This window comes from Rhinolophus sinicus, linkage group LG15, assembly GCF_036562045.2.
Source record: "Rhinolophus sinicus isolate RSC01 linkage group LG15, ASM3656204v1, whole genome shotgun sequence".
Taxonomy (NCBI): Eukaryota; Metazoa; Chordata; class Mammalia; order Chiroptera; family Rhinolophidae; genus Rhinolophus; species Rhinolophus sinicus.
Window position 1 is genome coordinate 4,312,141 of NC_133764.1, and position 72,089 is coordinate 4,384,229.

Genomic DNA, 72,089 nt, shown 5'->3' on the forward strand with positions numbered 1-72,089 from the left:
ACGAGTGGCCTCATCAGGTGGGATAAGGCAGGACGTTTAAAAGGGGGTCTCACAGGGCTGGTGCAATGAGTGGAGGTTTTAGGACATTTTCTGGGTTCATTAATGGAAAAAGAAATGTGAATCTGTGACTAGGTATAATGTGTCAGGATCTTTGGTGAACAAGGAAATTAGATTGTACAGTGTCTGCTGAAGCAGCATGGAGAAGGTATGGGTGTGCTACGACTGCCAGACACAACTAGGGGCACAGTAGGAGGCAAAACAGCACATGCTACGTAGGGAGTTCAGGGTCTGCAGCCAGACTGCCTGGTTTGAATCTGGCCTCTGTCATTCCTTTGTGGGGCATCTTGAGAAAGTCACTCGATGTCTTGCTGTGCCTCAGTTTCGCCTCATACAAAAAAGGGTGTTGGGGTGCCTATTTCATAAGGTTGTTGTAAGGATGAAATGATTTGATTCATACAAAAGATGCAGAATGGCAACTAGCACATAGTAAGCACCAAGTAACTGTAAGCTATTATTGTTATCATTTTTATCAGTGACTTATGACTTATTTGTTGCTAATGAGCTGAGGTAGCATGGTGAGGCAGAAAAAGTCAGGTGTGGGAATTAGCCGGTCTGATGTGACTTAACTGGGTTTCCTCAGGAAGTCTGCCTAATTCTCATTTTCCCTGTCTATAAGATGGGGGAAATAATAACAATAATAATAAGTGTGATTTGGTGAAGAGTCTATTCATTATTATGGCAAGTGGCCCAGTGGGATAGTCTCCATGACCCTGAGGACAGATGCATTCATTGCTCAGCACAGATGCCTGGAGTGGGAGTCACATTTTGCTGAGGACAGGCCACTAGAAGAGGGGAGACAGGGGACCAGAAAGGCATTTCCTCGGTTAACTGTGGGGAGGCAGAGAGCCTGGCCTGGGTGGGTGGAGACAAATGTGTTGCGACCTGGTAGATGGAGCCAGTGGAGTGTAGTAGAAACCAGCACTGGTGTCTTGAAGCCTCAAGGAGTGTGTCAAACGTGTCCCAGCCAAAGCCAGCAAGTTGTCCAGGGCTTGGTTGCAGGAGACGGGGGAGCGGGGATGTGGATCGGAGACACAAGGCCAGGAGGTTAGGTCCTGTAAAGTGGAGCTCATGGAAGGATGAAGAGCTGATCACATTGGCCCTATCTAGCCAGAAGCAAAATCCATGCCCCCACCCCCACCCCAGCCCGCCCCACCTTTCTTCTTCTGAGCAGAAATGATCTTCCCAGATATCCCCAGGCTTAGTCTTGGCTGGGGTAGGGGGGGCGGCAGCAGCCTTCAGAGTTTGATCATGGTGGGCACCCAGGAAGATGGCTGTCTGGGGAGGCCCAAAAACCATACTCACAGGCCCCCCTCCATGTCAGAAGAGGATTGAGGGAGACTCCTTCCTTCCTCCCCACCTCTCCACATACCAAATACACCCTCCTCCTCCCCCGCCTGGCAGGACTGTGAGCCATAACTTGTAGGATACTGCAGCCCATATACTGGGCTTTACCTCGATTTAGGCTCCACCGCAGTAGGCAGCTGGAGGGAAACCAGGAACCAACTGACAACATATGACAATTTGGCTGGACACTGGACGATCCTGGGGAATGCTAAAAATTACCCACACCTGAGCCCCATCCCACACCAGCATGGCGGCTGCCTGTGGCACAGGCCTAGGACAGGCCATTTGCAAAGCTCTGAGGTGATTCTAACAAGCAGTCAGGACTGAAAACCACTGTTGGGAAAAATAAAAATAACTTACTCAAAGGGATAAAGGCTAACTTATTTCACTGGTACTAGAAATGCTGACTGGGTGCAGAACAGGGGAGAGGGTCATTTGGACCACCCTTCCCACCCTGCTGACTGTGGAGCCCAATAAAACATAAAGTGTCTGGGGTCAAGGACACTTCCCCAAACTCCAGGGCATTCCAGATTGAGGACCCCTGACGTAAGAGGTGGGGAAATTGCCAGAATTTCAGGAAACGCATTCAATAAAATAAAATCCCCTGTCTTGGAGTTTCCACCCAAGAAAACTTGCTTTAAGATGGAGGACTCTTTTTGAGCTGTAAGGAGTATAAGCTGCAAAGAGCCTGAAGAATACCATGCCTTCATTTGTCTACCTCTCCATAATTCTTCAGTTGCTCTTCCAGGCTATCCTGCCTGACAGGTTAGAAAGTTTTCAATAGAGGTGTGTTTACTTGAATTGAATTACCTCATGAAGGTCAACATTTAATAATGACTCAATTAAGGGCACAAGAAAGACAGAGCCGGAAGAATCCATTTCCCCAAGTTTCATTCTAATATGCTGCCAGTGTGATGCAGCGAGTGGGGTCTAGACAGACAAGGAAGACATCCGAGGCCCTTTTCCAGCTGGTGTTAAAGTGGGCCTCATGTGTGACTTTGAGACGTTTGGTTCCCTGGGGTGATGCTACAGAGATGATCTGTGCAATATTTGAACTCCTTAAAATGATGTTGTTGATTAAAAGTGAAAGCTATCTGTACAGGTAACACTGTGGACACAGACCCTTCACATAGTGTATTTCATTTTTGCAGAATTCACTGGAAAGTGAGGAGAGGGCACCAAGAACCCAGGACACCCCTTTGCTATTACGTAGGCTGGCACTTCCAGGGAATAGCCTTGGCATCACAGGTTTTAGGCATCCCCAAAGCTCCTCTCCTTGTTGATTTCATGTTCTCCATGCCCTGCAGGGCCTCTTGGGATCACTGTGTTCTGGAAAGTACACAAAGCTGCGCACTGTCTCTTTAAATAGTAGAGGCTGAGATGTTCTCAGGCCACCATGACATATCCCAGCATTGGACCAGCCCCTGAATAAACTGGAAAGACGCCTGGTGTGGCTTTCAGTGACAGGGAGCACCACCAGGAACATCTCGGGGAGCTTGGTTAGAAACACCAGAGCTTGGTCTGCAGGCTGCTGGCCTCTCTGCTGCCCTGTGGGGAGGGCCTTGCCTTTGCATCCCTTGTATTTGACTGCAGAGAAAGCCGTTTGGAGGAAGGCGTTACACTGTTTGACCTGGTGAGTTTTATTGCAAACTGTGCCTCTGGGTGGTGTGTGCTTATGCTTTATAGCGTGTTGCCCAATCCCCCACCCCCTGCAAACCGCAAATGAAAGGACTGCAGTGGAGATAGTGCGTTTGTGTTGGAATTGACTAGAGAGTCAGGGAATTTTTAAAATCCTTGGTTAAGAGCTGGATATAAACTCTGGCTAGGGTGGCGAGAAAGACCTTCTGAGAGGATCTAGAAAGCCCAATACATTCAGATTTGAAGGGATCAGAGGGTCCAGATGCCCTTTACCTGGTGGGAACCAGCTCTGCGCGCACAGCTGGCAGGTGATCTCACATTGGTAAGCAGGTTAGAGAGAAGCTTCCACCTGTAGAGGAGCCCTGGCCAGCGCTGGGTGTGGCTGAGCTTGGCAGCACTGCACTGAGAAGCATTTCGTCCTCCATCACTGGGAACCCAGCAGGCAGGAGATAGTGAGACAGTGAAGTACAGATGGGTTCACACTTCCCTCAGCCCATGTTGTGGTTGTGACCTGATTATTGGTTAGTTTCAAAAGAAAGGAAGAAATGATCTGTGCCTTACAATGTGTGCACTTTTCTAGGTGTGAATACTCCATTTAAAAGTTTACTTGGGAAAAAAAAAGGAAGAGAAAGAAAATCTTGAGTTAAATATGCTAATATTTGTAAAGTGCTTAGAATAGTACTGGGTACATAGTGACCACATAAATATTAGTTAAATAAAAGTCTGAATGGCATAAAGAAAAGCAATAATTCCTAGGGCAAACCTGACCTATAAAATGACCCAGAGAGGAGAGAAGACACTTTCATTTCTTTAGTCATTCTCCTTGTACATGTGCTTTCAGCCGATGGGAATTATAAGCTATTTGAGTTCAGGGACAGTCAGGCTTGTCTTGTGAAGGTAAAATGTGATATCACAATAAGAATGGTGACAATTTACTTGGCACTGGTCCCTTATTATATTCTAGACACTATGCTCACTAACTAGTTCACACCCTTTAAAATAGGCATTATTAGTTCTGTTTGCAGAGAGAAAACCGAAGCTCAGCTAATTGCCCAAATTCCTAAACCCGGAGTAAGCAGGGTAATTAGCTTTGCCTGAGCCCAGAGCTACAGTGCCTAACCACTGGACCATACCACCTCTCACAGACTACATGTAAAGCCCTGCTAAAGTGCCTGCCATATAATGGGCATCGAATAAAAATTTTTACAAGGATTCTTCTTTTTAATCTGACAATATTGCAATTTTTAAAAGACCGTTCTTTGCAGAAGTTTTCAAATAACTTATTTTCACTTAAAGATAAGAATATACAATTTGCTACAATAAGCAGCAATTTTCAAATAGTAAAATAGTGTGGAATGATTTGAATCATTTAGAGTGATGAGGTTTTATGACACAGAACACTAGCAGGTAGGGGTGTGTGTGTGTGTGTGTGTGTGTGTGTGAACTTATGAACTGTATTGTCATCGGCAACGACGTTTAACATCCACATTCCAACTCCCCATCACGTACCTAGGCTGGCCTGCCAGAGCATCTTCTTTGGGCACATGTGCACCACGCCCAGGAAGGGCTAGCCTCTCTCCCAGAGACTCTGGGCGGACCACGTTCAGGCAGCTATGAATCAGCTGATTTCCTTGGCTGCTTTTCCTCCACCTCAAATGGCCAACTCCCCACCTCGTGGCCAGGGACACCAGCCGAGGCTGGGAGCCAAGCCAGACAAACTTCTCCTGGAGCATACCCGCCTGTGGTCTGGTTTTGCTCAGGCTAGGAGGAGCTGGACCCCAGGACTCGCTGTCTTATAGTTAGTTGATAGGACTCGGTGTCCACCCCCTAATTCTCACCCAAGCAGGGCATCCTAGGAACCCAACACGCGGCAACACGGCATGGGTGCAGACACTGCTAGTGCGGACTCTCGTGGTGCAGATGTGCCCACTTAAGAGGCCAGGACAGGCCAGGTGCGCCAGGACACTAGAGGAAAGAGACGTCTTCCAGCGCTGAAGTGACAGTTCCCCGCCTCCCTCCCCACCCCACCCCCCTGCCCGCAGGAAAGGAATCCAGAGCCTCGGTCCCCGTGGCGTCAGTTCGCTTGGGTGCGTCCCCCGAAGCCCAGCGCTGGGCTCCCGCGGGGCCACCTCTGGATGGCTTTTCCCACATGGGCTGAGGGGGCGGAGGGGCCAGTTTATTGTTCAACGCTTGGTCTCCGTGAACTCGGCTGAGTCAGGGGAAGTTTAGGTAAGAAAGCTCAGCTGCCTCCCAGTTTAGAGTAAAAGTCGCAGCGGTTTTGCAGTGATCGACTTTCTCCTGAGGCGCATTTAAGGCCGAGTAACTGTCTCCTGTCCTCCACCCCCGCCCGCCGCCTTTGCCCTCTCTCCTCCCTGAGTCCCGCCCTCCTGCACACGCTGACCCGGGGACACACCCTATAGCAGCGACGCAGACAGGGCGTTGTTCCCGTTAAAGGGGAACGCCGAGAGCCTCCCTCTGCCCCCTCGCTTGGCGCCCGCAGCACCGCAGCGCAGCTGTCTTTGGGGACACCAGCAGCCAAGTGAACGCATCGAGTTTGTGTCTGAGGCCATTCTGAGGGTCGGGGACAGCTATCCCTTTGGGCTGTAAGTACTTTGGTAGGGAAAGTAGAGGAGATGGAGGAGAAATGTGGGCATCTTCTATCAATGGTGCCAGAAAGCGCGAAGCAGGCACGGGCTTGGGGATGGCCCGGTCCCCGAGCCTTCTGTACCGGGCGCGGACAGACAGACCGTGGTTCGGTACCTACGGGGCTTGGAGGGATACAATGTAGAATGCCCTACGGTCTGTATACCGTAAGGGATATGGGGTCGGGATACGGGGAGGGGCGGAGCAGTTTTGCCTCGCTGGAGAGACGTCTGCTCGGGGACTCATTGGCACAGCAGCCCCTGAGGTGGACGTCCCGGGGATACTGGACCTCTGAGGTTCCCGACTTTCGAGCGATATCCCCGATCATCCGCCTTTTGCTCCTCTCCGGCACTAGGAGCCACTGGATTTATTTAAATCTTCTGGGAGACACCAGAAAACCGTGCTTATTTCTTTCTGTACATTCCTGGGTTTCTCTGAATATGTTTCTTATGGAGGGATACGGAGGGGCCTCGGATTGGGTACTTTCAAAAACCCAGTTATGAAACGTCGCCCTGGCCCAAGACTCCGTCCTGAAATGGTCCCCAAAGCCGCAGCTGGTCTCACAGCTTTACATATCCTCTAACAGGACAACCTGGTCTTCAGTTCCCCAAAGCCTGTAAAATGAGGGGCGAGGACCGCACAATTGAGAATAGAAGATGTCCCGCCTTCTCTGGCCGGATGCAATTCTCCTGGGACCCAACCCTTTACCCGCCGCCTCTAATTCCCGCAGGACATCTGCTCCCCTCCATCCAGGTTCCTGTGCCTGTGCCCTGCCGCGCGGAGGCTGGACGGGGTAGTGTCCCGGGTCCGCGGCTTGGGGAGCCGCAGGGCTCCCAGGGCGAGCTTACGAGGGGCTGGCCGGGGAGTGGAGGCCCCGCCCGCAGTGGCTGCCTGGTAAAGCGCACAGTGGGCGGGAAGAGCAGGGTCCTCGTAAACTCTCTCGGGCCATTCTTTCCTCCCTATACTCCCCTGGCTCTGTGCCTCTCTCCGGAGCCACCAGTGTCTCTGGCAGGCTGAGCTGGGTGTAGGACGGCTCCCCGGTGCTGGCAGAACTGGGTGGAAACTTGGAGACTAACGGAATGCGGAGCGCGCGGGGATCTGGGAAACCAGCTCCCAGCCGCGCGCTTTCCTTCACAGCCTGCTCCTGGTGTCCCCAGGCCTCTCTCAGAAATCTGGGCGCCCATCCCCTCTCCCGTACCTCCACTCCATAAGGGAACTTGCGCTCTCCCCCTTCTGCCCCCTTCCCCAAGCTGGGCTGTCTTGGGAGGCGCCCGGGGTGGGTGGAGGCGGGATGTGGCCTCTGCTCGTCAACTCTGGAAAAACCTCTCCTACTACTGGGGTGACTTACCACTTGTTTTGTTCCAAAAGCAAAGATGTTCTGTCGCAGGCGGGCCCGGCTGATTGCTGGGTGGGGATCCTACGGTCGGCTGCTGCCCCCTCTCGGCCAGCCGCCGGGCGTGAAGCGCCCCCACCCCGGCGGAGCAGGCGGGCGCCGCGCCAGTCCCAAGCATTCCGTGAGCGCAGGGACCCTTCCTCCGCGCTTCTCTCGCCCTTGCTCGCTCCCGCCTCACGTCCAGTTTCCGCTCTCTCTCCTGGCAGGCAGAAACTCCGCTGAGCAGAACTTGCCGCCAGAATGCTCCTCCTGTTGCTGGGTATCATTGTCCTCCACGTCGCAGTGCTGGTGCTGCTGTTCGTGTCCACGATCGTCAGTGTGAGTGCCCGGCGGTCAGCGGGGGCAGGCGGGGCAGCCAGTGCTGGTGTGGTCGTGGTGGTGGTGGTGTGATTCCATCTGTGCCCCCTTTACAGTAGTTCACGACTGCATGGTTATTTGCAGACGAGAAGTCTCAGACGTCCCAGAGCGTTCTGCAGTTCCTGGCAATCTGCCTCTTTTCAGTTTTGAGAAAACCACAGCAGATTCAGGAGTAGGAAGGAAGCAATCGCTAGACTAGTTTAGCTGCACAGGCCTCTCTTTAAGCCCAGTAACTTCAGGGAAGTTCCAGGGCCCCCTAGACCTTCATTTGATAAAATTGGTTAGTATTTTTTTCTTGAGGTGGGTTTGTTGAGAAAGGAAGAGAGTTATTTATGAAGATTTGCTTTTTTTTTTTAATGTCGTAGATCAAGTGGGCAGCTTAGTTCACAAAACACACTTTAGGAGTTGAGATTGGAAAGTTAAAATTGGCTTTTTCAGCAGAGTTCACAGTCCCAGGTCTGCTTTATGAAATGGACCCAGCACCTTCTTAGTAAAGTTTCCACTATATGAACAGGCAAGGCCATCAGGATAACTTGAGTTACGCTCAAGCATCAAGTAGATTAGATTTTGGACCTTTTTTTTTTCTGGTCTATGAAGATGAGCTCAGACTCAGGCAGTTAGGTGACTGTGGCTTTAACTTCTTAATATAAGGCAAGTCCCAGGCATGATATTCGCGTCAGTTTCAAAGATTGAGAAATCATTATATCAGTGCAAGAAATAATTATGTTCAGGATTAATAAATGATAAATGCTTATTCTTTATAAGCATTTTATAACATTTTAATGGGCCTGGTAATCTTGTCAGATTAATAGGATTTCTAGTAAGTAAAGAAAAAGGCTTAGAGAGGTGGTGGCTTGGGGAATGACACCCAGGAGATCCAGGGAGGAGAGATGGCTTGAATGCAGGTGTCCTGGATTGAGTCCATGGCTCCTTCTACTATAGTACACACCTCTGTACATAATAACATGTATATGTGGTACTTTTCCATTTACAAAGTGCTTTTCAATTGCAAAACACTGGCCATCCCCTTAATACGATGTGTGAGCCAGACCACCGCCTCTCTCCTTTCTCCAGCATCACTGTGGCCTCTGGCTGGGCAACACTGGGCAGGGCAGGGGCACGCCAGGTGGGCAGGTTGAGAGGCTGCCCTTCACCTTCCCTTGGTCTTCTCTCCCACCTTTCCCTCACTCCTCACTACCTCACCTGATTTAGGATGTCTGGTTCTTTCTAGCAATGGCTCGAGGGCCATGGACATGCGACCGACCTCTGGCAGAACTGTAGCATTTCCGCAGGCAACGTCCGTCACTGTTTCTCATCATCAACAAACGGTGAGACTGACTTTTTTGTTCCACAAGCTTGTCATGTATCTGTAACGCGTTCTTCAGTCCAGACCTGCAAGCACTTATTCTTAGAAGACACGAGCTTGAAAGTTTTTACTGGGGTGGGGTGGAATGTGACAGGGCTATGAATTAAGAAGAAAGAAGTGGAACGGTAGTTTCACTGGCTAAGATCTTGGGTATCATGGTACATTCTCTCTACCTAGAGAAATGCCCTTGAGTTCCCCCTTGTCACTTAGCGCAATGCTTCTTGTGAGGAAAGAAATGTGGACACAAGCAATAAAGGTAGCATAATGCCAAAACCTTGGGTAGACCCCATTGGAACTTCAATCCAACTGCTGTTTTTGGTTTGGTGGCTGTCTCTCTCCAGAAACATCCTGCCTCTTTCTGTTGCAGTGACTCTGAGGCTGTCCCAAGGATAGTTTTGGGGCCAGCTTTTGGTCCCCCAGTTACAAGACTGCCTTTCCAGATCTTGGGACTTAGTAATGCCATTAGCATCAAAACCTTTGAGGGTTTCTTTGTATAAGATGGGGACTTGAAGCTATTTGCAAAACCCTCAGCTGAGCCTGAGAGAGTCTCTCAATCAGAAGATTGTGTTTCTCCCTACGCCCTCAGCATGTTTGCTTGTAAGGTATTGGAAACCAGGCTCACTTGGATTCCAATTAAGGGAATATTTGACAGCGGAAGCACCCGCTAGATGCCTCAAGTTCTCAGAGGGGAAAGCGTGTGCTCAGCAGGGTGCCTTGTGTCTAGATGTGGAGAGGCCAAGGTCAATAGGATATGCATTCTTTTTGGTGGCTGGGTGGTGTTTCGTGGCAACAGGACCCTGGAAGGGGCCACAGCGCTTGGTATTGAGGACACAGTGAGCCTGCCTCGGCACAGTCCCATGTTCCAAAGGATGTGTCCAGCCTGGAGAGGGGAGTAGGTGTAGAATGACAGTGTTTTGCTGCCATCCTGGGTTTAAAAGACCAATAAAGTACAGCTTTCAATGTGGCTGCAGCTACTCATCAGTCCAATATTTCTGTTGAAGATGCTACACCCGATGAAAGAAACCAGTTTAGATCCAGCTCAGCAAAGCAGGCAGTGAAGTGGCCCTTAGTTCTGGATTTGCACAATCCGGTTTCTTTGCTGGGCTTTGCCTCCTATGGGCTCCGCACCCGATAGCACTCACTCACACTGCCACTGAAGCATTACAAACAAAATATCTCAAACCTCAGGGTAAAGAGAAACTGCTAGAATAGTCATTTGGTAGTTTATGTGTGGAGGACAAGTGAGGAGTAGAAAGCCCTGTTTTATGTTTCCACTTTTCTTGGGGGGAGAAAAGCAAGGCCCAGTCCTTACTGAAGCAAGCGGTCCTTAATCTTTTGTCTGAGTGTATGAAGGATATTGAATTGAAAGCTCCTAGAGGTTGCATGGTGAGTTGTCAACCAAGTAAATGAAGTGCTCATAAGTACCTGAGAATGAGACAGCATTGCTCGTCCCCAAAGCCACTGCGTCCAGTGTCTCCCCCTTTAGGGCCTGCTGAAATGCCCTGAAAACTCAGGATGGGAGTCTCCGCACTTAGCACTGACACCTGATGGTCACAAGTGGTGACTCAGCCTGAAAGGCTGGCTTTCCCTGAGGCCAGGCAGTGTCCACAGGCACAGTTCCCAAGTGGCGTCTGGCCATGCGGGGTTGGCATGGAATCTTGGACTCTTTCAGCCCGGAAGGGGGCAGTTTTGGCAGACATACTGAAATCCAGCTGGGTTTCAACAGAAATAAGGCAGCAGAGGAACAGCTATCTAAACTGTGCTCACACTGTCTGCAGGAAGGAAAGCAATACTATTTTCCTCATGGCCTGCATTGACTTGCGTTCTGCAACTTCCCCAGTTATGAATAGCTGTTATTCCACGCAAGAAGCAGATCTCTTTCACGCATGAGTGTTATTTCAATCAGGAAGCTTATCTCTTAACTGGCTCTTTCTGTGCCAAACTCATCTTCTAGGGTTTATTTATGATGATTTTTTTTTTTTTTTTTTAAGTCATGGTTGTTTTCTGTGGGGACCCCAGAGTGTGCGTTCTCTTCCACAGCTGCCTTCTCAGCTCTCATGACAAGGGCATTTTGAGGAAATCTGGACATGCCCTTAAACAAGCTGGAGTAATTTGGTCTTGGGTTTATAAACTAAGTTAGAAGTTTCCGTTTCAGCTTCTCCAGTGTCGTTGTCTCTGCTGACATCTTCCTGATGGGTCAGGATGTGTTACAAACTTTGACTCTGATGGGGGTGAACTCTCTGGGCCTTCGTTGCCTTTGTGAGTGGGTTTAACATTTTCTGTGGTAGACAATAAGGTGAAAAAAATATATAATTAGAAAAAAATAAACTGCCTTTACCAATGAAATGTATCAGTTGCAAACTATTTACTTTGGTCTGAATTTGCTCTTAGAATGCTTGAAACATACATTTTATTTGAGTAATCAGAAGTAATTTGTTATTGATTTTAATCTATGCAGAATATATTGCAAGGGTTTATATGAAAATACATTAGTTGACACAACTTGTTATTTTTACTAAAGGGGGCTCATTTTTGTATGTGTGGGGCCGTGACACTACACATCTCTGGGGATTGCCGTTCCCTTTATTTTTTATATGAATGGTGCCCTTTGCCAGGTTAACTGTATGGCAGTCCAGCATCTGTTATACAGTTTGAAGGAAGCATATTAGATCTTTCTCCCAAACTGCCTTTTGATATTAGAAGTAGTTTTAGATTTCTTACAAACTGCCTTCAACTCTGCTTGCCTTCCCATTTTCAGAATTTATTGACGTACTTTCTGACTCCTTCTTGATCTTGGCTGCAGGTAGAGGTGAAAGAGGCTTACTAGGGGCATATTAATTGTGACCTTGTATTGACTGCCTCTTGGGCCCCGGGAATACAAGGACCTGGAAAATACGGACCTTGCCCTTGGTGATCCTGATCTTCTTTGAGGAGTGAGGAGATAAGTGCAGAGAGATCATCAATGTGAGGGCAGCTTAGGCCAGATGCCCAAGGAGTGGGGGGCAGGCAGTTCAGGGGAGGAAGTGGAAGGGAAGTCTCATGTGGGAGGTGGAATTTCATCCATCCTTCAAAGGATGGGCAGGATTTAAGTAAATATAGCAAGAAGGAACATAGTCCCTATCAAGAAGATGACATGACCTAAAGCAAGGAGAAAGCAATGCAGGGGACATGGGAGACCAGCCAGTAGTCTTCCCATTAGAATTAGGATTCACTGCATACAGCAGAATATGTTCAAATGACAGTGGCTTAAATAAATACAATAGTTATTTTTCTTTTCACAGAAGGCTGAAAGTAGGCAATCCCAAGAGAGGTATGAAAGTTTCATGAAATTGTCAGACTTCCTCGAGTATTTCTTTGCCATCTGTTGGGTTTGGCCCTCATCCTCATGGACCTAAAGGCTGCTAAAGCTCCAGCCATTTCATCCATGCTTCAAGCATTAGGGTGGAGAAAGGAGGAGAAGAATACGTCCCCTTCCCTTTTAATGCAATCCCCCCAGGTAGAACACACACTTGTTTCTATCTTTTATTAGAACTTAGTCACACAGCCACACCTAGTTACAAGGGAAGCTGAGAATGTAGCCATTTGGCCGGGTGAGATGCATGACTTTCCAATTCATAGAAATTTAATAGCCAGCACCTCCCAGGAAGCCTGGCTTAAAAGACTTCTCTCCAATGCTTTGAGCACCCTCCCTCCCCCCATAACCAATCATAATCTTTTGCAGTAGCTCTGTTGGCTCCTGTGCAATTTCAGAGCAGATTTAGGATTCTTCAAATATGTCCTTTCTGTTGTATCCGAGGCTCCATCAGCAGCAGCAGCACCGTTCTCATAGTGACCCATTCAGAAACTGGAGAATCCTTAGACTTCTCTCTCTTTCCCACCTCTTTAGACATTGATGCAGCCTTATTGTTTCATGATATCTCTTGAATCTTTGTTTTCTTCCAAACCAGACCTCTCTTTTGAACTCCAGACCCACATATCCAGGTATCTACTAGGTGTTCCACTGGGGTGTCTCAGAGGCACCCCCGAGCCAGTCAGTATCCATCGTCCTCCCAAATAAACCCTTTGCCAGTTTCTAGTATTTTGGTGAATGCTGCTCCACCAGCCAGCAAATAAACATCGAGAGTCTGCCTTGTCCTGTGTCCTTCTCTGCCCCTCCTCAGGGTCATCATAGGACCCACAGGCCATCATTCGTCATTGCCACAGCCATTGCCATGCCTCCTCATTTGTCAGAGCCACTGCAGCAGCCTCCGAACTCCTAACCTTCTTGCTCCCTTGTAACTCATTTTTCATATCAAATCCAGAGTGATATTTTTAAAAATCCAAATCTAATCATATTAGCCCTGATTTAAAACCTTTCAGGGTCCCCCTCATTGGTCTTAATCTTCGGATGAAAATCTGTACTAAGGCCCATAGAAATCTATCGGAATGATCTATTCCTGTTTCCCATTAAATCTCCTCCCTTTCGTCTTGGAATTTCAGCCTTCTCTTAGTTCCTTGATCATGAACTTCCCGTCTCAGGATTGCCTCCCTCCCCTGCCTTTCTCCCTCTGTCCTTTCACTCACAACTATTTTTTGAACACCTGCCACGTACCAGATACCACTGTAGGCTATGAGGATACAAGAATAAGAGCTTATTTTTTCTGGGCGAAACAGTCAATGGACATGGATAATTTGGGGGCACTGGTAGAAACTACAAAGAGAATAAAGCAGGTGATAAAGAGGGATTGGGGTGGGAAGTGGAGACCTCTTGGAGGAGTGACTCCTTGCAGATGACCAGGAGTTGGCTATATGAACGTTTCACAGAGATTCCAGGCAGAGGGACCATCAAAGGCAAGATTGCCGGCGAAGGAGCCTGGCAGAGCTGAAGAGCAGAGGGCAGGCCGGAGCAGTGGGAACAGAGAGTGAGGGATGGTGTAGCAGGCCAGCCCATCGGTCCTTCTAGACCCGAGGAAGGAGTTTGGTGCAGATGGATTCGCTTCTAATTTCTATAATTTCATTTAGACCTGCTCTTTCTTATACATATTCCTTAAATGTCTGTTTATGCCACGTTGGAATAACTGTCCACAGCATTTATAAGGCAGAATATATCAGAAATCTTGCAACGTAGAAACACACTGATATATTTCCAATGATTATCCTGGGTCATGGGATTCTGTCATTTCTGTTGTTTTCTTTTTCTCTGCTCTCTTACTCATTTTCCTTATATCTTTTATTTTCAATCAGAAAATGGCTATAAACGATATTTTTATGTTAGGAAATTAGTATTGAATAACAAATAGGTTCTCTCTGCCTTGATTAAGGAAGTGGAGTGTCAGGGCATGGCAGGCGGGGCCCATGTAGCATCCACATAGCGGACACCCATCTAAAGACCAATGAGGCCGGTTCCTGGAGCCTTGGTTTTCAAACTAATAAGATCCAAGCGTCTCTGGCTGAGATCTGGGCGTAGGGGTGCACCAAGACTCCTCCCCAAGTCCTGAAGGCCCCTCTCCCTTATCTTACTTATCCCTTCAGTGGTGCTGTCATTTCGTCAAGGGCATTAGACCATTTCCTTGTCTGTGGCTCAGGTTTTGGTCAGGTTTTAGAAAACACAGGAGGCTCTCTGCATTTATGGGTTCATGGTTTGTAATTTAAAATCTTTGTGGCTCCCTGGGCCAACCCACAATCTCTGCCGAAGTAATGGCTCTTGATTTTACAGGCCCTTGTGGGATGCCGAAGCCCTGGTAGGCGAGGGAGGTCCAAGGGGAGGGATGTAGTGTCATAATGCTGATGTTTCAACCCTTCAAATTTCTCAGCAGATGCCAACAGCCAGGAGCTAATTCAGAATGCTCATTCAAACCTCTGTCTGAACCATATTGTCCCTGAAGCTCAGTCTTTACTTTTTAAAACATTTAAATTGCATCCCAGTATCTCACCAAAGTCGAGGAAGTATCCCTTGTATTTCAGGAGCAGGGATCAGCCATGATGTGGCCTGAGATCATAGATGTTGGTTTTCAGTGAGAGAAGGGTGTCTGGCAGGAAGCCTTCTGAGAATGCAATCATCGACACACATGTAGACTCCCAACATTGGCAGCACCCTGGAAGGTCACACGGTCCATCCTTCTGCTCCATCCCACCTGGCTTCAGACCCGTCTGCAATATGCACACCACATGTTCATCCTATCAATGATGGGGCGCTTACTACCTTTCAAGAGAGCCCCTTTCATGCCAAGAGCTAACAATGTGGTCCATTCATTTATTCTTCAAATATATTGAACACATCTTATGTACTAGGCACTGTTCCAGAAACTGGGCACACAGAACTGAAAGGCCCTGTTCTGTGGAGCTCCCAGTTACTTGGGGGAGACAGAGACTATATAAGAAATAAATAATTGTGGATAGTGGGAAGTGTTCTGCAAGAGACAAATAGGGTGATGAAACAGAAAGTCGCCCCTGGGGAGGAAGCAGCCGGCCTCTTCCTTTCATAGTCATGTGGATTGAGACTTAAAAGATGGGGAGGGACCAGTCATGTGAGGAACCACGGGAAGAAACTTCCAAGAGGTACTGAGGCAGGAAGGAGTTGATGTGTCCATCAGGGACAGGGGATGGGGTGGTTGAGTGTGCTGGCTGGAGGAAGGGGTACGAGGGCAGCAGGGGAGGGAGATGGGGCCAGATTGGTAGGGACTCACAGGCTGTGGTACTTAGACGCTCACCTGGGACACCACTGGAGGATTTGAAGCAGTGGCGTGATTTGTGATTTGATTTGTGTTTTGAAAGGTCATTCTGGCTGTTATGTTGAGAGTATAGAATGTAGGCAAAGCACTTGGATTTAGATGTCTGTAGCTCAGGGCAGACGTCTGGGCTGGAAATTCAAATATGGGAGCCGTTAGTCTACACAAGGAGTATTTAATATCGTGGTGCTGAATAAAGTTACTAGGAGAGTAGATGAGAGGAAGGGGCAGAAAGCAGGGCCCAGAGCTGAGTCTTACACTACTCCAGGGGTTCATGGGGGTACAAGATAGGGGCAGCAGATGAGACTGAGAAGGAGTTGACAGTGATTTGGGAAGAATGGCATGAGAAGTTGTCTTGTCATTAAGAAATTACTTTGTTAAGAATAAGTCTGTCCTCTCTTTTGTCCAGTCCTTTCTGGTTGTTTTTGTTCATGTCTGGAGTGCTAGACTTGGGTTTTACCTGGTTGCATGGCTCATCTTCAAGGAGTTTAAGTCTCTTTAGTGCTCTGGGACTGACTCTTCAAATATTTGGAGACTCCAAGTTTTCTCTTCCTGGGGTCTTCCTTTTTCTAGATAATGGCTCCTTCTTTCAGTGGCTTCTCTGGTGCTGGCGAAATTCCTCTGAAGTCCCAGCTATGTAAAGGATTGCCTCTGGATAGCAGGCCTGAGCCTCTTCTTGCCCCCCTGACATGGGTTGGTGGTTGGCTTGGCAGGTTGATGCACAGAAGATAGGGAACCTATTTCCCCTCGCCATGCCATTCTCCCTCCTCCATCTCTACCTTTTGTGGATTCTAAATGTAAAGGAAGTCAGTAGGATCGTTTAATTCATTAGTTTTCAAACATATTGTTGAAATTCTCATACCCCTAGTATGTTGTAGTGGAAAACCCAGGAGGCTGGCACCAGGAGTCCTTGCTTTTCTGCACTAGGTCTGCCTCTAACAAACTGGGAAGCTGGGGCAGGGACCCTGGTTGCCTCACAGAGTGAGCGTGGAGGCAGGACCTGCCGTCGGTGTCCCGGGGCCTCTTCACATTCAGGATGTAATTGTGACATGGAGGGATCCTGAGTGGAGGCTGCCTTTGAGCCGGGCCTTGGAAATCAGGTAGAACTTCAGTAGGCGTGGGGAGGAGGGGAAAGTGTCGTGCCTGGGGAAGGACATGTCGGTGGTTTACTGTGACTGGTGGGTGGGGGCCGTATTAATTCTAGCTCTTAATCTGCATAATGCTTAGCTTATTTTTATACTTTAGGAATAAAAAGGAGAGGGGGCTTCTGCTTATTTTTATGTGGAGAATGCCTTTTAAACCCAAAGATCTTGAAAATAACTCGGTCATCCCCTCATCCCCTGTACATTCGCGGTTAGTACAGCTCACAATCAGGCAACTAAAAGTGCGTTACTCTTCTTCACTGTCATTTTCTATGGCCAAATCCAGCAGCTCCAAGTGAGCTACTCTTAGAAAAGTGAAAAAAAAAAGGTTCTCTGATAAATCAATTTAAAAAACACTAAAATTTAAAAGTTAACCAGGCTTTTATTTATTTTTTAATGGCAACACTACTTTACTCTTTTATTATTCATTGTAATGTCCAAGGAGGGAGGTTAATATACTTGACTATGAAACCCACTCCTATTTTTTTTTTTTTTTAATCAATGGGTGGGGTAAGTCTTCACATAAAACGTCTGGGAAACACAGCCTAACCTGATCCTCCAACCAGGAAATAAAAGAAGCCTCAAATAGCTTAATTTTCAGGTTACTGCAAGTACCTCAGTGGCTGTATTATATTCCCTTTTCAAGTCCAAGGACTAATTAGCAGGACAAGACTACTGGTGTTAAACCACAAATATAAATGAGGCTCTGAAAAACTAGTTCCTGTGCCTTCCAGGAAGCCTCTGAACTCGGAGTGCACTTAAGGGAATGATTGTATCAGGTTTTGCCGAAACACCTTGACATGAAGGTTGCTTCCACCTACTGAGCAGTCTGTGGTCACTAGTCACCCGCCACAGGTTTTGCTCTGGTTAAAATGGTCCCGTGATGATGTGTTCATAGAGCCTTGCATTCCGCACGGGCCCCAGCAAACTTGTCCCAGACCTGAGCCCTATTTCAAAGCTAGCAGCTGGTCTGGATAGGGAAGAAGTTGAAGTCGCCGGGGGAGGACCCCGCTGGGCCCTGCACATGCTCCAGCTGGTGGGCGAAGCGTACGTGCAAAGGCCACATTGTTTAGGATGGAGGCCTCTTGACAAGTCAGCGATTTCTGGAATGACATTCATACTGAGAAGTAAGGAAAATGGGGATCTGTGTGGTGACAGTGGGTTGGGGGGTGTGAGGGTGGGAACCCAGGCCTTGCTGGTGGTTCTGTGCTTTTGAGAACAGCCCAGCATTACGCACATGTGTGGTGCTGTCTCTTGTGGTTGTGTTCATCCCCTCTGATGGCCTCTTTCTTTGCGGCTTGTTGCTCCAATTTTTGCTCCGACTTTCCTGCAATCTTCCTTTTTTTATACTTTCAAGGAAACTAGTTCTCTTGAATGAGTCAGAAAGTTTTTATGAGTTGCCCAGAGTGGGATTCAAGGGTGGGGGGAGGTCAGGGGGACAAGAGGGGCGGGCAACTCCATGCTGGTGATGAAAGATGCAGAAGGACCCAGATGAACTGGTGTATTTAAGAGTGATTCATCCTTTCTGGGCCCTTAACTTACTAGATTGTAGGCTCCGGGCTAAGAATACAGCTGAGGGGGCAGATGTATTTCCTTCATTGCTTAGCTGCCGGCAGCAGGAATCTGACCTTGAAGTGAGCTTTGATCATTGTGCAACTCAAGCTTCCCTGTGATCTGCTGGGGAGCTGAGTCTGCCTGCAGCTGCGGCCCATGTCCAGAAGCTGTCAGCAGCCCTTTTACCTGACACTCTCATTAGAACAGTAGTTCTGCCAAGAGTTTTAGGGCTTTTAATTCCTATGCTCAGCACTAAGGTTGGACATTAAAATGCTGCCACTGGAAATTCCACAAATGTTTCCTGGGCACCCCCTTTGGGCCTGGCCCTGCGCGTGGCCTGCACAGTGACAGTGGGTGCTCATCATGGGCTCTACTAATAGTTGCGAACATGCAGTTTGAGAGAAAGAGTATCACGGCCCTGGGGCTGGGGTAGAAGTTCAGATTTGCCCCTTGGAATGTTGGCCTCACTTTAGGTTTGCTCTGTATAAAACAGCTTTGTAATTGACAGCTTTTTCCATTGCATCTAACTCGAATAATTTTTTCTGTTTACATCTGATTTGTTTGGCTATAGCAGAGGTTGGCAAACTGTAGCCTGCAGGCCAACTCTGGCCCATCACCTGATTTTGTAAATAAGGTTTTATAGGATGAAGGGGCCACACCCATTTATTTACATATTGACAATGGCAATTTTGTGCTAAAAAGGCAAAGTTGAGCAGCTGCCTGGAGAGCATGTGACCTGCCAAGCCGAAACTATTTACAGTCTGACTTTTCTCAGAGAATTTGCCCACCCAGTGCTGAAGATTAGACCTGAATTGATAAAATTTGTATCAAAAGACTTTTTAGAGTTCTGATTGGTGCCCAAATAACATGGCTTATGTGAACACAATAGTCCCATTATCCCATCACTTGGAGAGTCCCAGATGGAGATGCCCCAGGAGCCAGACCCTGGAACAGTCTGTAAATACTATTTACTCTGCCCGTCAACACCAGCCATTTAAATGGGATTGTTTGTAATGCTTCATCCTTTAACAGAGCTTTCATATCAGCTCTGGTTTGATCATGACAACAACCCTATGACATAATATCTCATGTTAGAGAAGAGGAATTCAAGGCCAAAAAAATGTTAAGTGGCAAGTTAAGCAGGGGGTCAACAGAATAAGGTGACAGAGCTGTCCCCGGGCAGTTCTAACCAGAGCACACAACTGCCAGAGTGGAGTCAGGCTTTGAATATCCTCACCTAGATATCCAACACCTGCCAAGCCTGCAGTGTGTGACATCTGCTCTGCTCTCCATTTCTGCCCGCCCTTGGGCTGGTCTCGCTCTGATGAATGATTCTGGCTCTGCAGCAGTGCCCTCTGAACTTCGGAATCTCCTCTGGGCATCGTGGGCTTTCCTCGGAGCAACACCAGCAGGGCTTTTGAGTCTTGAGCCAGCCGTTTGGGGCAGGAATGGCAGCTGCTTCCTCCCGGCTTGCTCTGTTTTCCCCTCTGGCCATATGTTGCGTCTGAATGGACAGCAGTCAAGGAAAGGAGAAGTCCTTTACTCTTTGCTTGTGGAAGCCCAGCCCTGCTCAGGATTCCAGCAGCTCTTTGAGTTTGGGGATCCTAACTTATTATTGACTGCCATGTCTTCTTTACCTTGTAATCTTTTAAATTGGTTTTAATTAGTCACATATTACATGTCACATATACTCATATGTGAGTCACGTATACTCTCCTTATTAAAAATAAATCAAATGTTATAGACCAAGTGAAAGGCCTTCTTGACCAAAATCTTTTTCATTCCAGGTCCTGTTCCTGGGGGTAACATGGATATTAGTTTAGCACATCGTTAGCTCTTTTTTCAATGAACACACATACATTCATGCATGCATATGTATATATACACATATATAGTTTTTTGGTATGTATTTACGTAGTGACATCATGTTGTGTGTATACCTTACTCTTTTCATTGTCTTGGAGGTCTTTCAAAGGTTGTTCATTTTCTAACTCATGATTTTTTAACTGTTGCACAATACTGCATTGTAGGGAGCTACCCTAATTTGTTTTCACTCACAGGACTGATGTTACAGTGAACACCCATATTCATTTCTCTCTGAGTTTATGTGTATTTATCCAGAGTATAGTGATTAAATTGTGGAGTCACGTTACAGGTATTAAAAAATTTAAATATATTCTGCCGAATTGCTAGTCACTAAAGGATTATTATATTATTATTCCTGTGAAGAGTGTATAAAGGTTTCTATCACACATGTGCTCTGTTGATATTATCTATCTTCGATTTTTGCCAATTTGATGGATAAACACTGATACCACATTCCTCATGGTTTTTACTTGCATTTTCCTGTTTACTAGTGAGGCTGAGTACCTTCAAATAGTATGTTTATTGGCTATTCATGTTTCTCCTTTGTGAATCATATGTCTGTATGGCTTTTTAATTCTACACTGAGATCATTGATGCATCTGAAATTGAATTTTATGCATGATGTAAACTAGAGAAATAATTTTATTTTTTTGACAAATAGATAGCGAACACCACTTATTATCTGTTGTAGTCTTTCAAATTTTTTATTGACTATTATTACTCATTGACTTTTATATGAATCGTTGAAACCTTTTGTCAAGGTCCACTTGAGATATTAATTAGGATAACATTGAATTTGTAGATTACTTTGGAGAAAAGTGGCATCTTTACAACTTTGACCATTTCTATCTGGAAACATAGGATGTTTCTGTTGCTTTGGCACTTCTCTTATATACAGTAACAAAATTTATCTACATTATTGATACCCCCAAAAGAACCAGATTTTTAAATTAAGTATATTTTTGTCATATTTTTTATTTCATTAATCTCTGCTTTTATCAGTATTATGTAAATTATTTTGACTTTAATTCTTTTCTAACTTCTCGAGTTGTCTTTTTAAATACTTTTCTAGGAAATGCTTTACAGGTATACATATTCTTCTGAGTACTGCTTGGGCCACAGCCCACAGGTTTGATATGCAGTACTCTCAATATCATTCCTTGCTGAAGAAATTTTTACTTCTCATCTTGATTTCTTTATTCAAGGAATTATCTGGAATACTACTTCTAAATTTCCAAATTTATTTTGGCTAGTTTGTTTTTAATTTTTACTTCCTGTTTGCTTTTAGTTGTGCCTATATCATATCTGCTTTCCTTGAGATTTATTGAGATTTTCTTGTTGCTGAATACCTCGTTTGTAAGACTGCTCCATGCGTTTGGAAATAATTTATAGTCCTTGTTATATGAACACAAATTTTCTATATATCTATTACACTGAATTGGTTAATTATGTTATGTAGATAATCTATATCCTACTGTATATTTGATCTATTTGATTTATCTATTGAGAGAGGTATACTAAAGCCTTTCACTATGATTGTAGCTTTATCAATTTCTTCTCATATTTCAATTATTGTTTGCTTTATACTTTTTCCAAGCCGTGTTATTATATGCATAAAGGTTTCTGTGTGTTATTTTTTCATGGTAAACTGGATCTTTCCTAACTATGAAATACCCCTCTTTGGCCGCTTTCATCCTTTCCGATTTAAAGTCTGTTTTATATGACGGTATTATTCCTATACCCACTTTCTTTTTCTTAATATTTGCCTGGTTCTTCTTTTAAAAAAGTATTTTTCTTTTTTGGAAAGGTGTTTAATTTCCAAATATTTGGGGATTTTCCATATAAGTTTCTGTTATTAATTTCTAGTTTAATTCTGTCTCAGTCAGAAATCATGCTTTATATATTTAATTTTTTAATTGAATTTATTGGGGTGATAGTGGTTAATGAAATTACATAGGCTTCAAGTGTACAATTCTATAAGACATCATCTATATATTGTATTGTCTGTTCACCACCCAAAGTCAAATCTCCTTCTGTCACCATATATTTGACCCCTTTTACCCTCCTCTACCACCCTTTTTCTCCCTTACCCCCTGGTAACCACTAAACTGTTGTCTGTGAGATTTTGTTTCTTTGTTTGTCTTGTTCCTTTGTTGCTTTCAGTTTTATATTCCACATATGAGTGAAGTCATATGGTTCTCGACTTTTTCTGACTTATTTCGCTTAGCATAATAATCTCAAGATTCATCCATATTGTCTCAAATAGCAGTATTTCATCTTTTCTTATGTACATATGTACCACATCTTCTTTATCCAATCATCTGTCGAAGGACACTTTGGTTGTTTTCATGTCTTGGCCACCATGAATAATGCTGCAATAAACATGGGGGTACATATATCTTAACAGATAAATGTTTTCAGGTTTTGGGGATAGATACCCAGAAGAAGGATTCTGGATTAGGTCAAATGGTAATTCTATTCTTAATTTTATGAAGAACCTCCGTAACTGTTTTCCATGGTGGCTGTACCAATTTGCATTTCTACTGACAGTGTAAGAGGGTTTCCTTTTCTCCACAACCTCTCCAACACTTATTATTACTTGTCTTGTTGATAATGGCCATTCTAACAGGTATGAAGTGGTATCTCATTGTGGATTTGATTTGCATTTCCCTAATAGCTAGTGAAGTTGAGCATCCTTTTATATATGTGTTGGCTGTTTGTATGTCTTTTTGGGAGAAATGTCTGTTCAGGTCCTTTGCCCATTTTTTAATTGGATTGTTTATTTTGTTGTTGTTGAGTTGTATGAGTTCTTTGTATATTTTGGATATTAGCCCCTTATCAGTGGTGTTGTTTGTAAATATCTTCTCCCATTTGGTTGGTTGCCTCTTTGTTTTGTTGATGGTATGTTTTGCTGTGCAGAAGCTTTTTACTTTGATATAGTCCCATTCATTTATTTTTACTTTTGCTTCCCTTGACTTTGAAGTCAAATTCATAACATTCTCTCTAAGACCAAGGTCCATAAGTTCAGTACCAAAGAGCCTGACTCAAAACAGTAGGTGTTCAACAAATGCTCATTGAGTAAAAAATTCCTGCATCCCCTGATTCTGACCTGACTTGAGAAACAACTGATGGCAAAATATCTCAGTTGTAATGGGCATGAGACTAAAGTTCAAGTAATTGGTAAAAGGAATTTCAAGAAGGATTTAGTTACATTATTAAGTCTAAGGGACTTTCCCTATTCATACAGATTTAACATACACGATTTTGAGTTGTCTCTAAATGAAGTCTTGTAGAAGTTCCTGTTGTTGATGGCAGTGGAGATAAAGACTAAGGTAAGATCTCAGAATTGGAGAAGGAAATCCAAGATGTCATTTACACCAGCTACGCTCCTTGTGTGGGGCCACATTGAAGGACATTCCCCAGCAAAATTGAATCGCTGTGTGTTTTAGGTCTGGTTTTGCATCTCAGATTTCTTTATGTTTTTAGTTTCATCTACCAGAGTGCTGGATACTTATTTTATTAAAAAAAATATATATATAATATTATGGCAACATTACCTTTATTGCAGACTGATCTCCTAGGAGAACCACTATGCTGGAGACCACCAGATTTAATTAGGAATAAATAAAAATGGCTCACAACCCATTAGACCTCAGTTTCTTACCTTAATTGACAAACAAGCTGAAAAAATTAAAGAAGCATGTGTTTTGTTGTAGTGAAAAGGATACTAGATGGAATCAACGGCCTCCCAGGCTTGGCTGTGCCTGGTCTGATCCTAATACCCCCGGAAATCTCTCTCAGTACAAAGGAGCTGAGTTAGCTCCCACATTTCTTCCAACTCTAAAATGTTCCTCGTCTGTATCTGGAAAAATCTTACGTGAAACTCTAGTAATAGTTCATCTAACCAGCACCCTTAACATTCTGCATAAACTACTACTTGTAACTCAAACCAAGTTCATTGTATTTATTTATTGGTTATAAACCATCCACAGGTCAGAGCTTTGAATGCTGTGTTAAGCATTGATGTGTGTTTTTCTAAGCCATTACACATTAGCCAGTTACTGAGCAGACAGGATACTAAAAGCTTGTGGCTTCTCTAGTTTCTTTTTCTTGTATAAAGGAGTGCTGGCCCCAGTGGTTCTTTGGCATTTGGAAAAAAGGACACAGGTGACAGGTGGGCAAGGCCAAATGCAGCTCTCCTAGGTGGACGTAGTAGGTTTCCCTCTCTGTAGTGCTGAATCCAGGTTGTATTGTCTCCTTCCTTGTGATATGACATTATTTGGCAGTTGGTGGTGAACTACAGAATTCTCTTCCTTGCCTGAATTTCAGAGGGAAGCCTGGAGATTTGATCTAAGGCTGAGGGCTTCCATTAAGATGCGGAAGTGTGGTCCACTATCACTGAGCACATGACAGCCCAAACTGTCCTGTGCTGAGGTTAAAGACGAGCATTCAGACTGACCAAGAAAAGATATAGCTTGGCCGACAAATGACTTTTCATAGCTAGATAAAGCAAGCCCTTCTCCATCAGCGTTTTCTTTAAGTTTTCTACAAAATTAGTTTTGGCTCTGATGCCATTTTCTTCTTCCCATCCATCCTCAAGATAGTTGTACCTCTTTGGGAGGGTGATGATATTTCGAACAGTGTTTTTAAACTATTGTTATAATTCAGGGGTTCCAATGAGCCCTTCAAAAACCCCTGAGGGCAAGAAGATAGAAGGCAGTGGGTGAAGCTTAGACCCCCTTTAACACACACACACACACACACACACACGTATTTGTAAATAATACGTTTGGCAAACAGAATGGAGGGGTATTTAATGTATTTTAACTTGAGTTTAACTACTAGTGGTGGGACTGCAGATATTTTCTTATAGCCCTTTCTTAAAATGTCCACAATTGATTTTAAAACTACAAAAGTGAATTGCCTGAGTCTGCTCATAAAAGAAGGCTTCTGCTGCCTGGGAGGACTGTGGCCCTCCCCTGGCCATGGCTGGCTTATCCTAACCTAGTATCTCTTCCTTCCAGAATGGCTGCAATCTGTTCAGGCCACCATGGTCCTGTCCATCATCTTCAGCGTTTTGTCGCTGTTCCTGTTCTTCTGCCAGCTCTTCACCCTTACCAAAGGGGGGCGGTTTTACATCACTGGAATCTTCCAAATCCTTGCTGGTAAGTTGGAGATGATAAAGTCCATATGGAAGCTGGTAAGTTGGAGATGGTAAAGTCCAAGGCTGCACAATGATCAATTAGTAGAAGGATGTGGCCCCAGAATATCTGATGTTCCTGAGTCTGCCCATTGGATGATTTTCATAAAGTACAGGTGTGTGAGTATGTGTGTGTGTGTACACGTGTGTAAGTGTGTGTGTATATACCTTAGAATTTGGGAACTCTCCACTTCTCGGGGAATGATGTGCATAGGAAATCGGAGTTAGGGGCTCTGGAAGGAAGGTCCCTAACCAAGACAGACCTTTCACCAGAAAGGGAGCTATAATCTGGACACATAGTCAGAGGTAAATGCTGAAGATATCAGTACAGCAGGGGTCAGTCTTGAAGGCACGTTCCTATCGATTATGTTATGCCCCAAGGAACTATTCTTGCTTCAGCATAGAAAATGACCCTGATGTGCTGCCAAGGTTGCTCTCAGGTATGTGTCTCTTACTCTAAGCAGTGATGAAGCTACACAGGCAAATTCTTGCTCTTCTTTGCTCCAGCTCCTCGGTTCCACTGGGCTTTGATTTACTATTGTCACCCACAGTGTCTTCATTTTGCTATCCTTTTGTAACCTGCCATCATTTCCAAACATGGGACCATGACAACACACAAGAGGTCTCCTTCATCTCCTCCCTAAACTGCCTTCAAGTTCCCCCATTGTTATCCATATGTATGATGTGCAGAGTCCTAGAAGCTTCTATTACAGAGGGTGACATCTTACAACTTTGTTTCTAGATTCTGCCCAGTTTCTTATGTCATTGACTCTTATTCTTTTGTCCATTGACTACCAGTTGACTGAGTCAGCAGGACATAGTAAAGAAGTAAGAGGCTGACGTAGTGGTGGATTCTATAGTCCAAGTCGATAAATCACAGATGCCATATGGACCAGAGTATATCTAGCCACTGTGAGATGCTCTAGATTCTGGCTGTCTGAGTAGGCAAATAGCATAGCGTCTCTTGTTTCAGTTGGTCGTCAGGATCCATGGTGCTGAATCACCACCTTGTGCTCAGGAGCAGTGATCAGAGGGTTGAAAATAGCCCACATGTCCTGGATGGAGGGATGGATGGATGGATGGATGGATGGATGGATGGATAAGTGGGCAGATATACTGGCTTACGTAGGGCTGTATGGTAACACACAGCCTGAGGTTACAGGTTGATGAGCTTTTCTAGAAGCCAGAGAGTTACCCTTTCCCGGAAAAAGGAAGTAACCTGGAGACCCACTCCTCAATAAGTACTAAAATAGAACATTTCAGTATGCACAATTGTAGGATTTCAAAACCAAATCGTGTTTTGCTTCTTGTGCAGGTTTTTTTTTAACCAAGCCAAGCTCCTGGATTGTTGCCAGCTTTGTTAAATTAGTAATTATGCAGTAAGAGATCATTTCTAGGTATATTAGAAGCAGAGTTATCACTTTTCACTCCATTTCCAGAAGTAATTCAAGGTGTGATCGAAAAATATGGTGAATACTTACATTAAAAAAATTTTTATAGTAAAAGACACTTTGCCATTAATCCCCCTCAAAATATGCCCCCTTGCTTGGAACACACTTATACCATCATTCTTGCCACTTTCTGAAGCAGTTCTTGAAGTTCTCGTTCGTGAGTGTCTTTACTTCATCCTCGATCATGACAATGTTCTGTGTCACACATAGCTTCTGGTACGGCAATCTCTGTCTAATAAAAACATCACGGTGTGTCCTCATCCACCTGATTCACCAGATCTGGCACCATGCGATTTCTGGTTCTTCTCCCAACTCAAAATGACCATGAAAGGAAAACGTTTTGAATCGATTCAAGATATCAAGGCAGCCATGACAGCGCAACTAAAGACACTCACGGAAGAGGACTTCCAGAACTGCTTCAGCAAGTGGCAAGAAAGATGGGATAAGTGTGTTTGAAGCGAGGGGGAGTATTTTGAGGGGGATTAATGGCAATGTGTCTTTTACTGTAATCACTCTTTTTATTTAAACATTCACCGTATTGTTTGAACATACCTCATACACAAAACTAGAATGTATCCTGGGATTTCTTTTTTGGCTCACTGATTAAGTTTGATATTAAATCAAATGATCATATCCATTGTACCAATGGATGTATCTTCAAGATAAAGCAATATAGACTTAGAAAGCAGAAGTTTCATAAAATATTTATATTTGATCTATACAAACTTGTTATTTTACTGATAAATAAACTGAGACTGGCAGATAATGAATTGAATGCCCAAGGTTACACAACTCATGCAAAGAAATTGACTGATTACACTTCCTCTCATACCACAGGAACTGAATATAGTTAAGCACTTCCTTATATTTAGAGACACAGAATACACCAAAATTTTTAAGGAGCACAAAATCCAAGGCAGAAACTCAACCTTTTGTAATATCTTTCATTGAACCTGGAAGATCAATGCAAATTTGCAGCATTTATTATTCCTGAGTTCCCAAGCATCCGTGATAAGAGCCTGCACTTTCAGAACTAGTCAAACTAAAAATATTGGACTGAGAAGAGCTAAGTTACTTCTGAAGGGGCTTTGCAGAGCAGGCGGCACCTTCCTCTTCTTTTTCCCCACTGAGACATTTCAACTTTCAATTCTCTCACAATACCTCTTTAGCAACATCATTTTAAGTCAAAACCCAAAGTACAAGATAAGAATTATAATATTAAGTCACAAATGTCACTGCACTGTGTGTTCAAATATTTCGTTCTCCCAAAAACTCTTAGGTGTTGACATTTTCTAATCTTCCAAATATATTTGCTATCCATACTCACTTCACTGTTTTCATTCTCCTCTGAACTCAGTACAAACCTTTCAGAATATTGCTATAAAATCCTCTGAATTTAAAAATACGTGCATTTTATCCCCTTCAAATCTAGTTGTTTATCTCTCATGGGACCTACTTCTCAGTTATCAGTTTGTCAGTTTAGCTGTCCATATTTCAATAGGATTTTATCTTGAATTAGAAATATTGAGCCAAAATAGCAGTTCCTAAGAATGTTCTATTCTTAATTGTTCACTCCAGTCAAAAATGATCTGAAAGTTTGTCTTAAAGGAACCTCAGGTCTCTGTAATGTTGAATTTGAACTTGCTATAGAGTTATTCCTTTAAAATTGAGAACTAAAAGAGTTAGGGACTTCACTTAGAGATTTCCTGACTCTTTCGATGTCTGACAATTCTAAATCAACTTTGTCTTAACAGGCCCCAATTCAGGACCTATTAAGAAGTCAGTAACTAGAGAAAAAATTAGGGGAGCGTTGTTGGAGTTGAGAACGGGTAACAGCCTGAGAAGTTACAGTTTTTAATATCAAGGAACAAATTAGAAAAGCTAAAACAAATAAAACAAAAAGAGGAACAGAAAAGAGGGGGTCAGGGAGGAAGGAAGAAGAAAGTAGCCCCACAATCATGGGATGTAAAAATCTAAGAGTGTGCCTGCCACAGGGTCCATGCAGGGCAGATGCATCTTCAGAGCACTGAAGCATTTTAAGTGGAAGCCAACAGAGTCTCCACCGAATGTCCCAAGTGGCGGTTGCAGGCCGGGTTATCTCTGCATAGCTTCTCTTCGGAGGGCCTGGCTGTGTGTGGGGCTCTTGGGGCTGACTAGAGATTTAGGAGCTGCTCTGCCTTGCTCTAGATTACAGCTCTGCGTGTGGTTACAGGACGACCTACCTTGCTGCATCATCCTTTCTCCATGTCATAATAAGCCACAAGTCTCACATTTAAGAACCACCTTTCCTTGATTACATGCTTCTTAGATTGGCTGCTTCCTGAAGACATTTTCAGCAGGCACCTTCATCTAGTTAAGTGCTTTTTGATCTTAGCTGCACATCAGAATTACCTTTCCGAAAAGGGGGTATTTTCTAAAACATGCCAGTGCTCAGCCTTCGTCCATGGAGAGTCCCATTTAAGAGCTCTTGGGTGGGGCTGCTCCCAAGGTGACTCTGAGGTTCATCTGGGGTTGGGAACCACTGGTGTAGCCATTGAACGGCCCCACATCCCACTGTAAGGTCTTCTAGGACATATCCCCACAGACAGTTCATCCTCTTTGTGAGCCATTGATTCTTCTAACCCCCTTCTTAGAGAAGGGCCTTCCTGATCCTGTATCTGGATTTTGGTGTCATTCTTATTTTCACAACCTGTGGCCATTTGTTCCCAGACAGTAGTTACCCTTGCCCTAGCTCTCTTGGGCTGGGTTGCACTAGATGGGAAAACATCAAGAAACTCATAGAGATTCAGACCTGCAAGAAAGATGTGCATGTTTTATTTATTTCACTACTTTTGCCCAGCAACGAGCTCTGTGCATGCCACACAGAAGACCCTGAATAACCTACTAATTGGATGACTGGGTAATTGTGTTCCCTTGGCAGAATCAAACTCGAATCACATGTGTAGTTACTATTTCTTGTGATTAAGAGGAACAGAAAACATGGGAGAAGGAGTGAGTTTTATTTTTTCTCTTGTTTCTTTTGTCAGACAGATCGATTCAGATATAGGGCTTTAGGATAAAGGAATTTGGGGGATGAAGAAAAGCAAAGTGCCTTCCGTGTTCTGAATGGTTCAAAGACAGCTTCGGTCAGATTCCACATTTGGAAACCCTCCTTTGACTGAACCATTCCAGATGTTGCACTGGCCACGCCCAGATCAGAATCTAGAATGCTGTGGATAACTTTCTAGGCAGGAGGGCATCACTTGGATGCTGAAAATGGAAACTGAGCTAACAGCACAGAGAAGGCTCTTTGTAGGTCAGACATGGAGCCCAGCACTTCCACAGTAATGGACCTGCCAGCCTCTTCCTGCTCCACCTTATCACCCTAAAGATGTGGTGGGGTGAGACAGAGGTGCTCATTCATCAAACCAACACCTCTGAGGCACCGTCCACTAACTGGCTTGGTGGTCTCACCTAACAGTCACTTTCCAGGCAACTTGACTCCAGCTTCTGTTCCAGGCTCACAAACAAACTGCTTTTGGAAAGGACACTGATGCCCACTTTTAAGTTATTTACTGAATTCCTCCACTCCTTTCAATACAGTTGACTATTTACTACTTGAAACTGTTTATTCCCTCGGCTTCCAAGTCATCACCGTTTCCCCAGGTACCTAAGTTAATCCACCAGGCAGCCGTGCCACAGTCCCCTCTTCCTCACAGTATCTACTCTACCACCAAGTCCTGCCTTGTGTCGCAGCCTGCGTAGATGTTGTGTCCATTTCTTTCCGTTTACTCACGAACAGCACTGCAGCTGTGCACAAGCCAACTCAGGCACCTTCCTGTGCCCTGTCTTGGTCCCACCCCACCCCTAAATCCATTTCTCACACTGTTGCAGGAGTGATCCTTCTAAAACACAAATCTGATCATCTGTCTCCCCTACTGAAGATGTGCTTCCCACCACAACTTCTTCAACATGCCATTAAGGTCCCCCCCCGCCATATCATGGGACCCTCTTATCACGACCTGCTCGTGGTTTCCACCAAGCTCTCTCGGTCTTCCTTGCCTCACTCATGCTGTTCCTTCTACCTGGATTCCTTTCTTTACTTGCCTAACTCTTACACATCCTTTAGACACAGGCCAAGCACCATCTACCATCTACCTCGTCAGGTTTCTCCAGGCCCACAATTTGGACTCAGTGCCCCACCCTCCCCCCACCCCACCCCCATGCTCTCAGAGCATCTAATGCATTTCTCTCTGCCTCTTTTGAAGTCACATCATACAATATTGGAAGTTTCTACTGACATGTCTGTTTCTAGATGACACTTACCCCTTGAAGGTAGGAGTCAGGTCTCATTTATCTGGGTTCTCTTGGCATCCAGAACAGTGTTTGCATGCAATAGACGTTCATTACATGTTTACTGAAGTAAACAGAATGGAGATAAGGAAGGTGAGAGAATTCCCACCATTTCTTCCTTTGTCTTCGGCCCCTTGGTTACTCCCTTTCAAGGGTTCTGGGCTCCAATCGCTCACCTATGGTTGCTATTATTATCAAACGGGACTTGAGATCTCCTCTTCAAGAGGGTTTTAGGGAGAATTTTCAGGGAGTTATTTCAGACCCAGCCATCCTGAGACAGGTAGAAACTCTTGTGAACCCTTGAAGGGTAAGCACTTTTATGTTGTCTGGACAAGGTCTGTGTCCTTCCACTTAAATCTGACCTACACTCCGAGACTCAGGACCCTCCCAGGGCATCCCTGTTACTGCCAAAGTACACACTGCTCATCTGTGGGGAACACAGAACACCTGCCAGTGTGTCAATGGCTTCATTTACCTGTGTCATGGAGGGCCTTCATAAACCCATTTCTACTTCCTGGTGGCTGAGAAAGTGAGTCACAGTCCACTGATGGGGAGAAATGTTTGACTTTTAGGGACTATTGTATGGCGTTAACTACTCTGTATTCCAGGGCACATCTATTGCTTTACATACAGACAGCCTTGTAATAACATATTCCCTAAAACGTCGGTCTTCTGACAACAATAATTATAAAGTGTGTATCATCTCTTTGGCTTTGTAAGTATCTAGGCTTATTGCTTATTGCAGCAAAGCTTAAATTCATTTACTTTTGAGATTCCACTAGGGTGATTGTCATATAAATTAAGCCATCTAGTTAGTCATCACACTTGTGTATTCTGCCTCTCTCTATCCCTCTTGCTCATAGATGGAATGTTTTCTCTTTGATGTTTTCTTTGCCAGTGAAATCTTGGCCCAACTGGTCTACCTGGCTACCATGGCATTTTTCATGCCAGTGCTGGTTAGAGACACACCCCATTGGGAAACCCTGCCAACACAATAAGCATTGTCCTGCCCTTTTAGCACTCTGTTTATGCCTCCCTCTCTCCTTTGGTCATGCTTCTCTTTTTTATAGCCCTGCTCTCATTAGGTAGGTCAGATATAGCCCAAGAAATTTACCACTTTGGAGAGGTGAGTATGGAGCTGTGCAGGAAGATCATTGCGGATAATGGACCTCAAGGCAAATAAAGTGTGTTCCAAGCAGATCAAAACTGTATTCCTTAAACAACAGTTTGCCAGCTTTAGTTTCCCCTCTGACACAGCTGTCTTCACTGTCTCCCGAACTTTCTATAGGGAGCAGGGTCCTGGATCTGATCCCACTGTAGTTCTAAGACTATTGCGTGGTTTTCTCAACGGGGGAGTTTTCTGCTCTGACTTGTAGAAAGACAATCTTATCAGGGTGGTGAATGTGACATGTTCCCATTCCTGCACTTTGTTCAAACAAAGTTGCAGTGTCCAGTCAAATAGCAGCCCAAATAGCAGTGAGGTTAGATGTAGGTGGTCCCAGTCATTGGGAGCTTTGGAACCACAGGAATCCCACACGGCCTGCTGGATTTATAATAGAGTCACTCAGAGCCTCTCAAAGACCTTGTTTTCAGGAGGGAACAGAGTAGGCTTTGTGCAGCTCCAGGCTGGGGTGCCAACGTCACTGGACCCCTCCCTGCAGGGGATGCTGACGTCATGGTGGGCATGGACTGTCATGCTTGCCTGCTTCATGAGGGCCAAGGTGGACGTTTTTCCTCTCCTTCTCACACCAAAGGTCTGCGCTGCAATGGTGGGCAAGGGAGGGTGGCCTGACCTGCCTGTGTATCTCACAGCCTTTCACCCCTCTTTGGGCTTCAAACCCAACCTTGGGATCAACAAGAATTATTGCAATGGATCAGGTGCAATGAACTTGCCCCTGATAGTCTGCTCCCTCTGCAGCTTTGCATCCCACTCATCCTGCTCTTTCTGCTTATTTCCTCCTCACCTTCTTTTTCATCTCACTATATTCCTTTGTCTGACTAGCAGCGCCCATAGGTGTTGCTCCATCGCTCATGTGGCAGTCCCACTAAAGGGATTAACATGGAGTTCTGCCCCTATTTTCTGCCTGTCGCCCAACACTGCTGCCATGACATGACTCAGATAATGGTCAAGTGTCATTTCACTTTCATAGGCTCCACAGAATGCCACATAGTTCACACATTGCCAGGGGCTCCCACACCCAACCGTCCTTGGAAAGAGACAGAGAAGTTTATCTTGCAACCTGAATTCTCGTTGGCCTAGTGTGAACTGGGAATAGGTGACAGTTAAAGGAAGAGAAATGAGGCAGAAAAGATGACAAAGGACCTTAGAGATGATGGCCTGGGTCGCATATCGGAAGCAGAGTGGATTGCTTCCTGTGTTCCTGTATCTTTGGGTACCTCTCAGTTCTGGATCTGGCAGGAGATTCCGTCCAGAGCTATGCCTGCTCTTCTTCACAGAAGTGTCTGCCCTCCTTGCAGCCCCCTTCCTTCTCCCTAAGAAAGATGTGGTGACCTGGTGTGCGTGTGTGTGTGTGTGTGTGTGTGTAGTCAAGAGCAGCAAGTGGTGTGGGCAGGTGCCTGCGGTCCTGTGAAATCTGCATTGGGGGTGGTGGAGAGGGGGGCCCTTCTGTGACCTGTTCCTTACTCAGCTTGTACCTCTCTTTCCCCAGGTCTGTGTGTGATGAGCGCAGCGTCCATCTACACGGTGAGACACTCAGAATGGCATCTCTACTCTGATTACTCCTATGGATTTGCCTACATCCTGGCCTGGGTGGCCTTCCCCCTGGCGCTTCTCAGTGGCGTCATCTATGTGATCTTGCGGAAACGTGAATGAGGCGCCCAGACAGTTTGTCTGAGGCTCTGAGCATACACAGGGAAGGGAGGAGGGAAACCCGAAAAAAGAAAAAAGAAAAAACAAAAAACAAGAAACAAGAAAAAGAAGAAGGAAAAAAAAGCTAGCCAAAAAACCCAAACTCAAACCAAACCAAACAGAAAGCAGTTGGGCGGGGGGGTTAGTATTGATTGAAGATGTATATAATATCTACGGTTTATAAAACCTATTTATAACACTTTTTACATATATGTACATAGTATTGTTTGCTTTATATGTTGACCATCAGCCTTGTGTTGAACCTTAAAGAAGTAGCTAAGGAACTTTACATCCTAACCATATAATCAAGCTCAGTATTTTTGTTTTGTTTTTCATGTTTTTTTGTTTTGTTTTGTTGTTTTGTTTTGCCCAGAAATAAAATAACTCCATCTCACCCCTTCCCTTACATCTGAAAGAAGATACCTCCCTCCCATTCCACCTCATTTAGAAAACCAAAGTGTGGGTAGAAACCCCAAAGGCCAAAAACCCTTTTATTGTGGGTGACCTAGTGTTCTCACAGAGACACAGTGCCCACACCTCCGTATGAAGCCTTATGCACACATGGACAAAACCCGCAAACTGGAGCCCTTGGCAAAAACATGGCTTGTGGCTTTGGAATACTTGCCCTTGAGGGTGGGTATCCCGGTCACACATCTGGATGAGAATCGGTGACAAAAAAAAAAAGGAAAAAAAAAAAAACCTATGAAATGGTGCTATGTATTTACCATTCCTTATTATCACTAATCATCTAATCTACTCACTGGAAATTCAATTAATAATTTTACAACATAAGTAGAATGGAGACCAGAATAATTCTGTGTAATATAAATGGTTTATAACCGCTTATGTACCTAGCTAGGCTGCTGTTATTACTATAATAAATAAATAATAAACACAGCTTTGATTACTCCCACATTTTTCTTGCGGTCGGAGCATCAGGACAAATCTCTAGACCCCCCGGAACCATGAGTTTCCAGGGCTCAGCTGGGTCTAAGCTGTTCTCTGCCTCCAAGGACTGTCTGGCAATGACTTGTATTGGCCACCAACTGTAGATGTATATACGGTGCCCTTCTGATGCTAAGACTCCAGACCTTTATTTTTTTCGCTTTGCTTTTTCTGATTTTATACCTACTGTGTGGACTAAGATGCATTAAAATAAACATCAGAGTAACTCACTGATCTCTCTTGGGTTTTTTTGGGGACTTGGGTGTGAGTGTGAGGTGTGTGTTGCAGTGGAGGGGAATGCTTCCGTGCAAAGCAAGGCTGAGCAGGTGACCTGGGTTGCAGTTTGGTGTGAAGGGACCAAACTGGAAGGCCTGTGCAAATGTTTGCTAATTGGAAAGGGCTGAGAATTGCAGCTAAAATGGACATTGTAGGACCTGAGTGTTCATTTAGCTCAACCCTCTCTTGTGCTCTGGTCTCGGATGACCAGCATGGGGACCATGGAGACATGTCATGCACTCACCTAATATATGGGGAACGGTAGTGTGAGCAGCACAGATCCCTAACCTTTAGAAGGAGGGGAGGTATGATAATGATGGGAAGTCTGCATGATGATGATTTGAGACCAGACTTTCAGACAAAACATTAGTTGGCATCAACTGAGCTCCTAACACCATCGTGAGGGAGAGAAAGGGCCAACTGTATCATCTCACTTCAGGTTTCTGGGCTGTGTCTCATTCATATTTTTACCCACTGACCTTTTATTGTGCATTATGATACATCAAGCTAATCATGCGTTCAATATTCTTCAATATTTATCGGACACCTATGTTGAACTGGGCACCAGAGAGCAGGAAAGAATATCACTTTCAATCTCAAAAGGTCACATTTTAGTGACAGGCACAAGCAAACTAGCGACTACATTATAACAAAGAGCATATAAATTAGGCAGCCTGGATTTGAATCTGCCCTCCGTCCTTTACCAGCAGTATGAAGCTGGACACGTTACTTAAACGCTAAGATTCCGCTTCCTCATCTGTAAGATGAAGATGCCAATGCCATGTTTGTAGGATTGTAGAGTTAGTTAACAGGAGATAATAAGTATACAACACTTGGCATAGTGTTGGTAGATAGAAAGCACTCTATCAATTCTCACTTATCACAAAAGTTAGGATACAGGTGTGTTAGAAGGAGATAGTGATTGTTCTGGGGAATTCTCAATACCAGGCTGCACATTAGACTCTCCTATGCTGGAGGCCACCCCAGAGATTCAGATTCCTTGTGTCTGTGGTGGGACCCGCCTGGCCTTGATAGGTTTAAAGAACGCTGCCCGTGATTACAGGGGCAACCAGGGATGATAGCCTCTGAGCTTCCCAGTGCTTATCAGACTTTACATACTGATGAATCGCCTGTAAAATACTGACTGGCTCAGTAGGTCTGGGGTGGGGATTTGGGTTCCATATTTCCGATTAGTGCCTGAGTGAATCTGAGGGTGTTGGTCACACCGTAAGTAGGAAAGACCTAGAATGAAACCACCTTCGGATGAGTGAGGTCACACTCTTGTGTCTTTGAGCATCTGTAATAGAAGGGCTTCTCCCTTCTGAGGTTTTCAATAGTGACCAGCTACTCTGCCTCTGACTCTGGCAGTTTGGCTGAGGTGGCAGAGATGGCCATGAAATGCACATGAGACACAGGTGGTTCAGAGAACTGGGAATTGTACTTCACAAACTTGTACTTTGAAAATGTGTACAGGAATACCTCAGAGATATTGTGGGTTCAGTTCTAGATCACTGCAATCAAGTGAGTTGCCACCTTTCTGCTGGTGCAGGGTCTTGCCTTCAATTTATAAAAAACACATCTGTGAGGTGAATAAAGTGAAGTACAATAAAAGGAGATATTCCTGTACTTATATATCATAACCTTTCTTATATAAGTTTTAACTAAAAATGAAAATATAGACAATACTAGAGATAAAGAGGGACATTTCATAATGATAACAGGGTCATTACACCAGGAAGGTATAACAGTTACAAACATACATGTACCTAATATCAGAGCACCAAAATATATGAAGCAAAAACTGACAAAGATGAACAGAAAAATAGACAATTAACAATAATAGTTGGAGACCTAAATACCTCACTTTCAATAATGGATAGAACAATTGACCAGAAGATCAACAAAGAAATAGAATACTTGAAAAGCCCTATAAACCAACTAGACCTAACAGAAATCTATAGATCATTCCACCTAACAACAACAGAATATACATTCTTCTCCAGTGCATACAAAACAGTCTCCAAGATACTCATATGTCCTATGCTAGGCCGTAAAATAAATCTCAATAAATTTAAGAGGATAAAAATAACATAAGATACAAGACCTTCTAAATCCATCCATGTTGTTGCAAATGATAAGATTTCATTTCCCCTTTTTATGGCAGAGTAACATTCCATTGCATATATGTACCACAATTTCTTTATCCAAGTGTTTATTGATTGGCATTTGCTTGTCCATAAAGACAAATACCATATGATCTCACTTATATGTGGAATCTAAAGAAAAAAATAAACAGACAAAACAGAAACAAACTCAGATACAGAGAACAAACTGATGATTACTAAATGGGAGGGAGGTTGGGGAGCTGGGTGAGAAAGGGAAAGGGATTAAGAAGTACAAATTGGTAGTTATAAAATAGTCATGGGATGTAAAGTACAGTATGGAGAATATAGTCAATAATATTGTAAGAACTGTATAGTGTCAGATGGATACTAGATTTATTGGGGTTTCACTCCATATATTATATAAATGTCTAAAAACTACACTGCACAACTGAAATTAATATACAAATATTGAATGTCAACTATAATTTAAAAAATAGTCACAGGGATATAAAGTACAGCATAGGAGTCAGTTGGGTAATAGACTTACTAGGGTAATCACTTTGTGAGGTATATAAATATCTAATTACTATATTGTTTTGTATAGTTGAAACTAATAAAAAAGTAGAACAAAACAGAACAAAAACCCCACAAACTATGTTCTTTGACCACAATAGAATGAAATTAGAAATAAATAGCAGGGAAAAAATTGAGAAAAAATATGTGGGAATTAAACAACATACTACTAAGTAAAGGGTTAAAGAAAAAAATCAAAAGAAAAATCAGAATAGTTTGAGATTAATGAAAATGAAGACACAACATATCAAAATTTAAGGAATGCATCTTAAGGAGTGGTTAAAGTGAAATTCATAGCTGTAAAGTACTATATTAAGAAAGAAGATCTCAAAATCAACAATCTAACCTTCCACCTTACAACACTGGTAAAAGAAAAGGACATTAAACCTATAGCATGCAGAGGGAAGAAAATAATAAAGATTACAGAATAAATTAAAAAAATAGAGAACATCAATGAAACCAAAAGCTGATTCTTTGAAAAGATGAACAAAATTGACAAATCTTTAGCTAGATTTATCGTGATATTGTGATATAGTAAGAAATATATATTAGGTCTTCCCCCTTGGTTCTACGCACACAGCTCCTAAAACTCTTGTATAATAATTTCCTGAGTGAAAAGAGTGACAGGAGTGACAGGATCTTTTATTGTTCATACGAGTAATATGCTCCTCTCACCATGCCTGAGTTTATGCTAATGAGGTGATGCTTGGATGATGAGAGCTGGTTACCTGAGGAATCAACCATGTGATTAGAGGCTTAGAACTTCAGCCCCACCCCATGACTCCAGAGAGGGGGAAAGTGCTAGAGATTTAGTTAATCACGATTAGCCAATGATGTAATCAATCATGCCTATATAGTAGAACCTCTACACAAATCCTAAACAAAGGGTCAAAGAGCTTCCAGCTTGGTGAACACATCCATGTGCAGGGAAGATAGTGCCACTCAAACTCCATGGGGACAGAAGCTCCTGCACTTAGGACCCTCCCAGACCTTGCCCTATGTACCTCTTCATCTTGCTGCTCATACCGTGTTTCCCCGAAAATAAGACCTAGCCGGACACTTAGCTCTAATGTGTCTTTTGGAGCAAAAACTAATAGAAGACCCGGTCTTATAGTAAAATAAGACCAGGTCTAATAATATAATATAATATAAAATGAAATGAAATGATATGATATGATATGATATGATATATGATATGATATAATATAATAAATATACTGGCCAGTTGGTACAAATTCATAATGAATAACCCCTCTGATACCAAAAAAGGTTAGCAACATTGTCGCAAGAAGTTAGTGAACTTAATTGTCAGACATTCATAAATATACTAAAAACCAATGAATTGTATTTTTTAAATGGTTCAATTGTATAGTATGAGAATTATTTCTCAACAAAGCTTTTAAAGAGAAAGAGACTGCTGTGAGCTCCAGCTGTTCCTTATTCTTTCACCAAATCTGTTCTTACTGTTTGAAAAGTAGTAATAAACCTTTTACTTTTGTGGTTTTGGTTATTTTTTTTAAAGGGAAAAGATTCTTATTCCTTCTGAACAATATAAAGCAAAACAGGATATTGTAGATGAACAGATAACATATTTCTTCACTAACAAAATCTCGGGTTTTCCCAGGAAATTGTCTTGATGATATTTGTTTTCCGTCCTTGAGCTCTTCTGAGAAATATTTCAATCTTAGGACTTTGGAGAAATGGAATTTTGATTCAAAACCACTCTCTTAGTAGCTGCTTTCTGTTCTGTGTTCGGGCTCAGGCAGCGTGCTGTTTACACATAAACGTGGCAAATGCATGGAGGGCAATGGCAGCTCAGTCAGGCCTGCGTCATTGCGTTTGTCTTCTCCCCGGGACTTTGTGTCGTGGTAACTGAACAGTTTTGCCTCACCAACTCTCTGAAGTGCTGAAAATTGCTCAGCCTTTCTGCCCCTTGTGTCTGCTTTCTAGACAGACTTTTGATCTCTTGGTCTAGTGCATTTTAATTGGCAAATTTCTTAAGGGGAACTTTAGGAAATAGTGTTGGGCTCACTTCAGTTGGTCTCCTCTCTGATCTACTGGCTCCTTAAGTCCTGCTGGCCTTGGTATCGCTTGATACCAAATCTGCTTTCAAACAGATTTTATTTTTGTGCATATGTATTTTACCCAGATTTTCTAATAGTTCGAAGCCAGAAGAATTTATATGCCGTAAACTATTCCACAGGAAAACCTTTCTATTTTGAAAACAGAAATTCAATACAGTTGACCTGAGAACAATGGGGCATGACAGGCTCTGACCCCCACAACACCCCTATCTCCTACTCAGTCATAAGCTGGTCTATAACTTTTGACTGCCCCCAAATTAACTACAATCGTCTCTCATTATCTGCAGGGGATGGGTTCCAAGACTTTCGCGGATACCAAAATCAGAGGATGCTCAAGTCCTTTATATAAAATGGCTTAAATCAATGCATATAGTCAGCCTTCCACATCCGTGGACTCCCAATCATGTATCGAAAATCTGCACATGCAAAATCCAGGGATACCAAGGGCCAACTGACTGTATATTTATTGAAAAAATCTGAGTGTAAATGGATCCACACAGTTCAAACCGTGTTGTTTAAGGGTTAACTATATTTATTTTGAAGGAGTTTATATCAAATTTATGTATTTTAATTGGGGAAAAATTGATATTTTCCAAAGCAGGCACATAGTAAAAAACAAAAACAAAAACAAAAACAAACTCTAATTATTGTTTTTTGTTTATACTTCAGTAACATTTTGTTTTCTTTATATAGACTTTTAAAAAAGATGTTTATTAAACATATAGTAACATATAATATTATATTAGTTTCAGGTGTACACCATAGTTATTCAACATTTATATACCTAAAGAAGTAATCACCATGATAAGGCCTGCAACCATCTGACACTGTAGCATGTTATCACAATATTATTGACTATATTCCCTATGCTGTACATTACATCCCCATGACTTTTTTATTTTATACCTGGAAATTTGGACCGTTTTTTCCCCCTTCAACTTTTCCCCCCTTTTAAAATGTTTCAATTACAGTTGACATTCAATATTATTTTATATTAATTTCAGGTGTACAGCATAGTGGTTAGACATTTGTATAATTTAAGAAGTGATCCCTCTGACTAGTCTACTACTCACCTATACATAGCTTTTTCCATATTATTGACTGTATTCCCTGTGCTTTACTTTACATGCCCATGACTATTTTATAACTACCAGTTTGTACTTCTTAATCCCTTTACCTTTTTCACCCTGTCCCCAACCCCCTCCCATCTATCATCCAAACAAATATAGTACAATATGACACCATACATAATTATTACAATATTATTGACTATATTCTGTATGCTATACTCAACATTCCCATGACTACTGTTTAACAACCAGTTTGTACTTTCCCTTTTTCATTCACTCCCAATGCCCCTCCCATCTAGGAACCATCAATATGTTCTCTGCAGCTATGAGTCTGTTTCTGTTTTATTTTCTTTGTTCTTTAGATTCCACATATAAGCAAAATCACATTGCATCTGTCTTTCTCTGTTTGACATACTCCACTCAGTAAAATACCCTCCAGGCCCATCCATGCCACGGCAGATGGCAAGAACCTATTCCCTTCCATGGCCGAGCAATATTCCATTGTGTATATGTATCACCTCCCCTTTATCCATTAAAAAAAATTTTTTTTTATCAGTGGACACCCAGGCCAAAGGTCATCTTCATCTCTTGGCCATTGTAAACAATGCTGCAATGAACATATAGATACACACGGTCCCCTGGAAGTAGTGCTTTGGCATTCTTCAGATGAATACCTAGAAGTGGGATTATTGGGTCTTTCTTTGTCTCTTGTTATAGATTTTTGTCTGGTATAAATATTGCTACCCCAGCTTTTTCTGTTCCATTTTCATGAAGTATCTTTTCCCTTCCCTTTACTTTCTGTCTCTTAATCTGAAGTGATCCTCTTGTAGGCAGCATATGTAAGGGTTTTGTTTCCTTATCCATTCAGCCCTATGTATTTTGAGTGGAACATTTAATCCATTTACATTGAAAGTAATTGTTGATAGATATGTAGTGATTGTCATTTTAGTATTCATATTTTTGATCTTTTTTATTTTGCATCTTAAAGAATTCCCTCTAACATTCCTTGTAATGTTTGGTGGTGATGAACTCCTTTAACTTTTTCTTGCCTTGGGAGAGCTTTATCTGTCCTCTGATTCTCAATGATAGCTTTGCTGGTAGAGTAATGTTGGTTGTAGATCCTTGCTTTTCATCATGTTAAATATTTTGTGTGAATCCCTTCTGGCCTGCAAAGTTTCTGTTGAGAAGTCAGTTGACAATCTTAGGGAGCTCCCTTATAAGTTACTAGTTGCATTTCTCTTGCTACTTTTAGGATTCACTCTTTGTCTTTTACCTTTGCCATTTTAACTATAATGTGTCTTGGTGTGGGCCTGTTTGGGTTCATCTTGTTTGGGACTCTGTGCTTCATAGGCTTGTATGTCCATTTCTTTCACCAGGTTAGGAAAGTTTTCAGGCATTATTTCTTAATAGATTTTCAATCCCTTGCTTTTTCTCTTCTCCATCTGGTACCCCTATCATATGAATATTGTTACACTTGATGTTATCCCAGAGGTCTCTTAAGCTATCCTCATTTTGGGGGCTTCTTTTTTCTTTTTGATGTTCTAATTGGATGTTTTCTGCTACTTTGTCTTCCAAATCACTGATTTGATTCTCTGCTTCATCTAGTCTGTTGGTGATTTCTTCTAGTGCTTTCTTCATTCAGTTATTGTATTCTTTACTTCTAAGTGGTTCTTTTTTTATAGTTTCTATGTCCTTTTTTTATGCTTGCTATCTCTTTGTTGAAGTTTTCACTAAGTTCCTTGAGCATCCTTATAACCATCATTTTGAACTCTGTATCTGGTAGGAAAGTTCATTTTATTTAGTTTTTTTTTTTTTTTCCCCCTGGAGTTTTCTCCTGTGTTTTCATTTGGGATGTATTTCTTTATTTCCCCATTTTGGCTGCCTCTCTGTTTGTTTCTATGTATTAAGTAGATCTGCTATGTCTCCCCCTCTTGGCCAGATGGCCTTATGTAGTAGGTGTCCTGTGGGGCCCAGTGGCACAGTCTTCCTGGTCACCTGAGCCACGTGCTCCAGCAGTGTCCCTTGTGTGTGTCCTCCTGTTGTGGTTGAGCTTTGATTATTGTTGTTATATTCTGTATTTATATATGTCTACTTCTCTCTACTTCACTTGAACAAAGCTCTACAAAGGCATTATCTTGTTTTGTTTATAGCTTCATTTCAAGGGCACAAATTGATGCTTGATAAATATTTGTTGAGTGAATTAATGATGAACAGATGATGGGTCTTGTTTCTCACTTAATCATGCTGGCAGCATCCACTACTGGGATACAGAACTCAGTGTAAGACAACCACATGGGGAAAAGAAATAGAAGAAATTTAAGTATCTAGGCTCTTAGACAGATTACAGACTAATAGGATAGGGGTAGACAGATGTATACCCATAATCTCTGTGGCATACTTACAATTTGACCAGAGTTCAAAATAACGTGGTTGCATCCCAAAGTGAGAAATAATAGTGTCACCTATCATTTATTTATTGCTTTCCTGTGTATGTATTGGAGTGTTGCCACACATTGATTCTTTGATGATGCATGTGAAATTGATATGAAAATCTGAACTTACAAAACAGAGCAATTAAAGGGTGACTATTTGCATTACAAAAGAATTCTTTGTGCTGCCAAAGGATTATCGGGGTTCCTTTAAAAAGCATGTCCCCTAGTGCATTTAAGTGTTTATTTATAGATCATTAACTGCTTGACCAAGATGCCTTAGGGCAGAGCAACTTAAAGACAACTGGTCAGGAGGCCCTACCAGTGGAAGATCAATTAAATTTGAAGACAAAGTGTCTTTGAAACGATGCACAAAGTCAATGGGGAAAGGGGATTCATTTGCCCAAATTTGTTTTATCTCAGTAGAGAACACATCTATTGGGTGAACTGCATACCTATGTGTTCCCATTTATGCTGAACCAAAGCAGATGTATTCTCCACTCTGTGTGGCTAAAGTCTGATATGTCTAGGGTCATAGCTATGTTTGGCCTTCTTTTGGTTGTGCTTTAATTAAGAGGTAAAATTATTAAAGTGGCAGATGTTTCTAGCCCAAGGACCTAGGCCCAGTTATATCAAGCAGATGGTCCAAGCAAGGCAGCATTCTTTAATGAAGAAGCATTTGCAATTCATGAGCATTCATGATGTCCATTTCTCTCACTTCCCAATGTTCTGCTTGTCAGGAGTCCCATTGTGTGGACAGGGAGCATGATGAATTAGGCAAACCCCTTCTGGTTTGGGATGTAGTCTTATGCTGATGAAAATTAAAAGTATTGTGTCCCAGAAGATCAAAAGATCCAGTTCTCCAGAGTAGAGACTTCTCCTGCCCTTCTTCTTATCTGCCTGGTGATCTGCCTGAGAGTCATTATCTATGCCACAGGCCTGACCCAAGATATGGTTTGGCCTTAAGGACTCAGAGCTATGAAAGAACTTACTTGCTCCTCCATTTGATTTCTAAAACTCTCACTTTGGAATTGACCCTGGTCAGATCTGGGGCTCACTTTGATCCTCTGCTGGGAGGACTGGCAGACAAAGGCTCAGGAAAGACTCAGGCAAAATATTCTGGCTAGATACCAGACAATTTGAATTCTGCTTTTGATGCCCAGTATGACCAAGGGAAAATCACACACACACACACACACACACACACACACACACACACACACACGGGTGCGCACACACGACCTCTGAATCACAGTTTCTTTTTTTTTCTTTTAAATCTATTCAATAAATATTGAGGGTGTACTCTAAGCAAGTCAGTTGAGAAAGGGGAATAATCAAATTTGCCCTCCTTATCTCACAACAGAACAGTAGGATCAAATGAGATAAATGAAAAGACATTATTTTAAAGTAACATTGTATGTTGTTTTAAGATTCCATGAGTCAATAGTAATAAAATGCCAGGGAATTCTGCCATAAACTATGCCCCCAAAACAGTAGCACCTCTTGGTCATAGACACATTATGTAATGAAGCTGGAGGGCAACAAAAATGAAGGACTTTGTCTGCTAAAGCAAATCCTGCTCCATAGGGTCAGCCCCTGCACAAAAGCTCCTCCACTGTATTCATGGCCAGTCCTCACCACCAGTGAGCTGGAAGGTCAATTCCTTCCATTGATATGCAAGCAGAAACCAAGGCTCAGCTACAACAGGAGGGCACACACAACCCACACAAGTGACACCCCTATAGAACCTGGCTCAGGTGACAAGGAAGACTGTGCCACTGGTTCCACAGGACATCTACTACATAGGCCACTCTACTAAAACTGGGAGGCATAGAAGCTCTACCTAACACATAGAAACAAACACAGGGAAGCAGCCAAAATAAGGAGACAAAGAAACATGTACCAAATAAAAGAACAGAACAAACCTCCAGAAAAAGAACAAAACAAAATGGAGAAAAACAATCTACCAGATACAGAGTTCCAAACACTGATTATGAGGATGCTCAATGATCTCAGAGATAACTTCAACAAAGAGATAGGAAACATAAAAATGGAGATAGAAAACATAAAAAACAACTAGTCAGAAAGGAAGAATAAAATAACTGAAATGAAGAATACATTAGAAGGAATCAACAGTAGATTACATGAAACAGAGGCGTGAATCAACAATTTAGAAGACAAGGTAGCAGAAAACATCCAATCAGAACAACAAAAAGAAAAAATAAACAACAACAACAACAACAAAAAAGGCTAGTTTAATGGGCCTCTGGGACATCATCAAGCATACCGATATTTGCATCATAGGTGTACCAAAAGAAGAAGAGAGAGAACAAGGAATTAAAAATATATTTGAAGAAATGATGACATAAAACTTTCCTAACATGGCAAAGGAAATAGACATATAAGACCAGGAAGTGCAGAGAGTCTCAAACAAGAAGAACCCAAAGAAGCCCACACTAAGACATGTCATAATTAAAATGCCAAAGGTTAAAGACAATGAGAAAATCCTAAAAGCAGCAAGAGAAAAACAGTTAGTTAATTACATGTGTGCTCCCATAAGACTATCAGCAGATTTCTCAATAGAAACTTTGAAGCCCAGAAGGGATTGACACGAAATGTTCAAAGTAATGAAAAGCAAGGACCTACAACCAACATTACTGTACTCAGCAAGGCTAGTATTTAGAATCAAAGGACAGATAAAGAGTTTTCCAGATAAGAAAAAGCTAAAGGAGTTAATCACCACCATATCAATAGTATAAGAAATGTTGAAGGGACTTCTTGAGGAAGGAAAAAATAAAAATAAAAACTATAAATAATAAAATGACAATAACTACATATCTATCAACAATTACTTTAAATGCAAATGTATTAAATGCTCCAATCAAAAGATAGAGTGACTGAACTCTATCTATAGAGTGGATAAGAAAGGAGGACCCTTAAATACACTGCCAACAAGAGACTCACTTTACATCGAAAGATACATGCAGACTGAAAGCAAAGGGATGGGAAAAGATATTTCATGCAAATGGAAAAAAAAAAAAAAAAAAAAAAAAGCTGGGGTAGTAATACTTATACCAGACAAAATAGACTTTAAAACAAAGGTTGTAACAAGAGACCCAGTAATCCCACTTTCTGGTATTTATCAGAAGATACCCAAAACAGTACTTTGAGGGGATGTGTGTATATGTATGTTCATTGCAGCATTACTTACAATAGTCAAGATATGGAGGCAACCGTGGTGTTCATGAATGAATAAATGGATAAAGAAGAGGTGGTACATATATACAATGGAATATTGCTCAGCCATAAAAAAGAATGAAATTTTGCCATCTGCAACAACATGGATGGGCCTAGATTGTGTTATGCTGAGTGGAGTAAGTCAGTCAGAGAAAGACAAATACCATATGATTTCACATATATGGAATCTGAAGAACAAAATAGAAGAACAAATAAAACAACAACAAACTCATAGATACAGAGAACATTTTGAGGGTTGCCAGATGGAAGGGACATTGGGAGGATGGGTGAAAAAGTGGAAGGGATTAAGAAGTACAAATTGGCAGTGACAAAATAGTCATGGGGATGTAAGCTACAGCTTAAGGAATATAGTCAATAATATAATAATAGCTATGTATGGTGTCAGATGGGTATTAGCTGTATTGAGGTGATCACCTCATCACCTCGTAAGTTATATAAATGTCTAATCACTATTTTGTACACCTGAAACTAATACTGTATGTCAACCATATCAAAAAATTAAAAAAAACAAACCTTAAAGAAATGATGAGCTTTACATTAATTTATTTGATTTAATGTTTCATTCTTTTCTAAAAGCCTGAATCTGTAAATGATAGCCAGTACTGTATGCTTATATGAAAGACAGTTGAGGTGCTCAAGTCCAAGTTCCTATCCACTTTTCTATGAGAATATCAGGTAGAGAGCACAAGAAGAAATTGGATGCAATGGCTACACGTGTCATGCTGATCTAGGAGGTGCATTGTCTTCTGTTTTTCTCTATCTTTCTAGCATTTTTGCCCACCTCCTGGATTCCTCTACCTCCTGCCTCTTCTGAGTTCTCAGTATCCTGACACTTTAAGGGAACTTTTTGTGTAATGATGGTGACTAACGACTTCTGTTAGCATTGCCCTGGCTAGGGGATGCATCACTCTTGTAGGAGAAAAAAATTTTTTTTCCCTCTGTTCTGAATTCTTAGCTGAGACTCCCACAACAATAGACAAGAGAAAAACAAACTGAAGTTTATCAACATGGATACCTTAGGTATACATGGGGGAGACCCACGGATAAATCAATAATTCTATGAGGTTGCTTAAAATTTAGACTTAAACTTCGTCTTAATAGAGAAAGGGAAGAGGAATGTAGGCTTCTTAAGGGAGAATAAATGACTTTTAGAAAACATGAATGGACCCTTAGAAGAATAGATAGAAAGTATGATAGTTAGTGATGAAGTGTGCCTGGTGTGAGGTCGACTTCTAGTTTTCTCTCTTCTGATGAGCCAATTTTCCTTGGCTGATGAAAAGTAGGGAGGGAATTTATGACAACTGAGTTCTTTTTGGAGTATCTGTCTTTAGGCAGATAAGGGAAGTTCAGAGAAAGCTTCTCCCTGCATTTTTTGTTTTTCAATTGTCTCTAGCTCAAAAATCGTCAATATGCCAAAGTGACATAATTTGGGGTGGCAAGTCTACTTTTCTCAGTGTCAATTCTATCTAAAGGCTCCAGACTAGCCTCAGTTGACTGCAAGCTGAGAAATCCATCAGATGAACTAAGGAAGAAATAAATGGTATGGTCTAGGGAGATTTATTACCTTGTTTCCTTAATTCTCACATGCCTCTAGTGTATGATATGCCATTGCTTTAATAAAAGCTTCTCAAGAAAAACAAATCTGTTCATTAAATATGACATCAATTGTAGACATATCATAATTTAAAAAGTTTTACAATGCAAAAAAATGTATATTAAAATTAAGGAGACAATGCTATAAAAGTCAGGGATTTTCATGAAATCTAAATGTGGCAATGTAGTGTTTCTCGCCCTGTTGTGTTCTGATTTCACTATACCCTCATTCTTATGAGGTGAATTAAGTGGTAGAAGAGGGAGGGCAAGTGATGGTGGCAAAAAAGCTTAAAATTCAGTTTAGAACCTCTGGGGGTCTTATCTATACAACAGTTAAAATAATATCAACCTTATGAATCAGTGTGAGAATGAAATGTAACAACAAAGGATGGTTGCAAAAACTAAAAAGGTCTCTGATATAAAGGGCTTAGCCTAGGTCCTGATACATAACATGTACTCAGTGAATGTTAATTTTATTCAGCCCTCCTCTTCTCATTATCTTGTTATTTATTGACAGTGAGAGATTGACAGCTAAAATATGAAATATGGAGTAGGACATATAATTTACATATATTAGGTGAAATATAAAACAGTTATTTTATTAAAATGTTTACTGATGAGAAGAGAAATCAGTAGCAGGTAAGTCAGATTACATAATGGTCAGACTACTTTGGATGTGAATGTCAGAATTCTAATTGAAAGGTAGCTGAAATAAGATAGGGAATATATTAGCATTTGTAACTGGAAAGCCGAAGAAAGCAGATCTGGCAGCAGGCACGGTGAGATAATGGAAAATATATATTGCTCTCTGCCTCTGGTTCCTAGCACAGAGTTCCCAAAAGTCTTGTAATTTCCTGGGTGATAGAAAGGTCTTTTGTTCTGATGAGACAACTATGGGTGGGCTTCTGGATGTCTTCTGAGTGGGGGATGATCACCAGAAAGACCAAGTCATGATTTGAAGCTTGGAATTTTCAGCCCTACTCTCCATTCTCCAGAGAGGGGAGAGGGGCTGGAAATTGAGTTAATGATTGATCATACCTGTAAGGAATCCTCAATAATAATCCCAAGAGTATAGGGCTTGGAGAGTTTCCAGGTGGTAGAACACATTCACAAACCAGGAAGGTGACATACCCCCACTTCACGGGGACAGAAGCTGCTATGTTAGGGACCCTCCTAGAACTCCCCCTTTGTACCTCTTCATCTGTCTGTTCATCTGTATCCTTTATCATAGCCTTTGGTAAACTGGTAAATGTAAGCAAGTGTTTCCCTGAGTTCTGTGACCTGGTCTAGCAAATTAATCGATTCTGAAAAGGGGGTCATGAGAACCTCTGATTTGTAGCCAAGTCAGACTGAAGTTGAGGGTAACCTGGGGAACTACTACTTGCAAATGGATTCTAAAGTGGAGGATAGTCTGTTGAGACTTAGCCCTTAACCTGTGGTAACTGACACTATCTCCAGGTAGATAGTGTCAGAATTGAGTTAAACTATAGGGCACCCAGCTGGTGTCACAGAGAATTTCTTGGTAGGGCAAAATCCCACATGTGTGGTTTTGTGTTGTGGTTGTGGTGGTAGTGTGCAAGTAAAAGAGACATGCATGAGGAAAGACTGAAGTTTTTTCAACACAGGCACACATGGTCACAGAGCTTTAACAACATCATCAGGATTCTGTCTCTTTCCTCATCTTCTGGAAATTCTTGCTTCTGATTGGAAACTTTCTTAGATAGGTTTGTTCCACATGGCTTCAAGATGGCCTCCAGCAGCTACCAGCCCATATGGTCCTTAGCACTCCTGACCCCAGAGAAAGAGGAACATCTTTTTTGATAGCTCCTACAAAGCCAAGTCTTGGGGAGGACTCTGATTGGCCTAGTCTGGACCATGTGTCCATCTCTGGACCAGGGGGGTGGGGACTGGAAAACTAATTGGCCAGGCCTGCATCATGTGTTCACTCCTGCAGTAATAGGAATGGGCTTAGTTGCACTAAACCACATGGATAAGAAATGAAGGAGTGGAGAAAAGATCCAAGATGGTGGAATAGGTAAATGCTATGTCTACTACTTCCCATGATCACGTTAAAATTACAACTAAATTACAGAGTAATCAACCTCAAGAAACACCTGAAGACTAGCTAAACAGCATCCCTGTAACTAAAGATATAAAGAAGAGGCCACATCCAGACTGGCAGGAGGAGTGGAGACATGAAACAGGTTTACCCCAAACCCGTCGGTAGTGGTTAAGTACCAGGAGGGACACTTTGGCAGCAGAGGTCTCCCCTGTAGAGTGAGGGGTCCCAGCCCCACATGGGGTCCCCAGCCCAGGGGTTCTGTGCTAGGAAGAGGAGTCCCCACAATATCTGGCAGTAAAAATCAGTGAGAATTCCGACCATCTCTCTGTCCCAGTGAGTCAAAAGGTGGCTAGAAACCCAGATGTCACCTTAAAGGGCCTGTGTACAGATTCACTCACTTGTAAGCACTCACCCTGGGCTCTGGCAGAGGGGTGATAACTCGAGGAACACCAGAGACATACAGGGGAAGTCTGAGTTATGTGACTTCAGGACAGTGGTTAGAGGAACAGCCACTACTATCCTTGTGTGGAGCCCATGTCACATGTAACCTACTGAAGGATGCCATCTTTTCTGTGTTGAATGCACACCCAAAGGGTCAAACCTGAGATCCCATTAGTCTGGTAAAATACATGCCTGCACACGCCACATTGATAACTTCCTTGGACCCTGACCTGCCCAGCTAGTGTGGCATCAACTGGGGTATTATCAGCTCCTGGTGGCCAGCCCCACCCCACAAGCTGTGGGAGCCGCCTACAGCAGTGAACAGCCCATGGCAGCCTGGGAAACTTTTGGTGGCAGGTGCTTAGCTTTAGCTTGCACTACAGCATTTCTTAGGTGATTCTTGGAAATCTGCAGGCTGGAGGAGATAGGTGGCTGGCCATAGTGTTCTAGGGGTGTTTTGTGGAGTGGCCACAGGCTCAACACTGGCACAAGGACTGAATCTACATTAACTTTGTGAAAACCACTAGCCATACCCCATGAATCCCAGGACACTGCCCCATCCAACTCGGGCGGCATCGCTGGAGGCACTATCAACACCAGGTCAACCAGGCCAGCCCACGCACCTAAGGAGGCTCTTTGAGTGGCTGAGCCTTAAGGGCAGCCGGCAAGTACCAACAGGCCAAGGGAGGCTCTGGGCCTTTTGCAAAGCTGCCCCAGGCCCAATACTGGTGGTAACTGGCCTCAGTTCATAGTGAGGCCACCCATACATACCTTCAGGTCCAATATAGGCAGCAACCAACTGCATATAGCTTTGTAGCTCCTACCAGGTAGCCCTGGGACGGTCACAGGCAAGGCTGAAATTGGCCTGCAAGGGAGCCCCTCCCAAGAGGCACCAGAAACAACACACCCAGAGTGGCATCAGACCACACCAGAGCATAACCTGATTAGCCCTGCAAGCAGCACACTCAAACGGTGGCCTCAACAAGCACAAGAGGCTGCTCAGGCAAATCCCCATCTGAGGAGTCAGTCCCCACACAGCAGCTCATACCCTGTGGGTGTAGCCAATCCTCATAGCCAATCAGTCTGAGAGTCAATTCCCCCCACTGATACTCCAAAAGCAATTAAGGCTCAACTACAATAAGAGAATACACACAACACACATAAGGGACACTCCTGGAACACATGCACAGCTGACCAGGTAAACTGTGTCACTGGACCACACAGGACACATAATACATGAGGCCACACAGCAAAGACTGAGAGACATAAGCCATATACCTAATACATAGAAGCAAACACAGAGAGGTAACCAGAATGAGGAAACAAAGAAACATGTCCCAAATGAAAGAACAGGAGAAAAACTCCAGTGAAAGAACTAAATGAAACAGAGGCAACCAATCTACCAGAGACAGAGTTTAAAACACTGGTCATAAGAATGCTTAAGGAAATTAGTGAAAACTTCAACAAAGAGACAGTAAACTTAAAGAAGGATATATAAACCATAAAAAAGAACCAGTTAAAAATAAATAATACAATAACTAAAATGAAGAATACACTAGAAGGAATCAACAGCAAACTAGATGAAGCAGAGGATCAAATTAGCGATTTAGAAGAGAAGGTAGCAGAAAGCACCCAATCAGAACAACAAAATGAAAAAAATAATATAAATATGAAAAAACAAAGATAGTTTAAGGGACTCTGGAATAATATCAAAGGTAACAACATTTGCATCACAAGAGTACCAGAAGGAGAAGAGAGGGAGCAAGGGATCAAGAACTTATTTGAAGAGATAATGACTGAAAACTTCCTTAACCTGGTAAAGGAAATAGACATACAGGGCCAGGAAGTGCAGAGTCCCAAAGAAGATGAACCCAAACACGCCCACACCAAGATGCATTATAATTAAAATGGCAAAGGTTAGAGACAAAGAGAGAATCCTGAAAAACGCACAAACACATGGAGGCTAAGTAACATGCTACTAAACAAAAAAAGGGTTAACAATGAGGTCAAGGAAGAAATCAAAAGACATCTTGAGTCAAATGAAAATGAAAACATAACAACCCAAAATCTATGGGACACAGTGAAAATAGTCCTCAGAGGGAAATTCATAGCAATGCAGGCCTACCTCAAGAAACAAGAAAAATCTCAAATAAACAACCTTACTTTACATCTAACAGAACTGGAAACAGAACAGGAAATAAAGCCCAAAGTGAGTAGAAGGAAGGAAATAATAAAGATCAGATCAGAAACAAATGAAATAGAATCTTAAAAAATAATAAAAAAGATTGATAAAACCAAGAGCTGGTTCTTTGAAAATATAAACAAAATTGATAACCAGAATAATTAAGGAAAAAAAAGTGAGGACCCAAATAAATAAAATTAGAAATGAAAGAGAAGTGACAATGGATATCACAGAACTGAAAAAATTTTAAGAATGTACTATGAAAAATTACATGCCAACTAATTGGACAATATGGAAGAAATGCAAAGATTCTTAGAAGCATACAATCTTCCAAAGCTGAATCAAAAAACCCCAGAAAATCTGAACTGACTGATTACTAGTAATGGAATTGATTCAGTAATCAAGAAACGCCCAAAAAACAAAAGTCCTGGGCCACATGGCTTCACAGGTGAATTTTACCACACATTCAAAGAAAAATTAACACCTATTCTTTGCAAACTATTCAAAAATATTTAAGAAGAGGGGAGGCTTCCATGTTCATCCTATGAGGCCATGATTACCCTGATTCCAAAACCAGACAAAGACATTACAGAAAAAGAAAATTATAGGCCGATATACCAGATGAATATAGATGCAAAAATCCTCAACAAAATATTAGCAAACTGAATTCAGCAACAATTTAAAAAAATCATACATCATGATCAAGTGGGATTTATTCCTGGTGTGCAAGGCTGATTTAATACCCACAAATCAATCAATGTGATACACCACATAAACAAAATGAAAAATAAAAATTACATGATAATATCAATAGATGCAGAATAGAGAGCCCAGAAATATATCCATGCCTATATGGTCATTTAATCTATGACAAAGGAAACAAGAATATACACTGGGTAATGACAGTCTATTTAACAAAAGGTGCTGTGAAAACTGGACAGATACATGCAAAGAGAGAGAGAGAGAGAGAGAGAGAGAGACCACCTTCTTACTTCACAGACAAGAATAACTCAACTGGACCACCTTCTTACTTCACAGACAAGAATAAACTCAAAATGGATTAAAGACTTAAATGTGGGGTGGCCAGATAGCTCAGCTGGTTAGAGTGAAAGCTCTGAACAACAGGGTTGCTGGTTTGATTCCCACATGAGCCAGTGAGCTGCGCCCTCCACAACTAGATTAAAGACAATGAGCTACCACTGAGCTTCCGGAAGGGTGGCCAGATGACTCAGTTGGTTAGAGCGCTAGCTCTCAACAACAAGGTAGCCGGTTCAACTCCCGCAAGGAATGGTGGGCTGCGTCCCCTGCAACTAAAGATTGAAAACAGCGACTAGACTTGGAGCTGAGCTGCGCCCTCCACAACTAGATTGAAGGACAACGAATTGGAGCTGATGGGCCCTGGAAAAACACACTGTTCCCCAAAATTCCCCAATTAAAATTCATTAAAAAAACCCACAAAAAACTTAAATGTAAGACCCAAAACCATAAAACTCCTAGAAGAAAACATAGACAGTAAGCTCTCAGATATTACCCTTAGTAATATTTTACTGATATATCTCCTTGGGCAAGGGAAGCAAAAGGAAAAATAAACAAATGGGACTACATCAAACTAAAAAGCTTTTGCACAGCAAAGAAAACCATCAACAGAACAAAAAGACATACTACTGAATGGGAAAAGATGTTTGCTAATGATACATCTGATAAGGGTTAACATCCAAAATCTATTAAAAACAAAACAAAACAAAAAAAACTCATACAACTCAACACCAGGAAAACAAACAATCCAATTAACAAATGAGCAGAGGACCTGAATAGACATTTCTCTAAAAAGGACATGCAGATGGCCAATAGACATATGAAAAGATGCTCAACGTCACTAATCATCAGAGAAATGCAAATAAAAACCATAGGGAGATATCACCTCACACCTGTCAAATAGTCATCATCAATAAATCAACATACAAGTGCTGGCGAGGATGTAGAGAAAAGGGAACCCTTGTGCACTGTTGGTGGGATTGCAAATTAGTGCAGCCACTATGGAGAACAGTATGGAGATTCCTCAAAAAATTAAAAATAAAATTACATTATGACCCAGCAATTTCACTCCTGGGTATTTATCCAAAGAAATCCAAATTACTAATTCGAAAAGATATATGCACCCCTGTGTTCACTGCAACATTATTTACAATAGCCATGATATGGAATCAAACGAAGTGCCCATCAATAGATGATTGGATAAAGAAGAAATGGTACAATAAAATATTACTCAGCCATAAAAAAAAAAAAAAAAAAGAAATCTTACCATTTGTGACATGGGTAGCCCTAGAGGGTGTTATGCTAAGTGAAATAAGTCAGACAGAGAAAGACAAATACCATATGATCTCACTTATATGTGGAATCTAAAGAACAGAACAATGAACAAACACAACAGAAACAGAACCATAGATACAGAGAACAAACTGATGATTACTAGATGGGAGGGGGGTTGGGGGCTGGGCAACAAAGGTGAAGGGATTAAAAAGTTCAAATTGGTAATTACAAAGTATTCACGGGGATGTAAAATACAGTATGGGAAATGTAGTCAATAATATTGTAATAACTATGTATGGTGTCAGATGGGTACTAGACTTATTGGGGGGAATCACTTCATAAATTATATATATGTCTAACTACTACATTGTACACCTGAGACTAATATAAAATACTATTGAATGTCAACTATAATTTAAAAAACAGTCACAGGGATATATAGTATAGCATAGGGAATATAGCCAATAATATTGTAATAGCTATATGTAGTGTCAGATGGGTACTAGACTTCTTAGAGTTATTATTTTGTGAGGTATGTAAGTCTAATTATTATGTTGGTTTGTACACCTGAAGCTAATAAAAAAATTAAAAACAAAAAGAAAAATGACAGAGTGGCTTCCTGAGGAAAGGGTTAGACAAAATCACATGTGCACTATAGAGTATCACTGAGTAAAGGTGCACTATACATGATCACGGGGTAATTATCACACATATTTAGTTCTTTATATGCATCGTTAAGTCTCAAAATTTTGGGATTATCAAATTAACTTAAAAATAAGAAAAAATTTGTATCCACATAGCATGAAACTACATACTAGAAATCTCATAGTATATTTGCTCACTACCCCATTGTTCGAAGAGAATGTTCCATCAATATGTTTTACATGTGAAAAAGAACAGCTCATTTAAGAAATAAGTGGAAACATTCTTTGATATCTTCTAATTTAGATCAAAGAGGGCTGGTGAAGAGGATGAACATTGGGTCCTGTAGTCATAGCAGATGGGTTGGAATGCAAATATTACCTGCACCTCCAGGGAAAGCATCTGGTGTTGAAGATCACGCAGCGGGAGATGCTCTGTGCTGCTCACTCCTGGCATGTACGTGGTGCAGATGGCGCTGGCTGGCATAAAGCAGGGGTGCTACCACACATGGGTCCTAACAAAAATAGATGTGTCACTGAGGGTTTGGGATTGGTGGCCAGATAGCTTCTAACTACCTACAACAAATTGAAAAAGGGCTTCTATGACTAAGGGATAAAATGCCCTTATTTCTTCAAGCTGCTGGATCTTTTATGTGACAAAGTGACCGTAAATTTAAACAGTTGCTTTTTCCCAGAAGGGTTAAATAGTAAAGTGGAAATTCCTGGAAAAATCCATCTCCATTCTAAATACTAGATCAATACCCTTTGAAAGACTGGGAGGAAAAACACATAAGTCAGAATCAATTGGAGAAATATAGCTGTTCAAGGAAAGAAACAATATCGTATAAAGCAAAATGCTCTTTTGAAGCAAAATTACTCTATGAAATGAAAAGAACTTCAGGAAAAAACTTCTTCCAATAGGTATTTTAATGAGATTTATGATGACATTGCATCTGTAAAATGTGAGTTATGAAAACAATGTGAGAGTGCATGAGGGCGAAACCATTGTCAAATTTTTAAAAATGAAGACAGTAAACACATTGATCTGTGTTGAAAATCATCAGAATTAGAAGACATGAATTCAAAGATACGAAAATGTTGAGGAAATAGATTCATGCTACAGGGTTCTGGTCTAGGAGAGTTTACATATATCTTTCCCAAATTAAGCAATCATCCATTTCAGAAGGTTTAGTGCAATACAAATTTTACATGTAGGCTTGATGAGAGGACAAGTGGGCCTGGCAGATGCTGAAAGGTTGGGATGTCAGTTTCTGGCCTTGGAGGCAGGGAAGATTGAAGGAGACCATGGATAAACCTGAGGAAACTTTGAAGCACTCTAGAGCCTGAAGTCCTTGGACTCTAATTCATAAGTATTAACTATCCCTGATGGCCCAACTGCAATTCCAGGATGCAACCTTGGGTTTCAAATATCTTAACTGACCAAGCCAGAACCTGTATGCTATATTTCCTTAGGACACTAGATCAGTAGGTACTAAATATTTTCCCATGGCTGACCCATATCAAAAGTGTCACCATGCAGTAAACTCCTGTGGCTCTGGGCCACATCGCACCATAGGTGTGAAGCCACTCATCAGGGAGCATCTTTAGCCCTATTCCCACAGCCCTTTCCATCTGAAGCTTCCCTGTTGTCACCTGCTTTCTTTCCAGCCTGTAGGTAAAAAGGTCCAAGAAGAGGATGAGTTTTTCTTCCTGAGAATTCTGTTAACTCAGAATATTCTAAATTAAGTGAAATAACATTAGGGATTTTGTTTCATTAAAAAAAATCTACATGAAACTGGATTTTCATATTTTGACTGGCTTAAAATATAATAAAAATATAAACTATCAAAACACATCATAATGTAAAATATAGATTGGAAATGGAAAGATTTTTGTCAAGGGAACAATTACATATAATGCAGTACCATCAAATAATATTTTGAGTTGTGGTTCTATTGCGGTATTTTTCAAACATATCCTCCTCTCTACTCCTCCCCCCTTTTGATACATCAATGTAAGATTGCAAACTATATCTTTTTTAGGGAAGGATTGTCATATATTCTGAAATTATATGCTTTTTATTTGTAAATTTCTCTTTTTAAATGAAATTATAGTAATGGTAGAAGGTCAACTTAAAAATAAAGTTCTATTTGGCAAAATAAGGCAACTTTAGTGACAATTACTGCCAATGGATTCAGTAGACCTATTCCATCTCTTCTTTTTACTCTCTCATGTAGTATCTGGCAGCCTTTGAAGGGTTATGTGCCAAGGTGCTCTCTCCTAGGTTCTATGTAACGAACAATCTAGACTGAAAGAAAACGTTTTCCTTGTGGAAGTTATTGCTCACTTTCTTTTCTTATTTTAGATACCCATACATGTCTATATCTTTATACATGTATTTACATAATTATTTCAAATATATATTTTTAGTTGTAGAACTTCCATTGGCTTTTATTATTGTTGATATACTTCTACTGAAAATTACTGTCTTCATTCATTGTGAGTATATTTTCACTTCCTTCTTAGAGCATAGTCATAATGATGGTTTAAAATCTGAACTTAAATATCTGGGTCATCTTGGAGTAATATTTATTGATTGTTTTGTCTCATGGAAATGGCTAACATTTTCTGTTTTTTTTTTCATAGTTTTGAAATGTATTCTGGACATGATAATATTATGTTGTAAAGACTGGATTTTTTAATATTCCTTTGAAGAGGATTGATTGTTGTTTTCTGTTTTAGTTGGCAACTCATTTGGTAAATTTCCACAATTTGCGACTAAAACAGCAAATTGTGAGTCTTGGGCAACATCTCAAATTTTAGTTCAGTTATTTTATCCAAAGTAAAGTGCTTGGAGTTTGTCCCATACATGTGTGGTTTGGGAATTAACCAGAAATTTAATCCAAGTATATACACAGAATCTGAGGCTCCCTCCTCTGGCTCTGTCTTTTCTAAGTTTCCTTCTTCACTTTCTAGTCATTGTGGTTTCTTCAAACTTTTCTAGTGCTTTGGGCCAAAAAAAAAAAAAAAAGGCAGGTTTTTCATTAAATCTTTGGCCTTCTCTACATGGTGAATTTTGGGGCCTATTTTCAGACTAAAAGTTGTAAAAATGGGAAACATCCAGAGCTATTCTCACCTGTCAAATGTCAAGTTCCTTCCAGAAGATGTCTGCTTTTGGTCTTTCAGGTGCATTTAAAATTTTTTTTTTAAATTATTTTTTATTTTAAAAATGTTGTCCAGAGTTTATAGTTATAATCTGCAGAAGGATTTGTCCAATAGGAATTTACTCAGCCATATCAAAAGTGGAAACCATTTCTACAACTGCATAATGTGCAGAATCAGTGTTCTTAGTTTCAAACAACCAAGACCATTTTAGCAAATTCAAACAGGAAATAGACATATGAACAATATCAGTGTCTTAATTTGCTCAGGTTACCATAATAAAATACCACAGGCTGGGTGGATTAAACAACAAAAGTTTATTTCCTCACAATTCTGGAATCTAGAAGTATAAGATCAAAGTGTCAGCAGGGTTGGTTTCTTCTGAGGCCTCCCTCCTTGGCTTGCAGATGGCTGTCTTCTCCCTGTGTCCTCTCGCGGTCCTTTCTCTGGGCAGAGCATCCTGGTGTCTCTTTTGTGTCCTAATCTCTTATAAGGACACCAGTGATATTGGAGTAGGATTCAACCTAATGGTCTCATTTTAATTAACTCATCTCTTTAAAGGCCTTATTTCTATATGCAGTCACATTCTGAGGGTCTGAGGGTTAGGGCTTCAGGGTATGAATTTTGGGGTATAACACAATTTGGCCCATAGTAATCAGGTACCTCAGCCATTCTCCAAGCGGGCCAGAGAACAAGGCTATGGAGTCAGTAACAATGACCAGTGTAAACCATATGAGAGCAGTGTCCACGAAGACACTATTACTACCCCTATGGAGCATAGAGCTCTCAACTTCTTTCTTACAGCTGGGCATTGGATACAACGTCTAGAACCAATGTAGCCTGAAAGCCAGATGTTGTAGCTCCTACTTGCACCAGAAAGGGCTTCCAGTTGGTGCCTGTGACTTCATATTATAAAATCCCAAAGTCTCTTATAAATAAATATTATTGGAGAACCTTCGTTCATATGTGTGTGTGCTAGCTACAGGGGAGTCTGGGAAAGTGAATTTCTTACTTATACCCAGGGGAGCAAAGACTGAAATGATGAAGATGTTCCCAAACATGAAAAGTAGCACAGTTTCTGGATGGCCAAGTATAACAAAAACTATTGTGCCTCATGGAACAACGGCATAAAAACCAAATGCATTTGACAAATATCCCATAATCCGGAGAGCACAACAATAATGGTAAGCAACGCTTATTAAGCACTTAAAAAAGGGCCAGGCACTACGCTAAGCTTTTGACATGTGTTATCTCATTTAATTCTGTCAACAAACCATTAAGTAAGTACAATTATTGTTCCATTTTTAGATAAACAGACTGAGGTTTAGATAAATTAATTAACTGGCCTAAGGTCATGTGGCTAGTAACTAGCAAATCTAGGATTCCAATCCAGATTTTTCTGATTCCAGATCTGATGTTTATAATCGCTATGCTGCACTGCATCTCTATGCAAATAACTAGAAAATCCATGGAGAAAGAAGAGAGCAAATAAATTATAAGCAATGATCAAAAAAATGAAACAAAGAAATTTGCTTTAATGAGAAAAGAACAACTAGTGTGTTTAGATGGGGAAGTGTTCATTGAGTAGCAGAATTATAAAAAAAATCTAGAAATATTCTGTTGAAACTTTTGAATTTTAAAGTTTAAAAAACAGCCTACATTAATTAAAAATATATATTATTACTTAAAAATGAAAAAAAAAAGTGTTTGTCCTTACCCTTTCCAGCAACATTAAATGTCAGGTACCACAGAAAATATTCTAGAAATTTTTGAGGGAAAATGCTTGTGAACCCAAAACTCCAATCAATGTCACATGTTCACCAACAATACTCTTCCTTTACATTTTCTAAAATTATTGTCAAATAATGATTTTTACAACCTAATGGGAGATTAAATAACAATAAGAAATTTTAGAATAGGGAAGTGTTATAAATGAAATGAGACCAATAAAATACAGAGGGAAATATAAACAGTTCTTATTGATATTGTTATAAAACTGCAAAGGTGTCAAAAATAATTTTTCAATAGAAGTTACATAATTAAAAATCAAGTTTATTAGAAAAATTATTATCTAAAACATTAGTTTATAACCAACACAAACTGAGATATGTGGGTCTGGAGGAAAGAATAGAAGTAAAAGCAAATTGTATATCTCATCTTATTCAAGAATGACTGATTTGCAATGTTAAAAAATGGGGGGGGGGAAGTCAGCTCTTTATAAAAAAATCTGGATAACATTAAATAGTATGTAGAAAATTATTTTTATTCATAAGTTATCACCAATAGAATAGTAAAAATTTGTATAACATCCACATAATTTGTAAGTAAAGAAAAGGAACAACATTATATAATAGGAGCCAGGAAAAGAAAAAAACTGCAAAGGAAACAATAACAACATAAAGATTAAAATAAGAGATGAGGCAATGTTGTGGGGACAGAGCCAGGAGTGCAGTTTCCAGGCTCTTGGTTTCACGTGGAAAGGTGCTGGCTCAGGTAGTAAATGGCCATCAACTGTGATTGGATGGCCATCAGCTGTGGCTAGTTGGCAGTCAGCTGAAACCAGTAAGCCACTGGCCACTAATATAACTGCCGAGGCTACACTAGCAGAAAATGGGGGCTAGCAAGAAGATGGCTGAGCTAGCAAGAGTGGATTGCAGTTAGCATGGGGCATTGTAGCTAGTAAGTGGTTTGGTTGGCAGAGAAGTGGACGGAAGTTTGCAGATCGTGTGGATCCTGCTTATTGTGTCTCCAACCCAGCCACCAGCGAGAATATGGTGGTATGACTCCCCTACTTATGGCTCCGTTGTTGTTCCTTTTTGGCCTCACCATATCCTGTGTTCCTATGTGGGGAGCAGGACCAGAAACCCGGCATGACACCCCGAATGACAAATGTAAATAGAATAAAGCAAAAGAAGAATATTAATATCAGATGAAGTTGAATTCAGGTCAAAAGGCAATAATGGAACAAGGAATGTTGATTTTTTTATTGATGAATCACTGCACAATAAAAATATATCATAAGATTTTATGTGTCAAATAACATCACATGAAATATATGAAGCAAAAACAGTTAAAAGCCGAATGATAAATATAATTATGATGTAAAAAATACTACAGACAGATCAGATAGACAAAAATTAAGAGATACAGTTGAAGGAGAGGTAGAGCTTTCTCTTCTTCAAACAGAGACTGTAAGGGTTACACTTAAGAAATCAATAATTTAGCCTGTATCTTGATACACCTCATCATTTACTATTCAGCTATTTTCTCTTTGTTTCTCCCCATCACTGCTTGATTTAATGACTCTGCTTTGTTCCTTTGCTCAAGGCTACACATACTTCGCTATTCCAGTTAATCAGCAGAGCACTAACCAGAAAAACTAATTCCTTAGTCCTCAGGCATTCAGGCACCAGAATCCATTTTGCAATTCCTTTGCAGTTTTTACTGGTGCCCTAAGTCTGGAGATAACATTATCTTGAAACAGATCAGACCCCAGGAAGTGGCATCTGCCCTGGAACCTGCCTGACCAACTCCCCCACTTCTCTTTGTTCTTATCCCGACCTGTATGCCTATAAACTCCCTTAAGTATCTTCAACTCAGGGAACATGGCATTTCTCAGGAGTCTCCCATCTTCCCCGGCTGCTGGCATCCAAAATAAAGAAAACACCTTTTCTCCTCAACAATTCTTGTCTCTCGAATTTTTAGGTCTCGAGCGGCAATCATCACCAAATCTGGGCTCCATAACAAGACTAGTCATCAAATATCCATGGGACAGTTATAAAAGTTTAACACACCTTTTAAATGAAATGAACTATGTGAACATCCAGAAATACAGTAGTACCTTGGTTTTTTAACGTCTCCGTTGACGTAAACCCAGAAGTAAATGCTTTGGTTTTCGAACACACCTCAGAAGTCGAACATGTCATGTGGCTTCCGCTGAGTGCAAGATCCCCGAGGCCTCGCTGTCAGCTGTTTTCGGCTGTTTCAGAACTCCAACAGTCTTTCCAAACGGATTACGTTAAAAAACGGAGGCACCACTGACATGAATAGCATATTTAAGTTATGACGCAATATGATAAAATAAAGACCTGTAAATGCTTTACTGAGAAATAGAACACTACCAAATTTCTTGAACCTTCCTGCTATCTCCTCTAATTTCCCTCACTTTCCCAAATTACCCTTTAAATAACCATTTCTTGAATTATGCTTATTATTCTCTTGCTTGTCTGAACAGTTTTACCAATTATGTATATATCTCTTCATAATTGTGAACATAGATTCACACTACAAGAAGTCTTCTGCAATTTGTTTCACGTCATGTTTTTGAGATTCATTGAGGTGCATTTAAATAGCTGCATCTCATTCACTGGCATTCTGAATAATTTTCCATTGTGTGAAAGTACCACAGTTTATTAGTCATTCTTCTGTCAATGGCCAGTTTTGTTTCAGTTTTTTTTCTTTTTTTAATCAGTGCTTCTCTGAATATCCTCACTTAGGCTAACTGGTGCACATATGCACAAGTTTCTCTGTAGTGGTGTTTTTCAAACTCTAGAGCCTAACTTGTTGGTAGGTCATTATATTAATTTAGTGGGTTGAAATGAGCATTTTAAAAAATAAATTAATTAACTTTATATTAAAAGAAAATTAATACACACAACACACACACACACACAACTGGAGTAAACTTAACCAAAACAATAAGGGAAAACAAATACATAACATTAGGAGTGAGACAGGGAAGGTGACCATAGGTTCCGAGTAGATGAAGTTGTAAAAGAAGATTCTGTAAATAATTCCAGGCTAATAATTTTAAAATTCTTAAAGAAATAAATGCCTTTAAAGGAAGTGTCAGTTACCAAACGATGCAAGAAGAAGAAACCTAAATAAAGCAATAACCATGAGAAAATTTTTAAACATTTGTCAAAGAACTTTGCCATCCCTAAAACACTAGGCCAAGAGGGCACTAAAGATTAGTTCTTTGACCTTCAAAGACTAGAAAATTCTTGTAATATTTAATATGTTTCAGAGCACAGATTTAAAAAAAAAAAGTTTTTCAGTTCATTTTACTAAGTTAGCTTAACCACCAGTGTCAGTCACCGTCTCAGCAGAAAACAGATGTCACATTCACATTAGGTAATTTGAAGAGTATTCAATAAAGGGGTGGGGAGGGTATAGCAATGCCAGATGGGTACGACAGTCCTGTTACCAACCCTCGGCTTGAAGGGACAGGGGAAAGGGTGATTATCAGAACCTAGTTGGAGGGCCTGACAAGAGCTGTCATTTTTGTTCATGGGACCCAAACAGCTTCCCTTGACCACCCACCCCACCCCATCCCCCCACCACCAATTTTCTTCCTGGGTTCCTCACTGGCCAAACCCAAATGGAAGCCATAGGTTAATGGAATTCATTGATGTGGTTCATGCCAGTCAGCCTCCTAGGTCAGGAAGCAGGTGGAGAAAGGTGGAAGTAGGTCTGGAAGGGCAAACTGAGGTCATATTGCACACAATGACACCACAATGTCTTGAATACTACCTAAAAAGGATTGCTCAAAGAATACAAGTGGAAAAGAATTTAACTCATGAATACAGATGCAAAAACATTGAAATAGAAGGTTAGCAAATTGAATTCAGAACTCTAGTATGATACTATTAGCAAGTAATGTTTCGTGTTGAATTGTTTTTCCAGTTCATGTTTTAAGGAAGTTTCCAACTCTTTCCTTCCCTCCTCATTCTCTCCTTCACAAGGGAGGAGGAATGACTTAATTGATGAGTGCTGCAGAAGGTACCAGCCCTGATGGATCTCTTTTGGAACCAGCCTGTGCACAGAATGTAAGCCTCCTCTGTTTCTCCACGGAATAACATCATAGGGAGGGCTTCAAGCTGGGCCCATGACTAGGGGGGCAAATTATTAAATTCAGGGAATTTGCAAAAATTAGCAAGCCCATTTAGTTGTGCATCTAGACCACATCATCCAACCCAGTTTTTAATCAGTAATCAAACTAATATATATGTGTGACGGGCCAGCCGCCACGAGTCGATCAGTACCTGAATGGGGGAGTGGGAATGAAATAAAAGACACACACAAATGCTAATGTGGCCGGTCTTCAGTCATGCTGAAGCCCTGAGTTTATTATCTCTAACCAATATATACAGTTTGAGTACGTGCAGTTAAACAAAGAAGATATGCATTATCTCAGTGAAAGTAAATCTTTCTAGCCTCAACTTTACTTTGACATAGAAGATACAAGGTCACTGAAACTCACAAAAGTAAATATCTCAAGGAGACAGAATCTACTAATTGTCTAGAAAGCCCTTAGTTTTCTGTGTCTGGGAACTGGCCGTTTTCACCACATTCCTCAGCAGCCGTTAGGCGCTTTTCAGATAAGGCAGAGACAATGTTATGGGGGCAGAAACCGAGCCAGTCTGCAAGGTTCAGGGTTGCAAGAAACCATGGCTCCCCACATCTCCCCCTTTTTTATTTTATAAAAGCAAAGTCCATCCAGCCAGGATGGCGAGGTGACGGCGCCTGTCTTAGGCATCCCAGGACGCCTGCCTCAACTTACCCGTCATTGGTACTCATATTTTATTAATACAAGCCCTGTCTTAGGTGTTGAAGCGGCTCCCAAGTATTTGTCCGTCGTTGACTAACCCGCCCCTCTAAATGCATGGGGGAGAAAGACTTAAGGCTTCGCCTTGAGCTCAAGCTGATGGATGTCAGCTCGTAAGTCTAACATCCTGCTGATGAAACATCTGATGAGGATAGGGAGTAGGCACAGAACCAAGCAGACACAGATGTCCAATGTAAGAAATATTATAACAGAATGGGTAATATAAGGCATAGAGGGCAAAACACTCCTAAGAACATCAACAAACTCAGAGGCAGCCTGAGCTGCATCAAATTTTAAAGGTTCAGCTTCTCTCATACTTTGAATTTCATCATGAAGCCAGCTTTTTTTTATACACACAGAAACAAGAAGGTTACATAAAGCGGCTGAGGCAGCAAGTACAGATTAGTTACGTTTTTTCAAAGTTTGACCCTGACTGTTCTTAGAACCTTTAGATATTTTCCCATTCCCAGGGCAGCAGGTGTCTGTTTTTTATGTTTATCGGAGTTTCTCTCAGCCATCCTCCCAAACTCTGCTTGAAGTTACATTTTCTTAACCCTTAATGCTCCAATTCCCTACATATCCCCCTTTTTTATTTTTATTTATTTATTTTTTTGAGATCGTGTCTGGCTTAGGTAGTCAGTACAGACATTTTTACTTACCCGTCATTGGATATCAATCATCAAAGCGATCGACTCCTGTCTTAGGTTGTAAAAACGCTTACTGATCATTACCCGTCATTGGCTACCGATCTCCTTTGAGGAAAGCCAGAGACAGCAGTGGCTTTTCCCAGGCAGGGGGAAGGGGAGGCAAGGCTCCTTTTTGGATCTTTTAAGGCAGCTCATTGGGGGTCCCCACTCAGTTTTGTCTGGCTTAGGTTGTATCTCCCGTGAGATATCTTACCCGTCTTTGGCTGCAAACCATCTTTTGGGGACCAGACAGAGAGACATAAGGTGTAAACACAAGGATGGAACAGAGTCCCAAAAAGGCACAGTCTTACAGACTCTTCTTTCCTTAAGGAAAGACAGGGGGGACAGTCGGCTAGGCTGTTGTGTGACTACATCTCCCCCTTTTTTGTTTTTGAAGCATGAGAAACACAGAACGTGCAGTTATTTTATTTATAGCCTGTCGGAGGGCTATTTGTCCACATCTGAGGACTATGTAAAATAAACAGAACAATAAACAGAATAGCAATATCTCCAGCAAACCCTCTACCCAAAGTCTTTATCCATTTAACAGGGTCTGAAGCGGAAAGTCCTTTTGCAGCTGTAGAAAGTGAGAGCTTTTTCACACCCTAGGGGCGTGGATTGGTATCTATAGATGTCTCTTTTTTTGTGGGCTGTTGTTCATGGTATGGTTTAACACCGACCAGGAATTCACAAAGGTTTTTTTTCTGGACCTGGAGAAATACAAGCAAAGCCTCTTCCCCGTGTTATCTCGCGGGGAGAAGTAGGATCAGCTTTTCCACGTAATATTTTAAACAAAGGTTGTAATTTACCGGTTGTCAACCGCAACTGAGGTCTAATCCAATTAATGTCTCCCAGTAGCTTTTGGAAATCATTTAATATTTTTAAACAATCTCGCCGGATTTGTATTTTTTGAGGCACAATGGCCTGAGGCATTAAACAATATCCCAGATAAGAGTAAGGAGGCACTTGCTGAATTTTTTTTTCTTTTTTGGTGGGGCTATAACTAGCCCATAATTGAGGAGCTTTTTTTGTAAATGAGCAAAAGCAGCAAGCAACTTTGGTTCACAAGAGTGGGCAAGAAGTATGTCATCCATGTAGTGGATGATGTAAATATCTGAAAATGTCCTTCGGGTAGGTTTTATAGCAGCTGATACAAATTTTTGACATAATGTAGGGCTACTAGCCATTTTTTGAGGTAGTACTAGCCAATGATATCTCTTAAAAGGTTTTTGTAAATTAACAGAAGGAACACTGAAAGCAAACCTAGGGCAGTCATCAGGATTTAAAGGTATAGTATAAAAACAATCTTTTAAGTCCAAAACAATTTTATATGTGTTTTTTTGGTATGGCTGCAGGACAGGGCAAGCCTGGCTGTAAGGCTCCCATTAATTTTATGGTTTTATTAACTTTTTGTAAATCTTGTCATAATCTCTATCTACCAGATTTTTTTTTAATAACAAAAATGGGAGAATTTTAGGGAGAATTGGAGGAAGCAATGTGTCCCTTTTAAAGTTGGTCCTGTACTAGCAGCTTGTAAACTCTTTTGTAGGGGGGACCTTTGATCTTTTACGCCTGGTAATTGTCTCATTGTCACAGGGGCTACAACAGGGGCCTCAGGCTGTGGATCCAGCCCTGCAACTACACTTGGAGGAGAGCTTAATTGTAACCTAGGCTTCTATTTTGATTGAGATTTTAATAAAGGCCCAGTCTGTTGAGCCTGGACTAATTGCATTTGAACAGAGAGGGAAGTGAGTGCAGCTTGTAATCTTTGCACCTCTGCTTCCAAGGGGGATCTTTACCCCGAGGATTCCATTGATTTCTAAAAGGAATCTGGGGACTCCGAGGACAATTTTCTCCATCCACAGCAACTTTAAGCTCAATCAGCTGTCCCTGAATCTTTTTTAGCTGATCTGCAAAAGAAAGTGTAGTGCCTGCAGGTTGTCTGCCTTCTTGAGCCATAGCCACCAAAGGAGGGTATTTGTTCCTATTATGTTTGGCTGCTTCATCCTCTGAGTCTTCCTGATCCTGAGAGTCTAAATCTTCCCAGTCCTCGACCGGAGGTTCATAATAAATAGGCTCTGTATCTTTAAAAAGTTCTTCTGTGGGTTTGGCTTCCTCCCCCTTTTCTCTCTCTGCCAGAGAAGCGGCAGATGAAAGAATTTCTTCATTGCCAGCTTGTTTTACTTTCTCTAGCTTACAGCTCTTACGCCTGAGATCTAAACAATCTCTAATCAAGGTCCACAACCCGAATGTTTCTACAGGGATCTGCTGAGGTCCGTGGGCAGCATAATAATCTTGTAACTGCTCTCCCACTTTCTCCCAAGTTTCCAGACTGACAGTGCCTTCTTCTGGAAACCATGGACAAACTTCTTTTACAAATTCTAAAACTTATCTAACTGTTCTCTGCTCACCCGACTGCCACGGGCGGCAAGCAATTTCTTAAGTCCTCTAACATACAGGTCCTTGCTGCTAGCGTGACCCATCCTTCACCCTAACTCGGCCCTTCTTTCAAACAAAGAAAACACTCTGATGCCCGTCTGGCCGTGCCCCTCGGAGCCAAATCTGTCTTGGCTAAGGCGCTCGGTATAACCCCGGACAGGTAGACAGAAGTCCAGTCGCCGTTATGCCGTATGACAGAACCGGAACCGCAGATTAGGGCCCAATCAAGCTCCGTGACAAGAAGTCGTGGAACTATCACTCACTCACACATTCATTCGACCGAGGGGTATTGTGCCTTACTCACCACGCATCCACTGATAAGCTCTCTACGAGCTGGGCCCTTGCCACGTGGTGTTCCTCACTGTTACCCCGTATTCAGGTCCCTGTTCGGGCGCCAAGTGTGACGGGCCAGCCGCCACGAGTCGATCAGTACCTGAATGGGGGAGTGGGAATGAAATAAAAGACACACACAAATGCTAATGCGGCCGGTCTTCAGTCATGCTGAAGCCCTGAGTTTATTATCTCTAACCAATATATACAGTTTGAGTACGTGCAGTTAAACAAAGAAGATATGCATTATCTCAGTGAAAGTAAATCTTTCTAGCCTCAACTTTACTTTGACATAGAAGATACAAGGTCACTGAAACTCACAAAAGTAAATATCTCAAGGAGACAGAATCTACTAATTGTCTAGAAAGCCCTTAGTTTTCTGTGTCTGGGAACTGGCCGTTTTCACCACATTCCTCAGCAGCCGTTAGGCGCTTTTCAGATAAGACAGAGACAATGTTATGGGGGCAAAAACCGAGCCAGTCTGCAAGGTTCAGGGTTGCAAGAAACCATGGCTCCCCACATATATGTGCATCTGATTGCTATGTATTTTATTCATTCTGCACTTGGAAGGAAAAGAACGAACAGTGTTAATTAATTGGCCTTTAAAAACACCAATAGCAATTACCTCTATCCACTCTTCCTGCAGACACTGCCATTGTCATCACCACCAAACAGTCATATAGCCCTTGGGACTCTGCAAATACTGCCCTCTGCATAGGGAAGAATCAGAGAGAACAAATAATTTATTCACTGACTTTGAGCTCTGAAGCAGGCCCTTATAAATCTATAGCCAAAATACAGATTTAAAAGCCATCACTCTTCAGCGAGAAAGAAAAAAACAACAACTTTGATTTCTTAGAAACGTGGCTGTAAGTTGAGGAATCAGACATGAAGTTTATACCATCTATTGAAGCATAGGACAAATTAGCAAGGAAGTAAGAATCTTTCCCCTGCCCAGAACGAGGAAAGTCATCAATCATAGGTAAAAGAGGAAAAATGAGGGGCTACTTGAGGTTGGAGGTGATGTTAAGGAATGGAAATTCCCACAGAATTTTCAGAGGAAATGATTTTCAGAGCCGAAGGAGGGTACCAGAAAAGAAGAGACCATTTTAAGGCCCAAAATGGAGCTGCTTATGCTAAGCCCCACATCACCAAACCAAGACTTAATTCCAGTTTCTATTCACCCAGACATGGAATCTTAAACCAGTCAGAGAAGAATCACCTGATCGGCACTAGTGAGGTCATCTGCCTGATAGGTCCCTTTCATCCCCTAAGGGAAAGTAACCTTGCAATAACCAACCCACTTTTTTGCCAAGTATGACTTCCTTGTTCCTGCTTCCTTCTGCCTATAAACGTCTTTCATTTTGTACAGCTCTTCAGAGCTCCTTTCTATCTGCTAGATGGGATGCTGCCTGATTTATGAATCGTTGAATAAAACCAATAAGGTGTTTAAGACTTGCTCAGTTGAATTTTATTTTTTTAACAGATCTGAGTCCAAACAACAAACAAAACAAACGAAACAAAACAAAACATGAGTGTTAAGGTCCACTGGCCGAGGTGGAGCCATATGGATGTGGAAGTGGCCTTGCAGATGCCTGAGCTCCTTGGAGGAAAGCAGCCCTGAATTCCCTGCCTCCCACACCCTTGGTAGACACCAAATATCTAGAAGAATGAGTGTTCCCTGTAACGCACTCCGGGATTTGCTGCTATGCTGATTCCCTGGATCGGATGCCAAAAGCTTGAATTTGGGCAAAAGGGTTACCTGATTATCACTGTCATCTACACATACCCTTTTGGCAGTATCTGATCAACAGTGCGGAGATGCTTTAGGCTGCCTGCACTCTCTTCTTTGTGGGGACCAAGTGGATTGCATCCGCACCTGTCAGCCCAGAGGCTCTTGTTTTTTCCTATAAGCTGGCTATATTTCTCAGAGGTCTTTCCTGTCTCAGGAAGCTTCATAGGGCTGTGATAGAAGAAATAAATGTCCTTGGCTGATCCTAAAGGGCCTGTGCTACCAGCTATAGACAGGAATGGAGTGGGTGCTCAGAATGAGGACACGCAAAATAACTAAATCTCTCAAAGTGCTAACAGTAGCATTGAATTAGAGTTGGTTATTTCGAGATGAGAAAAGTGGTGTCCCAAGAAATTAAAAAATTTACCCAAGAAAACAAAGCTATAAAGGGGCAGAAAGGGCACTGAAACCCGGACATTATGCTTCACGGCTGGTCCCATCCTCTTTCCACCTCACTGGGCTGCAGTGAGGCTTCAGCCATAGTGAATGTCAATGAACTTTTAATGAGGTCTTAATCAAGTGCTTCATTACTCTGACTCTCAGGGAGCCCAGCAATGGCCCTTAGGAGACAAAAGCTGGTATTCAAGCCAAAAGGGCTTGCAAGAGCTCACAGGTTCTGCTCCCTTTCAAGGACATCGCTGTCTGCTTTTTCACCCCTTCGCTCCCCCTTTTATCCCCCTCACCCTGAAGACCTGGAAGCAAACAAAAGGAAACCCACAGATCTACTTTGCATTAGCTCTGGATTGCCCTTGGCCTCAGTGCTAATGAAGTAACTTAACAAATTCCCTCTGAAAAGTTGCATTACATTTGCATATGTTGAGTTGCTCTCAGTGTCCCTTACTTCCTAAGACTGATGTGACCCTCATAAAGCCCTAGGAAGCCACATTTTCTTCCCTTTCTTCCTCTCTGCTCTTTCCTACCCCAGCTAGCCTGTCTTGCTGTTGAAGCTAATAACAACAAGTTTAGCCCCTGGCAGATTTTTCACACAACAGAAAGGCAAAGACTCATGTGCCTTCATTTAGACCTGCTATATCTTGGTTTGAAAATCCCAGCTTGACCTCATTTCTTACTGTATTTTCTCCCTCAAAGACCCACATGTGTATATGCTCACAAATGGATAGAGCAGCTGCTAGATTAAGGACCATTCCCTAGAAGCTCTTGGTCTTCAATCAGTTTACCAAA

The 72,089-nt window shown here is 41.8% G+C and overlaps 1 protein-coding gene across 2 annotated transcripts; it reads left to right on the forward strand.

Moving 5' to 3' along the window:
• Positions 1–2,853: 2,853 nt before the first annotated feature.
• On the forward strand, positions 2,854–35,097 carry PMP22 (peripheral myelin protein 22). 2 transcript variants are annotated; one of them, XM_019712528.2, is made up of 5 exons: positions 2,854–3,037; positions 7,285–7,396; positions 8,667–8,763; positions 25,095–25,235; positions 33,723–35,097. In XM_019712528.2, the coding sequence occupies exons 2-5, from the start codon at positions 7,319–7,321 to the stop codon at positions 33,884–33,886; spliced, it is 480 nt and encodes a 159-aa protein (XP_019568087.1). In that variant the 5' UTR covers positions 2,854–3,037; positions 7,285–7,318; the 3' UTR covers positions 33,887–35,097. The 2 variants fall into 2 exon arrangements, with proteins under 2 accessions (XP_019568087.1, XP_019568086.1); XM_019712527.2 differs by lacking the exon at positions 2,854–3,037 and adding an exon at positions 5,483–5,645.
• The last annotated feature ends 36,992 nt before the right edge of the window (positions 35,098–72,089 follow it).

Bases quoted from the DNA above. Each gene is read 5' to 3' on its own strand.
- PMP22 (XM_019712528.2), top strand. From the start codon at position 7,319: ATGCTCCTCCTGTTGCTGGGTATCATTGTCCTCCACGTCGCAGTGCTG. The intron at 7,397-8,666 runs GTGAGTGCCCGG...GGTTCTTTCTAG, and splicing joins TCGTGTCCACGATCGTCAGT to CAATGGCTCGAGGGCCATGG. The intron at 8,764-25,094 runs GTGAGACTGACT...TCTTCCTTCCAG, and splicing joins TTTCTCATCATCAACAAACG to AATGGCTGCAATCTGTTCAG.